General features: G+C 38.2%; 3 protein-coding genes across 6 annotated transcripts; 1 reads left to right on the top strand and 2 right to left on the bottom strand.

The window, feature by feature from the left end:
• Positions 1 to 26,131: 26,131 nt before the first annotated feature.
• Positions 26,132 to 28,864, bottom strand: LOC136229456 (protein MHF1 homolog). 3 transcript variants are annotated; one of them, XM_066018443.1, is made up of 5 exons: positions 28,646 to 28,864; positions 28,470 to 28,541; positions 27,615 to 27,695; positions 26,918 to 27,095; positions 26,132 to 26,482 (listed from the first exon to the last, which is right to left on the bottom strand). In XM_066018443.1, exons 1-4 carry the CDS (start codon positions 28,752 to 28,754, stop codon positions 26,941 to 26,943), a joined length of 417 nt encoding a protein of 138 aa, XP_065874515.1. In that variant the 5' UTR covers positions 28,755 to 28,864; the 3' UTR covers positions 26,132 to 26,482; positions 26,918 to 26,940. The 3 variants fall into 3 exon arrangements, with proteins under 3 accessions (XP_065874515.1, XP_065874439.1, XP_065874369.1); XM_066018367.1 differs by having other exon boundaries at positions 26,132 to 26,486; XM_066018297.1 differs by lacking the exon at positions 26,132 to 26,482 and having other exon boundaries at positions 26,630 to 27,095; positions 28,646 to 28,862.
• A 1,604-nt stretch (positions 28,865 to 30,468) lies between these two features.
• On the bottom strand, positions 30,469 to 32,497 carry LOC136227707 (magnesium protoporphyrin IX methyltransferase, chloroplastic). The gene is made up of 2 exons (XM_066016449.1): positions 31,836 to 32,497; positions 30,469 to 31,012 (listed from the first exon to the last, which is right to left on the bottom strand). The coding sequence occupies exons 1-2, from the start codon at positions 32,397 to 32,399 to the stop codon at positions 30,611 to 30,613; spliced, it is 966 nt and encodes a 321-aa protein (XP_065872521.1). The 5' UTR covers positions 32,400 to 32,497; the 3' UTR covers positions 30,469 to 30,610.
• A 2,357-nt stretch (positions 32,498 to 34,854) lies between these two features.
• LOC136227695 (probable alpha-mannosidase At5g13980) lies at positions 34,855 to 43,261 on the top strand. Of its 2 annotated transcripts, none has more exons than XM_066016441.1 (29): positions 34,855 to 35,539; positions 35,625 to 35,708; positions 35,814 to 35,902; positions 36,053 to 36,227; positions 36,398 to 36,517; positions 36,713 to 36,799; positions 36,892 to 36,963; positions 37,177 to 37,290; positions 37,777 to 37,877; positions 37,969 to 38,062; positions 38,137 to 38,304; positions 38,391 to 38,480; positions 38,636 to 38,701; positions 38,778 to 38,834; positions 39,073 to 39,304; positions 39,432 to 39,568; positions 39,718 to 39,783; positions 39,878 to 39,937; positions 40,012 to 40,083; positions 40,406 to 40,453; positions 40,532 to 40,651; positions 40,738 to 40,803; positions 41,138 to 41,250; positions 41,371 to 41,455; positions 41,575 to 41,685; positions 41,772 to 41,867; positions 42,359 to 42,406; positions 42,718 to 42,786; positions 42,883 to 43,261. In XM_066016441.1, the coding sequence occupies exons 1-29, from the start codon at positions 35,345 to 35,347 to the stop codon at positions 43,081 to 43,083; spliced, it is 3,036 nt and encodes a 1,011-aa protein (XP_065872513.1). In that variant the 5' UTR covers positions 34,855 to 35,344; the 3' UTR covers positions 43,084 to 43,261. The 2 variants fall into 2 exon arrangements, with proteins under 2 accessions (XP_065872513.1, XP_065872505.1); XM_066016433.1 differs by having other exon boundaries at positions 34,856 to 35,539; positions 39,429 to 39,568.
• The last annotated feature ends 28,828 nt before the right edge of the window (positions 43,262 to 72,089 follow it).

A 72,089-nucleotide genomic window follows, 5' to 3' on the forward strand; every position in this document is an offset into this window, starting at 1 on the left:
ACAATCCAAAGCTGACATAATATATATAATTGACACTTTTGAAAAGGATACCAATTTTTGGACCTTTCTTTTTTCTTTCTATATATACACATCACTATCTTAATAGCCCCTAATTCTTTTACATTTTACTACCATTTATTTTATTTTATTTTACTTTAAGCAAAATATATAAAATATTAGACCCTAAATTCTAACGTCAACAATAAACAACTAACAACAAATGATAAACAATATAAATTAAACCAAGCATTATATATTATAGGAAATATATATTTGAATCGGATAATATCTATCCTTAACTTGGTTGGACCGGATCATAGTTAGATGAAGAATTAAGATTTGCTCTAACCATAAGCTATAAATAGATAGTTAAACCACACTAATTCTAACCATAAGTTAACTCTATACTAGAGAGGTAAAAGTTACCTCATCCTCTTCTCTATATGTGACACTCTTCTCATTCTCTTTCTCTCCCTCGTGTGTATTTAAGTTTGTGGAATCATTGGTTCTTCTCTTGAACAATTTCGGTGTAAGAGTTGTGTGACCGGTAATACAAGATCACGGTTTGATGTCTTTCACTATAACAACTCAATGGTAATTTGTACTAAATAAGATAATTCAATAACCATATTTATATTCGCATTTATTTGTAAACAATTCCCTTTATTGGTATGAGAGCCACGTGTTTCGTTATTTATCGTAGTTGATCCATGATTTAGTGCAAGAATATATTTTTTGTATGCATAAAAATAATATTCATGTTAGATTCAAATTTTGTTTATGCATGAATACGTCTTTTTGGATCTATTTTGACCTTGAAAAACATGAAAAAGCGCATATGTAATCGTCGAAAAACATTGTAATTGCATGACATACACGAATCTTACATGGACCAACCGTCGTGCGTCACGTGTAACAAATTAGCGACACGTGGCACCCGTCCCTGTACCAGCGTGTGTTGTGTGGCGCTCGTGTGCAACATGTGTTGGGTGCGTATAGGGGGAAAACGATATGTTTTGGAGAATACTTAAGATAATTTCATTGTAATGAGTTTCCCGCTGATTTTCAAGATACAATTTTTTTTTAAAGATACAAATATTTCTACTTCTAAACCTAACGTAAAATACCTCATCTCTTATGTTATTGGTTATATCATGTTGTCTACTAAACATAGAGCATATACTATGAATGTTCTATTATTTCCTAACCTAAAACATATAAACAACTATTGAACATCAATGTTGTAAAAATGCTATGGAGATGAAATTAAAGCATTAGAAAATATGAAGACATGGAAGACTACAACACTCATTGCAGATGAATAACCTATTAGTTGTAGGTGGGTTTTTAGGATAAAATATAAATGTGATGGAACACGATAAAGATATAAAGCACGTTTAGAAGCTGAAAAGGTATACACATAAGGAAGAGGTTGACTATATTAATACATTCTCACTCTTGTTAAAATGACTACAATAAGATTGATACCAGATTTAGCTAGTAATCTGGGATGCGAACACAGTGATCCTGGCCTTCGGTGATGATGTCTGGTTTACCGATGGCTCGTCCCTGCGCCGGGAATGGTCCCTGCGGATACTTCGACGAGCAAGCTAATTAGTAGCTCAAGTGTGTCTATTAATCAATTGTGCAAGAGATAGAAAGAGTTACCCGCCCCGATTCCCAAGATGAGCTGTGTATTTATAGAGGGTGACTGGGCTTTGGGCCTTCCTGGGCCTTCAGGCCCTGATTCATATCCCGAATCAAGTAGTCCCCCCCCCGCCGAAGAGCTAAGCCGAGTATTTAATGCGAGAAGATACGGGGCTTCATTCATTTCTCGCCCAGATAAATGGTGGACAACTGTAAGAAGAGCTCTTCGGGAAGAAACCTTTGGGATTACTGCAAGCGTTTTTTGTTTGTAGCGCCGCATTAATTATGTTTGTAATTAAATCCCCCGCATGCGCCGTAAGAATTTATTGAAAAGATGAGCTGTGCCAGCGCCTTTTACCATGTCCAGCTATAAATATTAGAAGAGGTAAGATGAAATCTCTTTATTTCATCTTCCAAATTTTTCTGAGAAAAATTCTCTCTGCTTTTGCTTCCTATGGGTTCTTCTGCGATCGTGTCGGCCTCCCCTGATTTGCCCGTGCACTGAATATTTGGCGGCATTCGTAAATTATTGCTCTTCGGGAGATTCTTCGCGTCAGAGTTTGCCATAACACTTATCAAGGTTAGTCATATAATCTCTTATCCTTGGCTTTCCGTTTTTCCTTGTTTTATTTCGACTTTTCTGGGGAGGGGTATTATGTCAGAGGGTTCTTCACGGGGAGCCCTAAGCAGACTACCACCGGTTGCCCCTGGTGACTTCACGCTTCGAGACTCTTCGCGGACGCGAACGGTATCGCGAAAAAGGCGAGCGGAAAAGGATAGTGAAAATAGTGCAGTGACCGGTGCGACGAAGAAAAGGAAGAAATCCGTTGTTCGCCCGCCGCCTACCGTCGAGTGTCCTGCCGGAGGCGTTGCTGCCAGCATTCTAGAGGTGGTAGTTGTTGTGCCGGAGGGTCTGATTACTGCGGAGCGGCCCCTTGCCGCGATTTACGAGGAAATGCGCGAGAGGGTGTGGAATCGATCTCTTGGGACTTCTATTATCGAGGGTAAACGCTTCGAGAGAGTCGAGCGTCCTAAGAGGCCGGAATCCCTTTCGGTCAAAGATGCCTATAGTATAATCATCTCAGCAGACCTGCCAGCGATATCTGTGGTGTACCGACTCGGAGAGAGCCCTACGAATTGGTAGCGTTGGGCGAAGAAAATAGAGCCCATTCTGCGGGTGGCGCAAATGAGCTCATCGTTTACGAAGAGCAATTAGAATTGGGGATGCGGTTGCCGCTCCTGCCCTTTTTCATAGAAGTGCTGAAGGAATATGATCTGTGTACTGGGCAAATACATCCGAACGGCTGGAGAATGATGGTCGCCTTCTACTCCTTGTGTCGATCTGCCGGGTATCGAGCAATAGGTCTAGTTTTTCACGAGTTTTTTAAACCGAGCAAGGGGCAACGATCTCAACATGTCACGTTCTCATCCTAGAAGTTCAAAGTGATGGGTGGTTTGAAAGATAAGTTATCCGAATACCGTCACCGCTACTTCTTGGTTAGGAAGCTTGATGGGGACTTTCCTTTTCGGGTCGTATGGAACGATGACCCTATGGACTCTAGTCGATGGCTGAAAACCCGCCCGAAGCTTCCTTTCGAGGAGAATTTGGTGACGTATTTGAAAGGTCTTCCATCGGATAAGGATCATAAGCAGGATGTAGATGAGTTAGTTCGTCATTTTCTTGCCGCTGGTTACTAAATTTGGAATAAATGGCGGATGGCCCAACTTAGAGGGTGGTCGGCTGCGGATTTTGAGAAATGAAAAAGGGGATATAACTTCAAAGCTGGAGAATTGGCGGAATTGGAGGTGATCTCCGTGAATGTTGCCATTGTAGGTGAGGGGCTGGGATTTTATTTTGCCTTGTGAATTATGTCGCATGTAATATGTCGTTGGGTATTCGAAATGTCTTATTCTTTCCCCATTCTGTATGTGCAGGTCCAGGAGATCCCCGTGCCAGCATGGACTTTGACCCCAATGAATTCAGTGTTGGTCTGGAGACCGCTGATGAGGCGTTCGGAGGAGCTTCAGGTTCATTGGCTTTGTTTTCCTCGCTCGAGGATGTGAACCAAGTGGTACAAAGCATGAGAGGGGTTATCGATGTGCGAGAAGATGTTGACGGAGTAGTTGATGTCCCGCAAGGAAAACCCGTGGATGATCCGACTGCCATGGAGCCTGAGGGCGATGTGGGGATGATCGTCCTTGAAGAAGAAACAGGCGGTAGTCTAACTCATGGGGTGCTTGCTCGGAAGCGAAAAAGGGATACAGGGAAAGCTGTTGAAGAGTATGTAGCCGGGGAAGAGCCTGCTGGGGAAAATGCAGCTGGGGCCAGTGAGGGTACCAAGAAACCCTGCTCTGACGGCGGGACCGAGATGTCTGCTGACATGCCGGATCGAGTAGGAGATCATCCGAAAATGGTTAAGAGGATGGAAATGAAAATCTCCAAGTTCAGGGATTATGTTATGAACTTGTCAGTGCACTCGGATATGATGACTTCCGATCTAGGTCGTGCGATGGCTCGTGTTGCCAGGGTCCCCGGGGAGCATCAGCGGATGGAGGGGGCTTTAAAAATGAACCTGGGCCTGGAGACCTTATCGGCCTTTGGTGTGGTGGGTTCTCCTATTCGCACTGTTAGCCTTGTTTTTCCTTTCATGATTTTTGTCTTCTAACTTTTGTTACTTTATGCAGTCTATCCAGAATGCAACCCGGGTGTTCGACATGTGTGTTAATGACGAACAAGTTTTTCGTGATATGGAAAATGGTTTGCGGAGATCTGTCGACGAGCTCGAGGAAGCAAAGAAGAACTTGGCGGCTGCGTGGGAGCTTCTGGATCGTCGCGCGGTTGAGATTACCGTTTTGTCCGAGAAGCTAAAAGTAGAGACGGCCGGTCGAGTGGAGCTCTCTCAGAGGTTGAAACAAGGTGTCGAGGAGATTTGTGCGTACAGGGTGTTGCTCAGGATGGCAGTTGGGTGGAATTGTCGAGTAGCGGAGATTTTGAAGGAGAAAACGGGATGGGCGGCAGTGCTGGCCGAGGAGAACGACTCTCTTAGGCAACAACTGGAAGCTGCACGGAAAGAGGCTGTTGATCTTCATTCTCTCGCTGGCCAGCGCGAGGAGAAACTCATAAAGCTGGATCGCATGATGCTAATCACCGCTGCTCATTCCGCAGGTACAACGTTCCCTCGGAGGTGATTTTTGCTCCGAATGTATATGACAAAGCTGCCCAGGCGAAGGCTGTCGAATTTTGTGGTCGTTTCAAGAAGCAATAGGCAGCCTGTACTTTGTCCATTTTGTTTTCAAAGATGTAATGATGATTCATACAATCTGAATCTTTTTTGTGATATTGTATTGCTCTAATTATTGTAGTTCATTGTGATGTCTTTCATGTCTTTTCTTCGTTGCGCTATAAATAGGAGCCGGATTCTTTATTGTGGACTTGCAATTCGTCTTTCACCCTTTCCTTTCATTGTTTAGCTAATTTTCTCGGGGAAATGTCGCTTCGAGATGTCGTCGATCCAGCCCGAGTGTTGGAGGTGCAAAAGGCAATATCGACGATGCCGCATCCCTACATTTATAGTCCCCCGTCTGAGGAGAACGATCTGGAAAGGAAGGTGAGGTATTCGTCCCCTGTTTGGATGAACCGGGACTGGGCCTCCCAAAGGAGGAAAGTGGAGAGTGAGAATTTCGTTCCTTATACCGGATCCGTCACCGATTCCTGTGAGGTTGTTGTCAGCACGCTTTCTACAACAGAAAAGAAAATATAGTCTCATGAGGGCATCGGGTATCTCCACCCCGATGAAACCGTCGCTCCGGTGCTCAATCCGCATCCTTCTTGGAAAAAAGGCTTCTAGCCGATGAGATGGAAAGGGTGATAAATTTGCCTCATGAGATGGAGTACCGTCGGGTAGAACGCCATGCTTCGCCAACGCATCCATATGGACCGCCGTCCGTCGATCCCATCAAACCTCGAAGTGTGGTCTTCTTGGAGTTTGCGAGGCAGGGTAGCCTTGGTCCCGTTCCTGCTAACCCTAACCATCGGGTGACCCATGTGGGCAAAGCCTGTTTGTATCATAGGCAAAACGGCCATAATATCGATGAGTGTGTGGACTGGAGAGCGATGCATCAGGATTTGATGGATGAGGAGGCTATCCCGAACCCTGATCGTCCTCAATCTACCTGAATTTGTTAGTGTTGTTTATCCGTTTGCTGTAGCCATAGGAATGTTTGTAATGGCTCTTTGTAGTAGGAGTGACCCTGTTTGTAGTTTGATATCGCAGTTGACCTTGTAGTTTGCGAACTTATTTTAATCTATGCGTCTTTCATGTGAGATGACTTGAAATTTGTGGAGAGTCTCGAATGATAACATTTGGACGTTATACTTAGATGCTCGAGGAGTTTTATTATTTTATTTATAAATAAAATGGAGCGAAGAAAGGGGACGGAGTTCTGCGTACTCCAAATTGTTCATAATGTGGGATTGTGAGGTGACGGATTAGGCGTTTGACATGTTCGAAGAGCCTGATGTTAACATTTGAATGCTAGTTTGGCGGAGAACGCGATAGGGTTCTGTTCGCCCAAAGTCGTTAATAAAATGATAGTTAGACGATGTGGGAGGCGTTCGACATGATCGAAGAGCCTGGCGCTAGCATTTGAATGCTTAGTTGGCGGAGAACGCGATAGGGTTCTATTCGCCCAAAATTGTTAACAAAATGACATTTAGACGATGTAGGAGGCATTCGATATGATCGAAGAGCCTGGCGCTAGCATTTGAATGCTTAGTTGGAAGAGAACGCGATAGGGTTCTGTTCGCCCAAAATCGTTAACAAAATGATAGTTAGACGATGTAGGAGGCGTTCAATATGATCGAAGAGCGTGGCGCTAGCATTTGAATGCTTAGTTGGCGGAGAACGCGATAGGGTTCTGTTTGCCCAAAATGGTTAACAAAATGATAGTTAGACGATGTAGGAGGCGTTCGATATGATCGAAGAGCCTGGCGCTAGCATTTGAATGCTTAGTTGGCGGAGAACGCGATAGGGTTCTGTTCGCCCAAAATTGTTAACAAAATGATAGTTAGATGATGTAGGAGGCGTTCGATATGATCGAAGAGCATGGCGCTAGCATTTGAATGCTTAATTGGCGGAGAACGCGATAGGGTTCTGTTCGCCCAAAATCGTTAACAAAATGATAGTTAGACGATGTAACCAAAACATTATAAATCGTGATTCGTGTACAAGTTATTGATAATATTTCTTTAACGTTTGGATATTCCAGCTATTGTCGTAAACCATCCCATCTAAAGAGGTGATTTTGTAAGCTCCATTATGGAGAACAATGTCAATCTTGTACAGTCCCTCCTATGATTGGCCGAGCTTTCCTTGAGCTAAAGGGGATTGGGCAGCCGTGGCGTCCCTGAGCACGAGGTCTCCGACCTGAAAAGTGCGGGGGCGAACTCTTCTATCGTGATAGCGCGCGACGTTCTGCTTATGGGTCGTGATATGCAAAAGAGCATTAAGGCGCTCCTCCTCCAGCCGGTCGCTGGCTTCCCTGAGCTCCGCGCTGTTGTCAACTTCTTCGAAACTGATCTGTCGGGGGGAGCGAAGAATGACTTCAGATGGTGCCATTACTTCTTCCCCATAGGCGATAAAAAAGGGGGTACGTCCTGTTCCTGTATGAGGGGTGGTGCGGTATGACCATAAGATTGCCGCAATGTGATCGAGCTATGCCCTGCCTTGGTCGGATAAACGTGCTTTGATCCCTTGAAGGAGCGTTCGATTGCTTACCTCCGTGAGGCCGTTGCTCTGAGGGTGAGCTACCGATGTGTACCGTCCTTTGATACCCGAGTCTGCACAGAAATCGCGAAACTGACTGCAGTCGAACTGCTTCCCATTATCAGTGATAAAGGAGTGAGGGACCCCGAATCGGTAAATAATTGCTCGTTTGAGAAAACTGATAACATTATCAGTGGTTATCTTGGCAAGGGCCTCATCTTCAGTCCACTTGGTAAAGTGATCGACTGTCACGACCACGAAACGCTTTTGTGCTAAAGCCATTGGGAAAGGGCCTAGCAGGTCGATACCCCATACCGCGAAAGGCCATGGTGTGATGATACCTTTGAATGGAGCCGTCGGGGCATGATGGGTATTGGCGTGTAGTTGACATGCCTGACAATTGCGAACTTGACGCATTGCGTCGGAATCCATGGTCTGCCAGTAGAAACCCTAGAGCCGGGCCTTCTTTACAATTGTTCGGGCGCCCTGATGCGAGCTACATGCACCCTGGTGAATTTCCTTAAGACAGTGATCTCCCTCTTCCTCGGATACATAATGCAACCAGGGATGCGTGGCAGATTTGCGATAAAGTAAGCCATCATGTAATGCATAACGCCAAGAACGCCGGACGACGAGGGATGCTGCTGTCCGATCTGCTGGGAGTGTTCCATCCTAAAGGTATCTGATAATTGGGCTTCTCATTCCTCCTACCGCGGTGTCTGCTGAGTCGATCTGTAGTGAACTCTCAGTGCGAATAGCTGGGGCGCTTGCAATTTCGATTAAGGTGAGCGGGTCACTAGACTGTTCGCCTGTTGCAAGAGCAGCGATAGCGTCTGCTTCTTTGTTCTCTTCTCGCGGTACTAACACCAGGTCAAGGGCTACTCCTTTTGTTTTGAGATCATTGAGTAGGGATGTGGTGAGGGCTAGGTATTGGCACATTGTTGGGTCCTTTGCCTGGTAAGCGCCGCTGACATGGCTGACGACAAGCTTCGAGTTCGAGCATATTATCAGCCATCCGCTCACTATCGTTTTCGATAGCCGAAGGGCGGCGATCAAGGCCTCATATTCGGCCTGATTATTAGTGGTTGGGAAATTTAACCGGACGGCGTACCGCATGTGGAGATTGCCGGGGCCTTGAATGGCTATACCAGTGCATGCCCATCCAGGAGCGTAGGACCCGTCAATGCTCATAGTCCAGATATCGTCAGTGCGAGCGGCCGTTGTCGTAGGCTTAGTGCTAGCACAGCCGGTAAATTCGACAATAAAATCAGATAACACCTGAGCCTTGATTGTCGTGCGGGGCTCAAAACGGACGTCAAACTGGGAGAGACGAACGGACCAGTTGGTGATACGCCCGGAAACCTCCGGTCTTTGGACGAACTTTTTTAGCGGATAATTGGTCCTGACCACGATCGTGTGCGCTTGGAAATATGGTCTCAAACGTTCTGAAGCTTGGGTGCTGGCGAATAGGGCTTTTTCCACCTCGGGGTACCGGATTTCGGCTCCCTTCAGCACTCTACTCAGGAAGTAGATTGGAAAAAGCTCCGTCCCCTCCTCTTGAGTTAAAACGACCCCTACCGTTTCATCCGTGATGGTGAAATATAAGTGAATGTCCTGTTCTGGTTTCGGCACCGAGAGCAGATGGGGTGTTGCGAGAAAAGTTTTTATGGCATTGAACGCGGCCTGGCAATCTGTAGACCACCTAAAGGGGTGCTCCTTCTTGATTGCTTTATAGAAGGGGAGACATCGCTGCGCGGAGCAGGAGATGAAACGTCCCAGAGCGATGATTCTTCCACTGAGCCTTTTTACCCCTTGCAGATCGCGCGATGGTTCCATTGCTAGAATTGCTTCGATTTTTGCGGGGTTTGGTTCGATGCCCTTTTCTGATACCACGCAACCCAGAAATTTGCCACTGCGAATTCCGAAGAAACATTTTTCCGGATTCAGCTTGAGGTTATAGGCTCTGAAGATTTTAAATACTTCTACTAAATCTTGCGAATGGTCGCCCTCATTGGTGCTTAGGACCACCATGTCATCGATGTAAACCTTTACTGTCTTACCAATGAGATGGGCAAACATCCTATCTACCAAACGCTGGTACGTGGCCCCTGCATTCTTTAACCCGAAAGGCATGACATTGTAACTATATGTGCCTTCGTGCGTAATGAAAGCGGTTTTCTCAGCGTCGGCCGGGTCCAATGGGATCTGTTGGAAACCGGCGATGGCATCAGACTGAGACAAGATCTTGCGACCTGCAGTTTGATCGAGGAGTTGATCTATGTTAGGCAGCGGATAAGAATCCTTTGGGCAAGCTTTATTGACATTCGTGAAATCTACACACATGCGGTACTTTCCGCTGGCTTTCTTTACAAGTACAACGTTAGAAAGCCAGTCCGGATAGTTGACCTCGCGGATAAATTTTACAGCTAGGAGTTTGTCGATCTCTGCTTTCACTGCTGCCTGCTTGTCTTTCACATGCACTCGCATCCTTTGCTTCACTGGTTCGACAAAGGGGTCGATATTCAGCTTGTGCATTGCTTTCTCAGGCGCGACCCCCATGATGTCCCCGGTGCACCAGGCGAACACATCCGCATGCTCTGCTAGGACAGCTTTGATTTCTTCGGCCAGCGGGGAAGCGAGTTTTGTTCCCATTTTCATTATCTTGTTACCCCCGAGGATACAGTCATCGACTGGTTCAATGGGCATGGGATTGTAACCCCTCATGTCCATCAGACCGTCCTCTAGGTAGAGCGATGTTTGAGGTTGAGTCGCCTCCCATTGCAACTTTTTGGCCAGCATCCGATCTCCCTGGATGGTGATCTTTCCACGCGGAAGGGGCAAAGTCAAGAATAGTCCAGAGATATCCACCGTGGCCCTCAGGGCGACCAGAAGAGGCCTTCCGATAATAGCATTGTAAGCCAGGGGGATATCGACCACCACCCACTCTGCGGTATTCTCGATTTCCTCGCCCCCTTCGGCGAAAATAGTCGGTAGTGTAATAACTCCTTTTACTGGCACTTCAATTTCTGAGAGGCCAACCAAAGGGAAAGTCCCGGCCCGGAGGGCGGTGCGAGTATTCTTCATTGCACGGAGTGCTGCCCAGGTGAGCAAGTTCACCGAACTTCCGGTGTCTACAAGCACTCGGTGAGTTTTCAAACCTGCGATGCTAATGGTTACAACAAGGGCCTCCGAGTGGCTGGTACAAAGTGGAGGTTGCACTGTTAGCATCTGCCCGATCGCCTTTCTCTTACGGGAGCACTCGGGCGGTGCGGAAAGTGCCGGTGCTCCTTCCCTTATGACGTGTATTTCCCCATGGTACCTCGGGCTCTTTGTCTCCTCTGCTCGTCCCGCTTCCCTTTGCTTCGGGCTTTGCTCCCTTTGCCTGCTCGCCTTTGGTGGTGCTCCCTGCTCCGTAATCCGCTCGATCTCCTTTTGCAGTTGATAGCAGTTCTCCGTGGAGTGTCCAGAGGATCTGTGATACTTGCAGTATTCTTTTTCTGCCCGGGTTTTGCCCTTGTCTCCGGTCGAAACCTGCTGTGTGAATCGGTGAGGTTGATTCTGAATGGCGTAATGCACTTCCTTGCCCCGGGATCGATCTCCCCTTCGCTCCAGGTTGGCGCGCTCGGCTCGGGCCGGAAAGGGCATCGGAGCCTCCTTGCGGACTCGGGTCTCCTCACACGATTCCGAGATCGTCTTGCCTCTATCCTGCTTGTGCGTGTCACCCTTGGCCTTGTCCCTTTCTGTCTCCTCGTAGCCGGCGGGTTGGTCACAATCATCGTATCGGACAAACTTCTATGCCATGGTCATCAGCTCTTCGAAAGATCTTGACATTTTTCGGAAACACTTCTGCTTTAGAGGCTCGCAAGTGGTCCCCTTTGCTAAGGCGTCGTGGGCCACCTCCAGGTTGAGGCCTTTGACTTGCGAGGCCATGTGATGAAACCTTGATAGGAAATTACGCAGAGGCTCGGTTGTTCACTGTTTAAGCCCGTTGAGGTCCTAACTGATTTTCCTGACCTTTGCCGCTGCGGCAAAGCGGGAGAGGAAAATGTCCTTTAGGAGATCAAAAGAATCAATGGATTCCGGGGCAAGTCCCTGATACCATTCCTGCGCACTAGATGAGAGAGTGGTGGGGAAGACTTTGCACATGATGTCCTCATCCTTTGAGTATAAATTTATTGTGCTCATGAACGATGCCACGTGGTCGTTAGGATCCTCGGTCCCTGAATATTGGGTTATTCGAGGAGCTTTCCAGTCACGCGGGAACCTCTTCTCGACAATCCTTTGCACCAGTGGTGTTTTGCTGGAGGTGATGCTTCCTCCCATTACGCCCCCGAGGGCCCTTTTATCGAGAAAACGCTGAATCTTCAATTCCAACAGCTCTTCGCTATTCATGACTGTAGTCCCCTCTCGCTGCTCCTCGCCTTCTCTGGTCGCATCGGCCCCGGCTCCTCTCCCCGCGATGACCATCGCTTTTGGGGCCTGTTCTGGTAAGGCTCCCTCCTTCTGTAACTCTACCGCCTCTTTAATGTATTGCCAAATTTTGGCATTCTCCTCCTGCAGGCTTTTCTGTTGGTCTATGATCTTCATCTGAGCCGCCGTGTGTACGGCTTGGGTCGTTTGAAAACCTTGGATTGCGCTGAGGAGTTGAGTGGTGTTTAAGGTCTCCTCCTCTTCAGGGCTTACCTCCTCCATCAAAGGCCCGAGGTTTCTGGGGGAGATCGGGAGGTTTTGGATCACGCCTCCGGCGTGTGTCATGGAGCTGGTTGCTCCAGCTTCGGGTACTACAGTCGGAGCCGAGTCATTAGGAGTTTGCATCTCGTTTGAAGATCTGGAGTCACTTGTAGTCCACGTATACCGCACCAAATAATCTGGGATGCGAACATAGTGATCCTGGCCTTCGGTGATGATGTCTGGTTTACCGATGGCTCGTCCCTGCGCTAGGAATGGTCCATGCGGATACTCCGACGAGCAAGCCAATTAGTAGCTCAAGTGTGTCTATTAATCAATTGTGCAAGAGATAAAAAGAGTTACCTGCCCTGATTCCCAAGATGAGCTGTGTATTTATAGAGGTACCTGGACTTTGGGCCTTCCTGGACCTTGAGCCTTTCTGGGCCTTCAGGTCCCGATTCATATCCCGAATCAGCTAGTATTCAAAATTGGGAGTTATATAAATTGGATAAATAATGCTTTCGTCCATGTATGAAGTTTGCAAAAAGATGTTTACATGATCTTGCCACGAGATTTTAATAAGTTAACCCTACTTAGCTATGAATGTGGAGAAAATAGGATACTTTTGCTTATCCATGAAGATAATCGTGGAGAAAATAATACATTTTTGTCAAAATCTTTTTTTTTTTGTATTTATTTTATTTTGACAAAAATTACTCCATCATATTATTTTAATAGGATTTATATTTCAGAATCATTTTTTATTCCTCATTGAATAATCCAAATGATATTGATACTAATAAAAATAATAAGAATTGCGAAACAAAGGTGAAAGCATTTAACCTAGAAATTATATATATATATATATGTGAACTTTAAGAAAAACAATATAGACATTTATATTTATAAAGTTGTTATTTAGGAATATTTTTATTTTTTGAAATTATTTAATGTATTTTTTTACAAATTCATTAGTGGAAATCTGAATATGGAAATTGAACAATAAAATTTGAAGGAATAGTAATCCAGTCCAAGAATTCTGACAAAAAAGCTTGTTCGAGCTACCGTAGGAGTCACATCATTCACAGAACCACTATAAAGTTGATAGTTACATCATTAAAAGAATCACTACACTCGTCAATAGTATATTATTTTATTAGATTTTTTATATTTTAATAGCAATATTTTATCATAAAATTACCAAATATTACTTATCAATTGGTTAAAATTTAAAATCTAAGAGCATCTCCAAGAGACTCTTAGTGAACTCTCTAAAAATAATATAAATAATTGGCTCTTAGAGATTTAAGAGTGACTAAGACATATCACATCCAACAATACTCATTATATCCACTCCTTATTTATTATTTTATCATTAAAACTATTAATTATTGTTATATTTACCAATAGTAAGAGGCATGACCGACTCTAGGGGGAGGCCGCCTAGGGCCTCCGACTTACGGGACCGTTCAGAATTTTTTTTTTAAGTTGATAATTATTAAAATTGCAATGGTTAAAAATATATAGAATTGAATATGTAACAAAATGTATTGCTAGGCTGAATGGTAAAGGCATAGTGAAGCAATTTGTAAGGGTATGAGTTTAATTCCTAGAACTGTATGTTTTGGTTCTCGTTTTCCATTTTCTTTTATTCCTGATTTTCTTAGTAATAAGAAGAATATGTTTCTTATTAGTATATAAAGTTTTTTCTCTTTATTTTTCATATGTTTTGTTTTTATTATTATTATTATATAATTTTAATAATTATTTTTTTAGAATTTTAATTTTTTCCTTAAACCAAAATGACTAATATATATTGATTTACTTGTTACAATATATTTTAGGACACAATTAATTTTCACTAATTTACTCATGCTATTGAGTTAATGACATATAAGAATTAATTACATAACAACTTGTATCGATCAAATTTATTTTTTTATGGTGAGTATTTTTACAAAATTAAAATGAAAATTATAATTTAGTAGGACAACAATTTAAAGAAGGTAAGAAGGGCCGAATATTTATGGACCACCGCAAAACGTTATGGACCATTGCAAATCATTTCTTATCCTTAAAAATAATATATATTTTTTTGGGGTTTATATGGAATGAGCTCGGTATTCGAGTTTTATGACGTGATTTAATTAGAAATAATTTTCTTTTATAATATAACATATTGAGTTAGTTACATAACAACCTGTACCGGTTAATTTTTTTTATACTGAATATTTTTACAAATTCAAAATGAAAATTATAATCTAATAGGACAATAAATTATAAAAAGACTCAAATGTTTATGGACCGCCCTGAACATAGACCATGAGTGCGATCGCCTAGGACCTGAGGTAAAATGGTTTCAAATTATTTTTTAGTGTATATATAGTAATTTTTTTAAATGATCAAATAATATGATATTTTAGATCTAAAATATATCCAAATTTCTATTTTAAACTTTTAAGTACATATTTTTTTTTTTATTAAGGGCTTCTTTATCTTTTTTTTTTTTTTATCTAGGCCCATAAAAATTCAGGACTGGCTCTGCCTAGGGCCTCTAAAATACTGGAGCCGACCATGGTGAGAGGAGAGAGACTCATCAATACTAAATTATTAATAAAAAATAAAGTTAGAAGACACTAAAAGGTGGAGAGATGATAGAAATGCCCTTAGTGATTTAAGGAGTGACTAAGAGGCTGTTGGGGTTGATTTTTAACTCTTCATTTCCAAATTTTAACTTAAGAGTCAAACTAAGAGGCTTTTGGAGATTCTCTAACAGTTTCAGAAACAACTAGCAATAATGGTAAACAAGAACAATCGCAATCTAACAAGTGAACCAAATAGAATTTGACTAATATAATATATACAAATTTATACGTTAATTATATATACACTATAAAAGTGAATGCACTCAATAATACAATTCATCACTTTCATAAAAAAAAAAAAAATTCAATTAAGTCCCTCTTATCCTTCAATGTCCTTTATCTTATAGGTACTTTTTAGTCTTTTAATCACCTTATTCGATACACCCTCCAAATTTTCACTACTCACAACGAAATGACACTGTTTAAGAGGGTCATTTTCGTTCATCCACTACCCAGTTTAGGGTTGCGCTTACGCACCTTTAGTCTGGAAACCTTCATTTTCTTTGCCTTCAATTACTGCTGCAAAATATTATAACCAGTTTCTCGAGATATATTTTCTTAACAATTAAATTTATTTTGTTATTATAATTGGTAAATATATGAGAAAATATTATATATCATTATATGTTATAATATAATATATATATTATTGAAATTACACAATTTCATAATAAAATTTATTTTATCGTATGAATATTTTAATTATTTATCCCTAGTTAATTTTATAAATTAGAATTTCTACTAGAAGAGAGAAATGGAGTCTTGTTATGAGGAGGTTATGATGCGGAGCATCTTTCCTTAGGATCGAGTCCGAGCAAGGGTAGCCGGAGGAAGAACCAAGTGCGAGCAACAAGCGATTAAAGAGGCCAAAACAATACAACACATCTGCTCAGACACGCCCCGCGTGTAGATGAACACGCCCCGCGTGTTCTTGAGAGTGATCCGGAGAAAGTCCAGAAGGTCACTTACGCAGGGCGTGGATGGGGCACGCCCCGCGTGGAAGAAAACACGCCCCGCGTGAAGGAAAGTAATCCCAGAGAAGAGTTCAACAGCCAAAGTACGCCCCGCGTACTTCTGAGTACGCCCCGTGTAAAATAGCTCCTGATCCAGAGAATGGCTCATCAGCCAAAGTACGCCCCGCGTACTTTTGGTTACGCCCCGTGTACCTTTGGATACGCCCCGCGTACTTTTGGATACGCCCCACGTACTTGCACTTTTCAGGAACTTGCTCCTTACTCTAGCTTCCTGGTTATTTACACATTTGGTCCCTCAGCTCCTCTCCCTCCTTCAAATCAACCCCCTCCACTTACCTTTACCTCATTTACCCTTTATCTTTATGTTTTAATTAGCTAAGCTCTTTACCCTTTTATGTAATTTAGCATTTAGGGTTTTTGAGATGATATAAATTCATCTCTTCATCTTTGTAATGTTTTAACTTTTTATCAATCAAATTAATATCTTCTTCAAGAAGCTTTTGTTAAGGTTTTCACCTTCAACAATAGGGGATTTCATATTCCTATGGATTTAGTCCATGAATTAGGATCCACTCCTTCTAGTTTAGCTAGATAAGTTGTTAGCCTTTGTGAGTTTACGGTTTAAAACTCTCAGTGGATTCTGCGCTACATCATTTGGTATCAGAGCCGATCGTTTTCCTTGAACGGAGACTTCTTTCGACAATGATTCAACCGAGTTATTTACAAGTTTTAAAGGAACGTCTTGAAGCCGAGACAATGGAGATGAGGCTCCAATATGCTAAAATATTGAGAAAGACAAGAGAGAACTTGGAGCAAGAAGAGATGGAGAGGCTCCAAAGGGGATTGAGAAGTGGAAATTTTGAAGAAACCCATGTTGAGAAGGGTACTCCCCAAGTGTTTGATGAAATGCCCCTTAGGCCTAGGCACATATGTATGCTTAGGGACATTGAGGATATTTGTCTTGAAGAGGGGAAGGAGGAGTTTGGGCTTGTTAATCTCTTTGAGGACCATAGTGAAATTCATTTATGTGTGGAGATTGATGGCTATGGAGATGGGAGAGATGTTGGTGGTTCAACTATGTTGGGTGGTTGCATGTCTTTTGAGTCAAGCGGCTTGGCACGTGAGTTGGTCGGCTTGAACTATAGGGAGAAGTGGAAGGAAACAAAAGGTCGTGGGAAAAGACAGATCGTGGATGAAGAGGGAAATGAATTTGAGCACGATCATGGAGAAGAGGAGTTAGTAGAGGAGATTGATGAAGAGAAGAACCAATCCAAGAATGAGCTATAAAGAAATGTTGAACATGACTATTGTGAAGGCGAATTCGAGGATGAGGTTGAAGAGAGAGAGCACGCTTCCGAAGGTGAACTATGTGAAGATGGTGAACTTTGTCATAGTGCATTTGAGTTTGATTATGATGAAGGTGGTAGAGTTTACCATGAGGAGGATGAATGTCAACGGATTGAGTGGAACCAATATGGGACCGCTTATGAAGAAGATGAAGATGAGATCTACTATGATTAGAGTGGACGTCGGTGTGTTGAGTGGGATCGACACGGGACTCCTTATGAAAATAATGAATGTAGATTCTATTGTGATGATGAGTTGGAGGATGTTGACCGGTCCTATAACGAAGATATTTATGAGCATGATGGAGGTAGGGTCCATTATGGTGGTGGGTTGAGAAATGAAGAGTGGAGCCGAAATAAAGATGCTTGTGATGATGAAGAAAATCGGTTCCAAGTTGAGGATGAGTCGAGAAGTGTTGAGTGGAGCCAAGAGGAAGACACTTATGAAGTTGATGATGATGGCGATGAGCACAATGTGTATTTGGTGACTAGGGTGCCAATGCCTAGTGAGGAGGAGCCTAGCCAACGTCATCGATTATTTAGAACTCGATGCTTAGTTCGTGGGAAGAAGTGTGAGATGGTGATCGACGGAGGAAGCCAAGTGAATATCATTAGTCAGTCCGCCATGAGCAAGTTTGGGTTGGTTCCCGAGCCACATCCTAGACCTTACCGCTTTGGTTGGGTCAATGAGGTGGAGAAGCTTCAAGTTAGTCATTGGTGTAAGGTTCCTTTCATTATTGGAGCTTATGGGGATGAAGCTATGTGTGATGTTGTGGAGATGGATGCTTGTGAAGTGCTACTTGGTAGGCCATGGCAATTTGATTGTGATGCCTCACATGCGGGAAGAAGCAACACCTACACCATACGCAAAGGTGGAATCCGATATGTCCTTATACCTTTGAAAAGTTCTCCTAGTAAGAAGAGGGAGACCACTTTGGAAGAATGTCCAACTCGGGAGTTGACTGTGAATGGGTGCATTGGTGGAACGGGTGAGACATTGAGTCACATTGATTTGGGTTCCATGGGTGAGATAGCTAGCCACTCTCCTAATGATGTCAAATCCCAAGAGGGGAATGAAGTTGAGAAGGGGAGTAGCAAAGTCGGACGTGAGGAAGTTGAGCCGAAGTCCGAGGGTGACAAGCACATGTCTTCCAATGAGCCACTTAGAGGGCTTCTTAAAGGGCTTCCACCTCTGAGGAAGCTACCACAAGACATAGCATGGGATCCGGGAGATAGTGCACCTAACTCTACTTATAGTGAGTTGAGCTCAAGAGAGGAGGAGGAAGGTTACTCTATGAAGCCTATTGATAGCACCGAGATGCCTAGCACATGCCACTTGCAAGAGAGTCGAGTCACTCATTGGGTAAAATCTGAACTTGTTCTTTTGTACTTTGTTGAAATGTATGTGTTGGAAGCTTGGTTGTGTATGTTGAGGGAGAACATTTCCTATGAAGAGCCCATGGGAGGTGTGAACTTCATGTTGAGGGAGAACATTCCCTATGATGAGCCCATGAGAGATGCGCTTGTTGTGAGGAATGTGGACTCTATGTTGAGTGAGAACCTTCCCTATGCTAAGCCTATGAGGGACAAGCTTGTTGTGAGGGATGTGAGCTTTATGTTGAGGGAGGACACTTCCTATGATGGGACCATGAGGGTTGATCTTGTTATGGGCTTGGGTGATTGTTTGTTGAAGGGGAATGGCTTCCCGTGGAATCTAGAGAAGATGGAAGGATGTCAAGACTTGGTAAACTCGGGACTCATTAGTTTGTGCTTATTTGACATGGATGTGTGGGGGTATATGTGGTGCTTGTTGAGGGAGCATCAACCCTATGAGGAGTCAGTGAGAAGTAAGCTTGTGGTGAAGAGAGTGGGTTTTATGAAGTATTTGATGAATGAGAATAGCCACCCGAGAGATATTGAGAAGATTGACGGAATTCAAGGCTTGGGGAATGATAGCCAAGTCAGTGAAGTGGCAAGTCTTGAAGTTCCAAGAGTGTTAACCCAAGGCGAGGGAGAAGCTACTATATGTGTGCTTGGGTTCACTATGATGTGGGTTGACGAGTGTCGCCGGGATATTCCGTTTGATGTGGGCCATGGGCGAGGAGATAATGAGCATGATAACCGAGTTAGTGGAATGAGTGATAGCAAAGTCCGGGCATATTCAATTCAAAGTCATGTTTGGGTTGTGAAGAGTACTCAAGGGATCGCTCCAATTTGGGTTGATATATGGCGTCGGGACATGTCATGTGAGGTTGGCTATGTGCGAGTGGAGGTTGAGCCTAGCATCCGGGTTGATGGCGTGAGGTACATTGGGATCCGGGCATATTCGACTCAAGATCATGTTGGGGTTTTGAAGAATACTTGTGAGATTGATTCTAGTTGGGTTGATATGTGTCGTCGGGATATTCCATTCGAGGTAGGCCATGAGTGGAAGAAGGTTGTGTTGATTCCTCAAGTTCGTGATGGGGAGATCAAGAGGGTCTATGGGTGGTCCGTGCAACCAAATGAGGAGCGTTGGAAGATCATCCAAACAGTTATGGGGAAGTGGTTTGACAAGCTTCGCCAAGACATACCATTTGATGTTGGTAGAGCATCCGAGATTGGTGGAGATTGGGAGATGAGTGCCATGGAAGATGGATGTCGGGGTGAAGTACTCGTTGAGATATCGGGAAAGGCTCGTGAGGAGAAGGTGAGTCCGACAATATGTGGAGTGGACTCCTTGAATTCATCTCGAACAACACCTTGGTTCGATTTGAGGACTTGGGTTCATTCACAACAAACTCGTCTCTTCAATGTGTGGCAAGCAACTTGGGGTCAAGTTCTTTTTAAGAGAGAGTGAATGATGTGGAGCATCTTTCCCTAGGATCGAGTCCAAGCAAGGGTAGCCGGAGGAAGAACCAAGTGCGAGCAACAAGCGATTAACGAGGCCAAAACAATACAACACATCTGCTTAGACACGCCCCGCGTGTAGATGAACACGCCCCGCGTGTTCTTGAGAGTGATCCGGAGAAAGTCCAGAATGTCACTTACGCAGGGCGTGGATGGGGCACGCCCCGCGTGGAAGAAAACACGCCCCGCGTGAAGGAAAGTAATCCCGGAGAAGAGTTCAACAGCCAAAGTACGCCCCGCGTACTTCTGAGTACGTCCCGTGTAAAATAGCTCCTGATCCAGAGAATGGCTCATCAGCCAAAGTACGCCCCGTGTACCTTTGGATACGCCCCGTGTACTTGCACTTTTCAGGAACTTGCTCCTTACTCTAGCTTCCTGGTTATTTACACCTTTGGTCCCTCAGCTCCTCTCCCTCCTTCAAATCAACCCCCTCCACTTACCTTTACCTCATTTACCCTTTATCTTTATGTCTTAATTAGCTAAGCTCTTTACCCTTTTATGTAATTTAGCATTTAGGGTTTTTGAGATGATATAAATTCATCTCTTCATCTTTGTAATGTTTTAACTTTTTATCAATCAAATTAATATCTTCTTCAAGAAGCTTTTGTTAAGGTTTTCACCTTCAACAATGAGAGATTTCATATTCCTATGGATTTAGTCCATGAATTAGGATCCACTCCTTCTAGTTTAGCTAGATAAGTTGTTAGCCTTTGTAAGTTTACGGTTTAAAACTCTCAGTGGATTCCGCGCTACATCATGTTAAAATTGAACATTGATAATAATTTGAAGGACAAAGTTGACCTTTAACCCAATAAAATAGTAAGGAGGAAGTTAATAATACTCCCCTGCATCTGCATGAGGAGGGGGAGATGGAGGTGCTAACAAAATTCGGGTAATCGGACGGTTGCAGTGAAAGCGAAAGAAAGAGGGAAAAAGTGAAACGGTTAGGGTCACGTGGTAATGGTGGCCTGATGACCGTTTGATCTACTACTACTACTACAGGCTGTTGTATTGCATGACAATGACAGCCAAATGGGCTTTCTTTATATTTTTTATTATTTCATACTTTCAAACAAAACCCTTATTGCCACGTGTCGATATGTAGTATTGGCTATTTGCTATTCCGAGATGGGCTATCAGCCAATCACGTTTTGTTTTATCCTTCTTTTTTCCTACTCCCTTAACCCTACGAACTAGACTCTGTGATAGATTCTATTAATACCCCATAAAGTATTAAATTTAATTAATCTATTTTTTTAATTTTAATCTTAATTTTTCTGAATCTGAGAGATTGGAATAACACTAAAAGAAAGGCTCATATTCTTTCTGTTTTTTTTTTTACACATTAGTTACCATTACAAGTTACAACAAAGATGTATATATCCAATTTGATTAAAAACGTGTAATACATAGAAAATTAAAATAAAAAAATAATTATGAGTCGTTTTTTTGTATTTTTTTTTAAAAACATTTAAAATTTGATGATTCAATTGGATAAAGTTGATCCAAAATGATTAAAAATGAAGAGGAGGGTTTGGAGTAAGTAGTTATGGGGGCCTGAGTTGGTAATGGGCCATAGTTATCTGATCCGTATGAAAAAGTTGATGGCCTTGAATGCAAAAAAATGACTCAAACGCTCACAAAAGGCCACGTGATAGAAGGGGAGGGTCCCAGTTAGAGAAATATAAGAAGTAGAAGAAGAAGAAGACAAGAACTCAACTGTTGTTCTGAATTCTGATTATTATGTACGCAAATGTGAAAGGAAAGGACCTTATTATTTTAAAAAGGTAACAGAGAAAAAGTTAAAAAAGATGAAGTCATTAACACATTAAAGATTAGGATAACCCTACCACCCACTTCTTCCGCGCGCGTGTTGCTTCCACTCCTTTTTTTTATTTGCTTTATTAAATCTAATTTAATATTTACAATTGTATTTCTCTTAACTTGAGAGGATAAATAATTATCAGAGATTAATAGAAAATCTACAATGGAATTTTAACTATTGAACTTTTAGTAATTGATTTCATAACATGGTATACAATTGAATTTTAACTATTCGTTGAATTTTTAATTTAATCAGTTATATGATAATAATTTTGATTAAATTAGTCCAACTTGGTAATAGGCAGATTTTATATTGGGATTGAGAGAATTAAATGGAAAGTGGAACAGGAAAAGAGGCGCGTTTGTTTGTTTGTTTGTTCCAGCAAAGCAGAGATAAAGGGAAATGAAAAGAGAGAGTTGTTTTGTTTGTGTATTGTATCGTCCAATTCTAAATTCTGAAACTGCCAGAAGCTAACTCAGTTCAGTTCCCTTTTACTATTTTACAGTTTTTACCTTCGTATTGCTATTCCATCTTTATTTATTTTACTACCTCCAAGATTTCCCGCCTTTCTTTTTTGTCCTCGGAGTCAGTGATATTATAAGTAAATAAATATCTTGTGAAACTCCTTTGGATTAACCCACGCAACAGTAACTCCCTTGTTTCACGTTTACTTTGCCTGTGTCTCTACTCAAGGGAACTGAACTACCTCTCTCAGATAGATACTTATGCAGACCTCACCAATTAAATGGGATAAGTACCAAAATACCCAAGATTTCTGGAAATACTTATTTTAACGTTCACCTACGTACCTGTATAATTTGTTCCTAATGTTTATCAAAATAGATCAGTTAAAAAGCTTCACTAAGGGAAATTGTCACATCAGATATTAGTGACGCTAATCTTTTACATTTAGGCATCCTTTTAATTGAAACATTGAAAGTGAAAGTATATTGTTTTCTAAGTGCCTGACTAAATTAGTTCTCTCAAAAAAATCTTAATAGCATTTTGTTTTCTTATCCCAATATAAATTAAAGGCAAAACCCATTCCCGCACTCTGTCATTCTAATATTCTAATAATAAGTTTACTATATTAAGGCTAATATTTTATCTTAACATATTAAGTCCATGATTTTTTTCAGGGCTCCTTACATGAATCTCATAAATATGTAGAAAAAATACAAATATCTCAAAGTGTGATATTTATTCATTTTATGTCAAATACTTCAACTCCTACGTTCAATATGTCATGAACGACACAACCTTTGGATTTAGTTGGTTTTTGGTTTTTTTAGAACAATTGGTTTTATCTATTAATAATTTTAGATAAAAAAACATGTATATTCATATAAATAAATTCACCTATCATATTTTTCCACTTCTTTCCACTTCTTTAGTGATATGAATGGAAAATGATATAATATAATTTAAATTTAAATAATCACATTTTTTTTAATTCTGATAATTATATTAATATCCAACAGTTTTAACATTATTTAGACTTATATATGTATATATTAAGCATAATATTAATTTCGCTTTTCAAATTAAGGTTTCCAAGCTAATTAAGACTTTAAACTATTAAAATCATTAATTAGGTCCTTGGACTAAGCAAAAGTTATCAATTGAGTCCGTATTCGAACAAAAATAATTAATCGAGATCTCACCAAAATTCATTCGATTGAATAGTTTCAGACCCTTTTTCCAAACTCATTTTGAACCGACACAAATATTATTATAGTCTATATCAAATAGTCATAGTTTCCGATTTTAGGATATTATTGTGACTCAATTGGTGATTTTTATTTTGTTCAGGAATCTGATTGATGAATTTGATAGTTTAGGGTTCTAATTGATTTTGAAGTTTTAGTTTGTGGACCTAAATAATGTAAGGGTAAATGATTTATTAGTCCCTTATTTTTTTTTATCTAATACACTGTTTAGTCCATCTATTTTCAAAAACACATTATAAGGTCCCTAACTTTTACCAATATTAACCCTTTAGTCATTTTGTCTAGTTTTTTTAGACTTATAATTGTTATATTTTAGCATAAATAGATATACATAAAATAACATAGTAACATGGTCAATTTGTATTATACTGTGGTTCTCCTAAAAGTTAAGATATATTCGGCTAAAAATCTAAAAAAATAGATAAAAGGACCACAAAGTTAATATTAACAAAAAATGGAGATCTTAAAATATGTTTTTTTTAAAGTAGAAGAACTAAACAGTGTTAGATAAAAATTAGAGGATTAATAAATTATTTACCCATAATGTAATGTCTATATATTAATACACAAAACCGTTTTTTTTTCTTTTACAGGTCTATTTCTTTTGCTAATATTTTATTATTATTATTATTATTATTACTACGGCTCTAATATGTACTGTTTTTCTTTAGAAAATATCCTACATTTCATAATCTATTAGATTTAAAACCCATCTATAATTAGAAGTTCTTCAAAAAAAAAAAAAAAACCAAACCAGAAACCGACAAGATAATGGGAAAAAAAAACTGTAAAGAAAAAAATGTGTGTATAACTGCTGTATTTGACAAACTCAAAATAAATTATACAGTTTATGATAAAAATAGGTGAAAGAATTTATTTAATGATATAATTAAAAAAGAGCACATACTTAATTGTAACATTAATGTTAAACACGATGTTTGGTGTAATTTCCTCTTTTTTTTATCATGTTAACCTCTTGTAAAATTTTATTTTGAACTATTAAAATATACAATTTCAAATACAAATAAAATGAAAGGAGTAACTATGCTTTCTTGCCTAATCTAAATTATATATTTCTTATTTCTAAATTATATATTTCTTATTTCATCTTTAATCTTTCCTCCTAATCTCTGCAACAAGCAAAAAATATTAAGTTTATCGCCAGGATAGATTAATGAATAATGATTGCATCATTAACCCAAGAAAAAAGATTGACGTTAGGTAATTTAATTTCGGATTAAACCTTTATTTAGGGTAAAAAAACAGAAATTATTACATAATTGATGATAGTTAAAATTTATTTTCATCAAAGGAGCTATTTTTAAACCCTAGTTAACTATTATATTTTTTTTGAAATTTTTTAACCCATTACGGCACCTATGAGCAAGTGGACAAGAATGAATTCCTGTCCATAAATGGGGCAGTGGCTTCACGCCACTGCCCCCAACAAATATTAAAAAAAAAAACTTATTATTATATAATAAAAATAAAAATAAAATTTATAAAACAATTATAAAGAAAGACAATATTAAAAAAAATTAATTATTATTTAATAAAAGTAAAATTTATAAAACAATTCTAAAAAAATAATTTATCATTTTATAAAAATAAAAAGCATTATATCTATTTGAGTTCCTAAATTATCAAAATCATCAATTAGGTCCTTAAATTAAGCAAAATCATCAATTGAATCCTCATCCTACTCTAAAATCGGAAACTGTGACTATTTGATACAGACTGTAATAATCTCTGTGTTAGTTCAAAATTGGTTTGGAAAAATATTTAGTAAATTAATAACAGAGTAAAATATTTTAGACATTTTCAAAGAAATTATGATTAATTTATACGTAACAAGTTTAGTCTTTTGAAACTGTCTAAAATATTTTACTATATTATTAATATAATTACGAAAAAATGTATGAAACTGATTCAATTTATCGACAAATTTTGTTCAAAATTTCGGTAGCGTATTGTTAAAATTGATATTCCTTGGAAACGTTAGTGCTAAATTTATACAATTTCATACATTAGGGCTAAATCTGCACTACGCTTGAAACGTTACGATTAAATATTTAGGGTCTGTTTAGTTCAGCTGTTAGCTAATAGTTGTTGCGGTTGCTGTTTGCGGTTGCAGTAAGCTGTTAGCTGTTTGTTATTAGTTGTTTAATTACTAGTGTTTGGTAAAATTATATTGAACCGTTGTTGTTCGGATTTAAAATGCCTAAAATGTTTTACTATGTTATTAATATACTAAATGTTTTTTTAGTAATGCACTAAATATTTAACCGTAAAGTTTTAAGTGAAGTACAGATTTAACCTAACGTATGAAATTATACAAATTTAATTCTAAATTTCCAAATAAAATAAAATTTTAATTTTAATTAAATTTTTACAAAATAAAAATTCAAAATTAAATTTTAATTTTAATTAAACTTTTAAATTTTAGAATTGTTTTATAAATTTTATTTTTATTATAATAATAAGTTTTTTTTTTTAATATTTGTTGGGGCAGCGGCGTGAAGCACTGCCCATCATTAGTAAAAATAAATTTTAACTATCACCAATTATATAATAATTTTTATTTTTGGGGTAATTTTTATTTTTGGCCCCATACAGAAGTTTAATCCTTTAATTTCTTTATTTCAGTAGCATCAATTCATAATAATAATAACTCTTATCCTACCCTGGGAAGTGAGACACTGCAGCACAAGACACTCAACCAAAAAAAAAAAAAAAAAAAGCAACATAATGGGCTTAGACCTACTGGACCTAATAATAAACATCTTTACTCATTGGGCCAAAGCCACTCAACGCATCATATTCATAGGTTTATAGTTTATACCTGCAGTCTCATGGATGCAAGCTCGATGTTAAGCTAGTGTTTTAGTTTGGAGGACAGGGGACGCCAAGGTACAGGATCTACCATCAAGCGCAGAGCTAGAAGAGAGCTGCTTTAGTATCTTCTACAACTCCAATCCAAGCTGCTTTAGTGTCTATCTACGACTCCAAATGTAGTAGAATATTATTTTACATGAACAAACCAACAACAGAATAGTAGATGATAAATAAATATCCACAACATGGTCAGCAAAATATCTTGTTCACAGGCAAACTAGAACAAAAAACAATATATCTACCAATGAACTAAAATGTGAAAAAATAACATTCAAAATACTCTTAAGCTCAATACACCCAAATCTCACAAAATTCTTTTAGATATACATATATGATTGTTTCTTAGATTCGGATTACTAAACCATGCAAATTAGCATGGTATTTACAGGAAAAAGAAGAAGATACAGAATAGTTGTCAAATTAATTGATCAACAATGCTGGATGTAGGCTTTCAATAAACAAGTATAGTTGGGTAGGTTGTGAAAAATATCACATTCAACAAAAAGATCGGGAATAATATTCAAATTTCTTACAATCGGGATATAATGCAGTGGTCCTAAAGATCGGGAATTTGTGCTGCACAAGTACTAGTAGTAGCTTTTTCTTCTTTCCTCAAAACTTTCTTTCGTTTTCTCTCGGATTGGGGTTCTTTTGCTTTCAGATCATTGGAGAACGATCTCATTGAGGCAGCCAGATGCTCATTCCTATGGGCTGAAACCAATGAAAATGTGTCACTATATCGTGAATTTTTTAATGGTATGTGCTCACTAAACACAATGAGTGTCTTATGATTGTTTTAGATATAGTTAATCAAGTTATTAAGATTTATTATCAATGATGAAGCATATTCTCTGAGAGTACAGTAAAATTCCCCATCGTATCCCACCTTTCTCCAAGTTAAAGAATTGGGCATTTCTCCCATTTGTTTTTTGATAGATCCTATTTTCTGTTTTAAGTTTTAACTCATCAACTTTCACATTTAAGAGAAATCACAAAATGAAGAAAAAGATAGATTGGTTTTTGCTTGAAAGAGGAATATATATATATCAACAACTCTTTCAACTGTTTTTACCATTGTCCTAATCATAATTCCTATAAAAGAACTCAGATGACAGAACAAGAAACATCATATCCGATGGCTTAATTAATGAAAGTGAAAAAGAAAGTAAACAATCCTGAAGTCTTTGCTAGAGATCGATATATAATTAACTTCAGTTTAGAAAACTATACCAGAAAGTATGACATCTTCCATGGTCACAGTTTTGCGGCCAGCGTGCTGTGAAAACAGCTCAACGTCCTTTGCCAAATGCTCTGGTTTTCAAAAATAAGCAATCCTTAATTACCTTAATATATGCTTTGTAAAACAATGATAGTGCAGCCGGTAAATTCATACCTCAACTCACGTATACCTTCGTAATGCATAACTAAATCTAAGAATTTACGAGAAAGGACCGGGTGCCTAATGAAATAATTAGGACAAAAGTAGAGGTCACATCTATTGAGAATAAAATGAGAGAAACCCGACTAAGGTGGTTTGGCCATGCGAGACGTAGAGCGCTTGATGCGCCAGTTAGGAGAACCGAAGAGTGGCAAAGGGATGTAGTGGTGAGGGGTAGGGGAAGACCTAAGCAAACTTGGAGGAGGGTGATCGAGAGTGATATGAGTTTACTGGGAATTGAGGAAAATATGGTAGTGGATAGGACGGAGTGGAGGGAGCGAATTTGTGTCGCTGACACGACTTGATTTCACGGTTTTATATGATGGTTCATGTTAGCCGACCCCGAATCATTTTGGGACTAAGGCTTTGTTGTTGTTGTATTTATTCCTAATGTTATTAATTATCTCATTGCAAGATATATCAATTCATGCGTATATTATCTTCTTCAAATTAGAAGGAAACATTCATCAGAGTCAGAATCATATGCCACTATCGTCAAAAAGGAATTGATGAACAGGAACCTCGAAAATTACAAACAGTTCGATTCTCAATAAGAAATTATAATCCGATCCTAACTAAAAGTAACAAAAGATGGAAGCCAAATTAAGAAAAGAATAAGCAGTTTGGTTCGAGGAGTGGAGATTTACCTGCATATCTAAATGCCAAATCAGCGACGCAAGCGATTATGGGTTCGGATATGTCCATTCCATTGTTCTTAGCTGATCGGCATAAATTACTCAAAACTAGTGAAATTGAAAAGAAAAACGAAAGCCGCAGCAATGCTAAGAAAGTTTGAAGAAAATACAAATAAATTGAATTGAACCTTCAGCTTCGGCGATGGAGATGGTGGAGAGCCTGAATCGGTCACGCAGCAGCTCGCTAACTGAATCGTCCTCTTCCCTGTCGATATCGCTGACATTCCCTCCTTGCATTTTGATTTAGGGTTCTAATGTTTCATCCTCTAACAATATATATCTCAGAAGAGGAAAGTGCGCGGGAAGCGAGATAGGAATTTATACGCCCTTGGCTATATATGCTATGAAACGCAGGTATCTTGCATCGTTTCTATTGGCATTTGGAGGGGCTTTCAAAAAGTCAATTATTATTAAAGTTATTATTTATTTTTTGAGGGAAAAATTATTATTTATTAATGATAGAAATAAGTTCTTAAAAAAAATAATGATAGAAATAATGTTAGTTAGTTAAAACTTTAATTTGACTTTAACTAAAATTACTCCTATAATAATCTTATTATTATAATATGTATTACAATGACGAGCTTTGATATTTAGTTAATAATTATTTTATAATAACTCTCATTTCAATTGTAATTGAGGTGATTCAAAATGTGTGGAAAATTTGAGATTTCGTACAAAATTCAGAATGTGATCTGATCGAATTAAGAATCGAAATTGGATGCATTATACTTCAAGTCACAATCAAATTCCAACTTTTGAAATTTTTCCTAATTAGTACACGAAATGAGAAAAGTAACATTGATAAGATTTCATAATCAACTTAACTAAAATTAAATTAAATATGTATGGAATCATTATCAACCAACACTAAAATGCATCTAAAACTATCATGGAAATGATGTCATTTACTAATGCTTTTGTTCCTGATAGATTTATTAGAGGTAATATTATTATGATTGCTTTTGAAATCGACCATTATTTTAGAAACAAAAAGACAAGTTATGAACTTTCTGCTTTAGAAATTGATATGTCAAAGCCTTGAGAAATTTCTTGATTGTATTATTAATTTGGTGATGGAGTGAGTAACTTTTGTCAGTATCAAATTCAGCATTCCGAGTTCTAATTCAGTTCCTTTCATTCACAATTCATTTCCTTTCATCCATCAAGGGATTTAAGACAAAGCGACCATTTATCACCCTACCTTTTTTTTTTATCATGTGTGTTGAATGTTTGTTGGCAATTCTGAAGCATTATGAATCGACAGTCTTGATCACATGCACCTTAATAAGCATGTAGAATTTGCTCATTCACCGTTAGATCTAGGCTTATTATAATCCTAAGGTGAAGATTCAAAATATCCTGAGACTTAGATTTAATAAGCCTATATCTAACGGTGAACGAGCAAATTCACTTGCTCATTAAGGTGCATGTGAAAATTCCTGATCGGGGCTCTTTCATCGCTGTAAAATAAGTCGTCATTCTCCAGCTATTTCTTACTTGCTTTTTGCAGATAACTATTCTTTTTAAGAGCACCTAAGAGGGAATGCGAAACTATAAGAATGTGCTTCAGACTGTATGAGAAAGCATTGAGACAGCAGATTAATACAGATAAATCCACCGTTCTTTTCAGCTCAAATGTGAGAGCTGATTTTGTTGTTGGCTGGAAAAAAGCTTCGAATTCTTGACAGCAGAGAATATGAGCACCCTGTTTTGTTTGTGCTGGAACATTTGGAATTCTAGAATCAGTTTGATCTGGAACGGTAGGAGACAACAAAACTATCTAACCGCGTGGAAAGCTGCAAATGTGAATCACCCCAACAGTAAAAATGCTCAACCAGTTTCTGCAGATTCTTATAGCAACGCCCCGCCGGTTGGATACACATGAACAGCATCATAAACAGTAGCTTAGTTGGAGTTCTCCATTAATTTACTCATAATTGAATCAATGTCACATGAATACCAATAATCTCTTCTATTATACATGAAAAGTACAGGCTTATGATAATGAGAATTCAGGGCTTTACACAACTTCACAACAACAGATTGAGTGAGCAAACAAAATTGAAAGCTAGCCTCTGTATGTAAATTATTTAAGCAGGAACAGCTTCAACAAGTCTAGAGAAGTAGAATTGTGTAGTGACAAGGCCTCTTTTGTTGATCTTCCACCCAACCTTGTTCAATGCTCTTTCTACATCAGCTTCTGCGTGTAAATATGCTCTTGTTGCCTTTGAAGGACCTGGGAATAACTCTCCTATTCTCTTTAATAGATCATAGTAAAATGTCTTTGGTGCAAAACTCAATATCAGTCTCTTTTCTGCTAATGATGCAAGATGACCTATCATTCCGTCTGCTTTATTCTGCGGGTAATGTATTAGAACATCTAAGCACACCACTGTGTCGTATTTCCCGTCTAAGCTTTCTAAGTCTTTCACTTCGAATTTGGGTAGTACAGGTGATGCGTTTTCACTCATTGCTTGAAGCTCAGCTTTTGCCTGCAATCGATTTGCAGAAAAAGATATTGAGATAAACAGAATACGGAAATGAAAAAAAGAGTTCGTACTAGTGGCGGACTGGGAGTTAATGGAAAAATTTAGTAAGAAACACAGATTCTTTGGGGGATTAATAATCACAGATGGGAAAATCTGTTGCGAATTCTGTTTGATGTCAAATTTGTCACAAATTCTTAAAAAAAAAGGAATTACCGACGTGCTAAGACAGAAGTTTCTGTCGGTAAGTGTAATATTTTTCTTATTTTCCACTAGTTTGGCGGGTGGACCGTGTCTTCGTGACCCCTATAGTTCCGCCCCTCCAGTTCCTACATTTTGAACAATGAGGATTCACCGAGTGCTCGGGATGCTTTCTGGTATTGTATAAGTGTTCAATTGATATTTTTAGGATGCTTTTGAAAAGAAATGAAAAAAAAAAACCATCATTCATGGAATTGAATTTCTGACACAAAAACACCATTTACATGAACAATGCACTCGACCAGACCAGACTTATTTAAAATCGTTTATCATTTTTGTGTCAATTATATCATATATAATCACATGAAATATATAAATATATATATAACCAAATTATGATGGTATAACTCATTTTGACACCCTAACTTTTATCTAGATTTCCGGCTACTATTGGATGTTCAAGGGTCCAACCCCTTGGAACCATCACTGATTTCGAATAATCAGGAAATTCTATCAATAGAACTTTGCAGTGAAAATAGAGCAACGAAAAACCCTAACTATTGGGGATTTATGTAAACTGAAAATCATAATTTGTATTGTAGTGGTTTCAATTGAGGAGAGAACTCACTTGGCTCTGGGCCTCTGCAACCATAGCAGCCGAGATGTCGCTGGCGGAAACAATGGCGCCTTCTTTGGCCAACGGAATCGCGAGACAACCAGTCCCGCAACCGGCGTCGCAAACAGTGACGCCTTCCAACGACCTTTCCTCTTTCAACATTTTCAAAACATTCTCCACTGTCTTAGAATGGCCCAGCCTAATGTCTAGCTGCACTCTGTTAACATCATCTGTCTCTCCGTATATCTTCCTCCACCGCTTAAACCCGTTATTATTGAAGTATTCTCTCACTACCTCCTTGTCACCACCCCCAACTTCCTCGGCCTGAAGCTTCCGCCGACGCTCGGGGTCAGTGAGTGAGAGAGCGGCTGCTAAAGCTGCAACAGAGCCTCCACCGATGACGGCGAGAGTTGTGCTGTCGAGTGAAAGGTCAGCGGCGGAGGCAGTAGTAAGTGGCGGAATGGCAGCTACAGTTACGGTTCGGGTCGTTTTTGGCTTGGAAGAAAGAGGACAGAATCTCGGATTTTTGGTGCCGAAGGTAGTAGTGGGAGCGAATAAGGACGACGTATACGCCATTAGAGTACTTGTCTCACCGGCCGGCGAGGAGATTGCGGATACGTGGAGATTGAGGAGACGGTTAATTGGCAACGTTTCGATAGTTTTATCATTCTGTGGATATTGGATAAGATGAGTTATCATTCTCTGATTTCTTCGGGTCCCACTTTGAGTTTATGTGCATTTAATCAGGAAATTATACAACCTAATCACTCTGAAAACATAATTAGCAAGCATAACTACATCTTTCGTATAGTATGGGTGAAATAGTAAAGAACCGACAATCATAAACCATTTGATGTGAAATTTAGCTAGAAAATTTGAAAAAACTGTTGCAGTATAATCGATTGTGGCGCGCAGTGGTAGAAATTTTGAAAAAACTGTTACGGTATACTATAATTTTTCTGTGTGGATCATTTTGATTGATTGATAGATCGAGCTGATTTTCAAAGAGAGATGTGCTTTAGCATTAAAAGAGATCGGCGGCGGAATAGCAGCTACATTTTATGTTCTGATCGTTTTTGGTTTGGAAGAAAGCTAAGAGAATCTCCGGTTGTTAGCGTGGAACGAAGAGGGGTCGACGTCTACGCCATTAGAGTAATCCTCTCTCCTGCCAGCGAGAGGTGGTTAATTTGTAAGTTTCCATAATTTTATTCTTCTCAGCCTCTCAGGTAGGGTAGGGTTGTCAATGGGCAAGATTCTCTGTGTAAAAAAATTTCCCCACCCACCGGTGAGGCTGGGGTATTTTTCATCCCTAAAATTAGAATGGGAAGGGGATGGTCCGCAGGGATCCGATGTTATAGTAGATGTTATCGTTAGTGGATTGCTATTCACCGCTCTAAATTATTTATTTGCGCTTTTTATTTTTTAAATTCAAAAACTGAAATTCTTTCCAATTTTTTCGAAATTCAAAAACCCGAACAACATTCATGGGATTTAAACATGGTAGAGGTAAAAGACTAATGATTACTCGGATAAGTATTTTTATTTGAAAATCGAATCGAAAATACGAGTTTCGTCTCCGGATTCGGAGACAAAACTCGTTCAATATGTGCTAAACGTGTGATTCACACCACCTGGCCTAGGCAGATACGGATGAAATACCCGTTTCCTAGGCCAGGTGGTGTGAATCACTCGTTCAGGCCAATTTGAATGAATTTTTTTTAATATACTGATTGAATCCGTTAGTTTTTGGAGAAGAATTTCAATTAATGTAAATAGAAACGGTAGTTATTCGATTTCCTCGACGTTCTCGGGTTTTTCAGAAATCCAATTTTTGGCTCGGGAGAGAGAATATTAATTTTTGAATGGAAAAATGAAAAGGGTGAAAATGTACGAGAGGAAGCGGTGATAAGTAATTTGGGGTGGTGAATAGTAAAACCCTATCATTATTAGGATTTCGAAATTATTAATAAAATTATATATATATATATTTAAAATATATATTTTTTGAAGAAAATAAATATAATTATATAAAGCTAATTAAAAAAATTGTACATATGTAATGTACTTTGATTAAAATATCAAATTGTTATAGTTTTTTTATTCTTTTGATGCTTTATTTTATATAAATTTAATCTTCAATTAATATTTGGCATCACTGGGCCGGAGCAGCTCAGAGGAGAAATGGTGGGATTCACCACCGTCACCCTGCATACCTCTCATTTTTGAAAATTCTTGTAACAGAGCGGTTTACCGCTTTAACTAGTCGTCTGAACTCGCATGTTTTTCTTTCTGTTTCTTTTTAATAATATCGGGTCGCTGGGGAGCGGCGCGCGGGGGTGCCGACCTAGTTGGGATGTCCTGCCCCGTCTCTCTCGCCTCCTCATTTTTAATCAAAAAAAATCTTCAATTAATATTTAAAATACAAAATAATAAGTGTCGGGACCCCAACGATAGGGCAGGCCATTAGTCTAGGCGGGAGTGTGACCTCCTAACCGGAACCATGAGTTTAGGTGAGAGTGCGACCGACTAGAGTCCAGACACGAAAGAGGTCCAATTGACCAAAAAAATCGATACTATACATGTAGAAAATAAGAATTTTAGTAATCCAACAATATGGACGGTCCGCAGAGTCCTAGTGCATCGAAATTTTAAATATCTACAATTCATCCCTTCATATTTTATGCCAAGAGAGTATCCTTATCTCTTGGTTCACCTAGGATCCAAATGTCAGGACCGGACCGGTCTTGTCTGATGGGACGGGGATTCAGAAAGATTTTTCTGCAAATTATATACGGGGACAGAGTCGAGAATTCCCCGAAATATATCAGGATATTGGATAAGATGTGTTAACTGTTCTTGATTCTCTTTGGGTCCTACCTCCAGCTTATGACCATTTAATCAGACAATTAAACCACCTAATCATTCTGAAATATATTTGTTGAATCAGTTTTTAGGTGAAACGTTGTTCTCATATAAAGAAGGTAATGATTACATTTTAAATATAGAAATTTTGAAAAAACTGCTAAAGGATAAACCGTGTTTTCTATTGGTGGCACGCATAGAAACTAACTTTCAAAGAGAGGTTGTTACTGTTACTGAATTATGCAGCTGCAAGTAGTAGACTAGATAAGGTTTAGCAGTCAACTCATGCTTCTACTAAAGTCACCACTTGACGGCAGTAATTGGCCATACTCTGTTTTAAAAGGTTGCAGGCTGCAGCATTCAGCAGATGCATCCAAAAAAGAAACCATTTCTTAAACTTCAGTATCATTTTGAATTGAGGATTTTCTGCTTAATTTGCTCCTCTCCTTTCCTTTAGAAAGTGATGTTATCTTTCTTTATTTATTTTTTTTGTAAAATTCCTTTTATCTCAAAAATGAGGTCCAGACAAAGTAATTGCGTTATTATGGGTCTTCTTTGATATTCCTCTTTGATGCCGTGATCCAGTCTGTTGACTGTACTTTGTATTTAATTTGACTTACCAAGCTCTTTTACTCGTTTGCTCACTACCAACCATCAGAATGCTAATTCAAGCATGTTTCTTGATCGTATTATCAAGCAGTTTCTGTGTAGAATCAACCTATATTGCTTATAATACAACATCGCGAATTGTCCCTGGGAAGATCAATGTTCATTTGGTGCCTCACACTCATGATGATGTTGGATGGTTAAAGACGGTTGATCAATACTATGTTGGATCTAACAATTCCATACAGGTTTTTTTTTTCTTATTTTCTGGAATTTTGATTTCATAAGCATATATTTGTTAAGGTTCTGATTTATTTGACTAATGCTGTACAGGGAGCTTGTGTGCAAAATGTATTGGATTCCCTTGTGCCTGCATTGCTGGCTGATAGGAATCGCAAGTTTATTTATGTTGAGCAGGTTGCTTCACATTTTTATTAACCCAGTCAATTTTCCAAGAAACCATTGAAATATGAAATAAGTAGCAAATAACTGAATCCGTAAAATTTTTTTGCTTAAAAACAGGCATTTTTCCAGCGCTGGTGGAGAGAGCAGAGCACCCAAGTTCAAACCATAGTCAAGAAGCTTGTCAGCTCTGGTCAACTTGAGTTAATGTAGCAATTCCTCTGCTCTTTTTAACTCGATTAATTTGCATCATATGAATCTTAATGTACTGTTTGATGTTGGACTTGCTGCACTGCATTCTTGGAAAAATTGATGGTATTTGTCATTTAGATTTCGGATTTCCAACTTTTGGTTTGCAGAAATGGGGGCATGTGCATGCATGATGAGGCTACTGTACATTACATTGATATGATCGATCAAACAACTTTAGGGCATCGATTTATCAAAGAAGAATTCAATTTGACACCAAGAATCGGTTGGCAAATTGATCCATTTGGACACTCTGCCGTGCAGGCTTACCTGTTGGGTGCAGAGGTATGCTTTCCGTGCAAATCTTGGTGCCAAACTAATCAATAGTAAAGCAGTGAAGTGGTCATTAAAGTGGTGGATTATGATTTTAAAACATGTAATTGGATCCAATTCACTTACAGAGGCCCCCTATAAGTTTCATATATAGCACTTCATTCAATCTTTCATTGGCTCAGGTTGGATTCGACGCTCTTTTTTTCGCAAGAATAGACTATCAAGACAGGAGTAAAAGGAAAGACAAAAAGACTCTTGAGGTTGTCTGGCAGGGCTCTAAAAGTCTAGGTTCATCTTCACAGGTGATGATTTCTAAGTTTTCAGTAAACCAGTTTAGAAATATAACGCTGAAAAGAAGATTATAGTTAATTGTGGTTCTATTAGCTTCATTATATATTTTGTACAATATATAAATTATATTTTTTGAAATATCTAATTTCATCTAAGTTGAAAACCAATATAACATCATGTTCTCTCACCTTGTTATTTTCTTGTAGATATTTACAGGTGTCTTCCCCAAGAATTATGAGCCTCCCAGTGATAACTTCTACTTTGAAGTTGACTCTGAGTCACCCCTTCTCCAGGTAAATTAGTTATCTAGTATGATTGGCATTATAGCTCATGCATATTATATATGTGATTTTTAAAATTTTCTTTTTCTTCTGCTCACCTGAAGGATAACATCAATTTGTTCGACTACAATGTCCTTGATCGTGTGAATGATTTTGTGTCTGCTGCAATCTCTCAAGTAAGATAATGATGTTAATTCATTCTCTTTCTATTTATGTTCACATTATACCATCAAATGAAGTATCCTTTTTAAGAGGTTAACTTTCTTTTATTTTGATGCCATTCTATATTAGAAAGTTGGTTGTGTAAGATGGTGTTGAGGGATATGTAAAGAAAAAAGTTCAAGTCAGTGGAGGCATATTACAACAGTTCTTTACCTTCTGTTTTCCAGGCTAATATAACTCGGACAAATCATATTATGTGGACTATGGGGACAGATTTCCAGTACCAATATGCTCATACATGGTTCAAGCAGATGGACAAATTTATTCATTATGTGAATCAAGTTAGTATCTCCACAGATTACGATTATGCATTAAACTGCTCACAGCAGCTGAATGTTCGTATTTTCCATCTAATTGCAAACTAAGCATAAATTAGCCTATCCAGCTGGGTCCTGGTGGCGAACCGCATCTCTCCCTTTATGGGAGGTCAAGGGTTCAAGTCTTGTAAAGAGTAGTTACACAACCTTATAAATTAATGAGAATAATAAAAAAAGAAAAAGCATGAATGTCTTATGAATTTTTAATTGCAAATGCTTGTGAATTATGCTTGAGAAGTTTTCCAAATATAATATTTTTCATGGCTGATGAAGCCTTCTTTTACAACATCTCTTTCTTTCTATTGGATGCGCCTAAATTAATTAGTTCAAATTCTTTTTTGGCACGTTGATTTGTATGTGCTAAATATTATATGCTTTGGTTTTGAGGAATGTTTAGATCTTTCTACTTCCTGTAATTTGTGATGCTAATATTGGATTGAATGCTTGCAGGATGGGCGTGTAAATGCCTTGTATTCAACACCATCTATATATACTGATGCAAAATATGCTGCAAAAGAATCCTGGCCACTCAAGACTGATGACTATTTTCCGTAAGTGCGAATTTGGGAATTGAATTTAGTATTGTTTTGCCATTTCTCTTTTCTCTTCAAGCAGTTAAAACTTAACAGTTGAAAATGTCAGATATGCAGATGATGCAAATTCTTATTGGACTGGATACTTTACAAGTAGGCCTGCCATCAAAGGCTATGTTAGAACAATGAGTGGTTACTATTTGGTAAGAATTATATGATTAGGTTTTGACAGAAATCTGAGCAAATGATGCTTATTCTGAATTTGAACAAAAATTAGGCAGCAAGACAGTTGGAGTTTTTTAAAGGAAGGAGTAAAGCTGGACCAAATACAGATTCTCTAGCTGATGCCTTAGCAATTGCTCAACACCACGATGCAGTTACTGGCACAGAGAAACAGCATGTGGCTTATGATTATGCAAAACGCCTGTCAATAGGATATACAGAGGTTTATATTTGCTTATCTGACGTTCTCTTGGTTTCCTGTTATTATGCTTTAGCTCAATTACTTAAAATCTATTAGCGCTCTTGCAGGCTGAGAGGGTAGTTGGAGCATCATTAACCTGCATGGCAAAGTCAAAATCAAAAACTGGTTGCACAAATACAACAAACATGTTTCAACAGGCAATACTAATGCTAACTAAGCTTTCTATCTCACTTTGTGCATTATACTTTGTTCTTTGAAGTAGAAAGAATTCAAACCCATATTTTTTGCCTATCTCAGAAATGGGTATCTAACATGCAGATTTTTCTTTGTATTTTTCATTTCAACCTTTCAGTGTCCTCTGCTGAACATAACTTATTGTCCAGCATCGGAAGTTGATATTTCAAATGGAAAAAGCTTGGTAAGGAGAGCACAAATAACATTCTCGCACTTCTTTTGGTGGAACAGAGCATTTTTTGATGGATCCTTTTCCGTAGGTGGTGCTTGTTTACAATTCTCTGGGGTGGCAAAGAGAGGGTGTGATAAGAATTCCCGTGAGTTCTTTTTTTATGCTGAACTTTTATTGTCTTTATTTTACATTAAATGGAAGCCTGTAGATTCTTAAAGACTCATATCATATGTGCATGTATATGCAGGAATGTATATATTCGTCTAAATCAGGCTGCATATCCTTCTCATATGTCCTATCCAATTTTTTCTTAAAGATGACTGTCTCATTTTGCAAATTTACAATAGTTTATGTTTATCACCTGACATAATAAGTTGATGCAGGTCATTAATGAAAATGTCAATGTCAAGGATTCAAGTGGAAAAAAAATTGAATCGCAGATTTTGCCTCTTCTGGGTGCCTCTGTAAACATAAGAAATTACCATTCCATGGCATATTTGGGCAGCTCCCCAAATGTGACCCCAAAGTACTGGTTGGCATTTTCAGCATCTGTACCACCTCTTGGTTTTAGCACTTACACAATCTCCAGTGCAAAAGTAACTCCTAAAGGTGCAGGTGAGGATAGCAATCTAAACTAGAGAATTGTGAGGATCATTTTTTACTATATTGACTGTGATGTATATTGTATTCACATTTTGTTTATTTGTATGTTCATTTTCTCGGTATGTTATGACAACAGCAGCTATTTCAGAGGCACAGATAATATACAAGACAGAAATGACCCAAAATGATACAATTGCAATAGGTCCAGGGTACTTAAAGCTATTATATTCTGGAAAAGAAGGAAAGCTTACTCAATATATAAATAGCAGAAGCTCGGTATGTAACCCTTGTTTAAACTTTCACTTAAATCTAAAATAAGCTGATTGTTTCATATGATTCATGCTAAAATATAAGAAACTGTTACTTTTAATCGGTATATTTATGTGCATTTAACTTTTAAGTTCTATTCTAATATAAACATGAAGGTCAAAACATACATGGAGCAATCATATAGCTATTATGCTGGAGACGATGGGTCCAAGGATCTCCAGGTTTTATTTATTCCTTCCAATCATATACTTAAGTGTCATCGTTTTTTCACCTGAGGAAAAGCATATGAGTAGCTATTTGTTTAACTTGTTGAAGGCTTCTGGAGCTTACATCTTTCGCCCAAATGGTACATATCCCATCAACTCTAAAGGACAGGTATATATGTTCTTTTCTCGAGTTTTTCTTAATATCTAGTGTCAAACAAGCAACTAAAAGGTTGAATAATTCAGGTTGCTTTCACAGTTTTGCGAGGACCTCTATTGGATGAAATACATCAGAGGATCAATTCATGGATATATCAGGTAGCTTCTTTCATAGCATAAGATAACATTCAGTTGTAATTTCTGAAACAATATGATTCTCAGTGATTGTTATTGATGAGTAAAATGATATATATACATAACACAGTTCACGTTTCAGTGAAACTCTAATTCTGTCTAACTGTTGTGTAAATACAGTAAATTCTATAAACAGTAAATAATACTAAATATCTCTAATAATTTGTACTCTTCTTGAAACTAGTAGCCTTCAGTTCCTGCACTTTATTTCTTCAAGAAAGCAAATTTCACGACTTCACGAGGATATGTTGCTGATTCTATATATGTTTGACCCTTCTTTAAACAGATAACCAGAGTGTACAATGACAAAGAACATGCTGAAGTTGAGTTTGTTGTAAGTGGTTAAAAATTTGTTGTCATCTCACTAATTAGTGTATTTTGGAAATTTTATCAATAAAATTCTCATATTTAGATCGGGCCTATACCAATTGATGATGGAATTGGCAAAGAAGTGGTTACAAAAATCACAACAACTCTGAAAAACAACAAAACATTCTATACAGATTCGAGTGGGCGTGATTTCATAGAAAGGGTATGTTACTTCCTTGTTTTCACATATGTTTGCTTGGAAATTCTAATCAAGTGGTTTGTATGTAATGAAAAATCGTTGCTTTGCAGATTCGAGATTACAGAAAAGATTGGGACCTCCAAGTAAACCAACCTGTGGCAGGAAATTATTACCCTGTATGTTATTTCTCTGTAATTCCAAGAATTGCATGAACCGCTCCAAACTTTTCCATATGGGAAAAAGTTTCATCAAACAACCTATATTACATTGTTGATATCTAAGAAGTGAAATTATTTTATTTGCATTATTAAATTTAACTAGTATATACTGAAACATGTGATTATGATGATTGAATTTTAGAAATAGATCGGATTAGAATGTTGATCATGTCTTAACTTGTTACTCTAGCAAAGATCAAGAGAACACATACATATACTAACATATTATGTGTGCGGAGGTGATTTTTCTCAATTGGCACTAACTTGCAAGGCACTTTTCTTATTCATTCAGATTAATCTTGGAATCTACATGAAAGATGATAAGTCAGAGCTCTCCATCTTAGTAGATAGATCAGTTGGCGGATCAAGTATCATGGATGGGCAAGTGGAACTAATGCTCCACAGGTTTGTTCTTTCTTTTTCGCAGCTTGTTCCTTTTAATCAGTTTAATTTTTATTTTTTATGTTTTGTTGCTGAATATTATGCACAGTCTTGGGTTTTTTAACCTTTTATTTTTCCCAACAGGAGATTAGTTCACGATGACTCTAGAGGAGTTGGAGAAGCATTGAATGAAACAGTTTGTATTCTTGATAAATGCACAGGTTTGCAAGTAAGTACCTAAGTACATACTATCATTATATATTTTTTTAGAATTTGAGGGCATTTGATTTGAAGTCTAGCTACCTGCTTTGTGAGATTTAGCTTACTTTGTTTGCATACATCTTTCAGATTTTGGGGAAGTACTACTTACGAGTAGATCCTCTAAGTGAGGGTGCTAAGTGGCGTCGATCATATGGTCAGGAAATATATTCTCCCTTCCTCCTTGCATTTGCAGAGCAGGTGAGTGAACTATATTGAAACATTCTTGAATCTTGTTGCTTTTGTGCTTTATCAGTAACTCTTACATGCATAGTGCTCTTTGACAGGATGGAGGCAACTGGACAAACTCTCATGTAACAACCTTTTCTGCAATGGATCCCTCCTATGTTTTGCCAGATAATGTTGCAATACTAACTCTTCAGGTGCCTTTTTACGCTTGCTAGATCTTTTTACTGCCACCTGTCATTTCATTTGGTGGGTAAAGCAAGAGAAAAAGTACAGACAAATAAGCTGTTTGGTTGATGAGAGAACATGTTTGCTTTTACTCGGGAACATTAAATTTTCACTGGATGCAAAAATAATTTTGATAATAGACTGCCTCGAGTTATTTTCTTAGTATTATTTTTTCACTTAGGAACTGCTTTCTAATTACAATTTGAAGGAATAAATTACCACGAAAACAAGAAAAGTAACAAATTTGATTTCCGGAGACAAAACAATTGAGTTTTCAATATTGGAATTGCCACAATGCTTTCCTTGTGGTAGGGTACTCTTTTATGCTTTAGTTGAAACAGCTTTAAGAAAATCACTGTGGTATTTGAACATAGTATGTTTTGAAGATGAGCCTTGATAAACATACATTGACTATGTATTTTGAAGCTGAAAAGAGTATACTTTTTCTAAAACTGTGCAGGAATTAGATGATGGAAAGGTTTTGATTCGGTTGGCTCACTTATATGAGGTTTGCAGTTTCTTATCTACTCCAGAATCTTGCTCTTCTAACAGCTTTAAAATGTTTATCAAGGATTATTCTTTTTTTTTTTTTGGTCTAGATTCTAAGAATATGTCCTTTCTTTAAACTTTCTTTTATGAGCAAGGCATTTCAAAGAAGGCAAATTACTATGCAATTTAACATAACATAGATTCATTCGCCAATACGGAGATTATTGTGTTCTGATCTTGTGCTTTTCTACTTTTAGATTCTGGTTTCTTAGCAAGTCCACTTTTATCTTAAAAGTTTTCCTTGTTCTGATTTATGCTTTTAACTGCAAGACTGGAGAGGACAAGGATATGTCAGTCACGGCAAAGGTAGAACTGAAAAAGGTGTTCCCAAACAGTAAGGTATAAGAAACATGATTTGTTGATAATAGCTTGATTCGGTAGTAGCCAGTTAGACTTTCTTATGTAATTAATGCTTGAATCATCTATGACTACCAGATAATGAAAGTAACAGAGACAAGTTTATCTGCAAACCAAGAAAGGGCAGAAATGGAGAAGAAGAGGCTGGTTTGGAGAGTAGAAGGCTCTACCGAAGAAAAAGAAGAAGTGTCGGTAGTGAGGGGAGGACCTGTAGATCCAGTAGCACTAGTTGTTGAACTTGCTCCTATGGAAATCCGAACCTTCCTTGTAGAGTTTTAATAAAAAAAAGGGAAAAATACAAAAATAAACCTTGTGGTTACACCCATTTTGGAATAACATCCATGTGGTTTAAAAGTTTGCAAAGTGGTACCATGTACTTCATTCCGTTAGCAAACACATATCAAATTGACTAACGGTGTTAAAAGTCAAAGGGAAAAGAGTTAATTTGGTCTTTATACTTATTTATTTTTATAAATTAACCCCATTATTATCTAATTATCACAAACAAACCCCAAAATAAAAAATAAAAACCAATTAAACCATCTTCTCCATCTCTCAACCTATAATTTCTTATTTTTCTTGAAATTTCTCTCTGCTCTCCCTCTCCTCTATTTCTCTCACTTCTCTCTCTATTTCAGATATTCTATTTCAGATCATGATGTTTTATTTTCGTCATCTCTTATTTCCAACAAAAAGCCGAGTCAATAGTCTTGCTTATTCAATCTAGTTGCAGAAGCGAGAGAAATCCCCAATTTTCATGGCTTCCCTTCATCTCTGCTCACATCATAAAACACATCTTCCATCATTTGTTCGCAGACAGTCGAACCTATCTAACCGCAGTTTCCTTCCATTCTCACTGTCTCGCATACGAACCAGTCACTTGGTTTTGCATCTCTCTTCCACAACTCAAGACCCAGTTGTTGATTCCTCCGAGTCCCAACCTCAACTCCGAACAAATACTGAAAAGGGGAAAGAAGATGAATTTTCTCGAACGAGATTGCTTGCTCAAAATGTTCCTTGGACTTGTACCACTGAGGACATTCGTGCTTTGTTTCAGAAATTTGGGAGCGTTTTAGACGTTGAGGTTCTTTTCTCTGCAATTCAATTCACTTCATTTTTCATCTCACTTTCCACTTATGTTCTATTTTTTGTTGCGTAGCTTTCAATGCATAGCCAGACCAGAAACAGGGGTTTGGCGTTTGTGACAATGGGATCTCCTGAGGAGGCAGATAATGCTCTTATAAATCTGGAATCTTTTGTAAGTCCAATCCATTTGTGGGTTTAGGGTTTAATTACCATTTCATAAGTCCAATCCGAAAAAGAGAGAAATAGAGGAGAGGGAGAGGTGAGAGAAATTTTAAGAAAAATAAGAAATTATAGGTTGAGAGATGGAGAAGATAGTTTAACTGATTTTTATTTTTTTATTTTGGGGTTTGTTTGTGATAATTAAATAATAATGGGGTTAATTTATAAAAATAAATAAGTATAAGGACCAAATTAACTCTTTTCCCTTTGACTTTTAACACCGTTAGTCAATTTGGTATGTGTTTGCTAACGGAATGAAGTACATGGTACCACTTTGCAAACTTTTAAACCACATGAGTGTTGTTCGAAAATGGGTGTAACCACAAGGTTTATTTTTGTACTTTTCCCTAAAAAAATGGAGTAAAAATCCAAAGGCATAACAGTTAAGACCGGGATCTTGAAGCATTGATCAGTTGCTTATTCCCATACTCTAATGGAAGGTATTTTCTGTTTCTAATATGTAAGTTGTTTAGAACCAAAGATGCATTAAAAAAAGTATCAGCTGCTTGTATTATCATGTATGTACCTCTTATTTTGCAGTTATTTTCTTCCCTTTGTATGACGATTTCTAAAAACACTTTGACTTCTAAGTTCTAACAGATGTTGTAAGTAGTTAGAAGGAAGAGAATATCTGAGATTAGTAATTAATGCTATTGAGACTAATCTTGATTAAACCCATTAAATACTAATTATGGTCGTTTTGAGTGGTTACTGATGCCAGGTCGTTTATTTACTCGAACGTTTTATGATTATTAATAAAAGGTGTCAAATCTGAAAATAGAGGGGTCGCAGGATCAAAATTGATAAGTTTAAGTGTGATAGATTAATTTGTGAGGTGCCCGCTATGGTTACTTCCTTTAAAAACAAAGGAGGATTACTTTATTTCAATAACGAATAGTATTGCGACACGTGTCAAATTAAATTAAAATAAAATAAATTATATTAAAATGTGACATGTTATTACAGGTTACCACTAAATAGGGAAAATTAAAGTTACACAAGGTAGAATATAATTCTATCCACCAAACCACTTTACGGAAATTGACACTACTTTACGGAAAATCTATAAAACCTTTACAAATTTCCGTAACATTTCTATAATTTTACGTAAATTAATTATTTTGTTAAATTATTAATAAAAAAAATAATTTTAATTCTATCCACCAAACCAGTTTACGAAATTTGACACTACTTTACGAAAAATCTATAAAACCTTTATAAATTTCCATAATATTTGTACAATTTTACGTAAATTAATTATTTTTGGTAAATTATTAATAAAAAATAATTTTAATTCTATCCACCAAACCACTTTACGTAAATTGACAATACTTTACGGAAAATCTATAAAACCTTTACAAATTTTCGTAACATTTGTATAATTTTACGTAAATTAATTATTGTTTGTTAAATTATTAATAAAAAAATAATTTTAATTCTATCCACCAAACCACTTTACAAAAATTGACACTACTTTACGAAAAATCTATAAAACCTTTACAAATTTCCGTAATATTTGTACAATTTTACGTAAATTAATTATTTTTGATAAATTATTAATAAAAATAATTTTAATTCTATCCACCAAACCACTTTACGTAAATTGACAACACTTTACGGAAAATCTATAAAGCCTTTACAAATTTCCGTATCACTTATATAATTTTACGTAAATTAATTATTTTTTATTAAATTATTAATAAAAAATAATTTTAATTATATCCACCAAACCACTTTACGAAAATTGACACTACTTTACAAAAAATCTAAAAAACCCTTACAAATTTCCGTAACATTTGTACAATTTTACGTAAATTAATTATTTTTTGGTAAATAATTAATAAAAAATAATTTTAATTCTATCCACCAAACCACTTTACATAAATTGACACTACTTTACAGAAAATTTATAAAACATTTACAAATTTCCGTAACATTTGTATAATTTTACGTAAATTAATTACTTTTTTTTATTAAATTATTACAAAATAATTTTAATTCTATCCACCAAACCACTTTACGAAAATTGGCACTACTTTATGGAAAATCTAAAAAACCCTTACAAATTTCCGTAACATTTGTATAATTTTACGTAAATTAATTATTTTTTGGTAAATTATTAATAAAAAATAATTTTAATTCTATCCACCAAACCACTTTACATAAATTGACACTACTTTACAGAAAATCTATAAAACCTTTACAAATTTCCGTAACATTTGTACAATTTTACGTAAAGTAATAAATTATTTGCAAACTTAATGATTTATTTTTTGTTAAAAAGTAATTTTTTTAAATTTAAACCTTGTAAATTTCAATGGTTGTACGTAAAATTTGATTTTACGTAAAGTTATTTTTTTCTAAAAATACAACTTTACATAAATTAGTCAAAGTCTACATAAATTGTATCTAAAAATAGGAAATTTACGTAAAGTTAATGATTTTGTTTTGTAAAAATACAACTTGACGTAAATTGACTTCAGCTTGATGTAAATTATATCTAAACATAGATGATTTATGTAAACTTTAAAGGTTTTATTTTAAACTGACAGAGTCAATGTTTTTTTAATATAACTTTACGTAAATTAAGTCCAATAGTTGAGGATTTACGTAAAGTTTAAAGTTATTACGTAAAATGATGCCGCATTATTTAGTTTAGGGGTCAATTAAGATTAATTATGGGTCAAATCGAAGCGTTTATTATTGCAATAAATATCAAATCTGACTCTAACGTTTTTGAAGAAGTACAAATTTAACCATAACGTGTGAAATGGTACAAATTTAGCCATAACGTTTTCAAGCAAGATCAATTGTAGCCTTGTGTTCCTGAAAATTTGAAAAGGTTGGTTTGTCTATTATTTAATTGTCATATCAGACATTTCAAACAAGTTTGTCGATAAATTAAAGTAGTTTCGTGTACTTTTAGTTGGTTATTTGTAACTATATTATTAACACAATAAACATTTCCCATACATTGACAAAAAAAATTGTGATTAACTTGTATGTGGTGGTCTTAATTGTTAAAATTTTAACAGTTTTTTTTTGTAACTGTCTTATTAACATATTATATATCTTAGACGTAATTAATATTTGAAATATCCGAATAACAGTCAAACAAAATTTTTCAAAATTTCCACAATGTAGGGCTAAAATTGGTCATGCTAGGATTAAATCCTGATATACAGATGGATAGTGAAGACAGTAATGGAGATATTTTATCCAACAATTCCTCTTCTTCTTTATAAGTGAGATGGAGGATAATGTGTTTTGGAGTAACACTTCGGACAGTTTCTTTGAATTTCAGTTTGGTTCTGTTTTTGAGTGATTTAGAGTTTAATCTGTGCCTTTAATTTAAAAGGAGGAATTGTAAATATAATCTCACAGCAATCAAGGTTGAAATTTACCTTACCTTGAAAGCCATGCTTCTTGTAGTCTTTTTTTGGGAACTTGCAATAACTTTAACAAAGATTTGCTTTTTTTCAATTTCCATGGCTTTAAGAACAGCAAAATGCAGATTAAAACTGGTTCAAACTGCACCAGTAAAAGCTCATACCCAAAATAATCAAGAACAGAAGCAAACCAGAATATAACCTACAATTTACATCATACTCTACCACAAGATTCAGTCTAAATACTTAAAAAAACAAACGATCCAAGGTTTCTGATCTTTTTGCCATCATTCAAAAAGTACTTTTCTAAGCAGCAAATCTTTATACATACTCCTTTTTTTTCGAAATCAACTTCCTGACTAGACTATCCTAAGTTGGGATGTCAACAAACCAATCAGTTCCGCCGTCTACAGCTCTCTCAATTCCCATCATCTGCGGATTTAAGATAGAAAGTTTCGCCTCCATCACTGCCTTGTCCTCCAGAGCTGCCTCCCCGTCCATCATCAGAACCTGAGCTTCCAAGGTCTTGCTTGCTTCCACCAGCCAGTCCTCTGCCACCTATATCACGACTAAAATCAGGAAATCCTCCTAGCGAACCAACATTGAGGGGTTGCGGCAGCGATAATCGACAATGGGGAGGAGCAGGCGGTGATCGACCAACTGGTGGAGGCTAAGTCGTGGGAGCAGTCATTAACGGACATTTAGGGATTTAGAAAATCTTCTTAAACGGAGAAACAATTGGAGATCAGAGAAATAGAAATTGGAATTGGAAGTAACTGGAATTGGAGGTAGCAGGTATAAACGTGTAAAATTCTAAAAGAATGATAGTTGATGTGTTTTTATATTATTGGTTTAAAAAATAAATTCCGTTTACTTTGTTTTTAAACGAAGTGATGATAGCCGTCACCTAATTTGTGATAGATCAAAATATAATTTGAGGATGTCTATCGGTAAAAATTACAAATTTAAGACCTAATACTCTTTCAGCCCCCTTAACTTATTCAAATTGGTCATTTTACCTTTCAAACTAATCGAATGTCCTATTTACCCTTTTAACTCTATAAAAATAGTATTTCTTACCCCTTGTCCAAATCAGTTATTTTACCCATTATCAACTCATCGAATGTCCTATTTACCTAATTAACTCCATAAAAGTGGTATTTCTCACCTCTTATGATCATATTTACCCCCTTAACTCCATAAAAGTGGTATTTCTTACCCTTTTATAGTGCAAAATTAATAGGACTTATTTAAATGAGTTTGAAAATATATATATTTTTTAATTTAATTTGTTTTAATTTGATAATTATATTGATCATCCATGTGTTTATTACAATAATATTGTATTATAATAATTAGATAATCAAAATTTAACTAGCAAACAAAATTGAAAAAAGAATGAATGAATAAAAGATACAAATAACGAGAACATTAATATAAACAAGCTAAAAACATTATATGTAGGGATAAGGTACCAAAATATGTCTATGGTTTTTGGGAAAATATCAATTTAGGTTCTATGTACAAAATAACACCAATATAGGTTTAGCGTTTAAAAAATGGTATCAATTTAGGCATCGATAACGGATTGTAAGGGGTGAGAAATATCACTTTTGTGGAGTTAAGAGGGTAAATATGACATTCTATGAGTTGGAGGGTAGCCGGACAAGTTGAGGGGGTGAAAAATGCCACTTTTATGAAGTTACTGGGGGTAAATAAGACATTTGATTAGTTGGAGGGGTAAAATAACCAATTTGGATAAATTAAAGGGGTGGAAAAGCATTAGGCCCAAATTTAAATATGTAATTAAATATTAAGTTTTTTTTTTACATAAACAAATAGATAAATGACATAAAATGTGATTCTCTTCTACAAGAAATTGAAGATTTGAATAAGGAATCTTGAAACAAAAAAATAAAAAATAGAAGATTTGAAAGCCAAAAGGAAAAACAACGAAACTTGCAAATTCGATCCTTGTGTGTGGTTGAAGATGCTAATAAAAAACCGAGAAAAATGATTGAGCGTCAAAGTACTTTTATCGGTAAACTGACATCCCTCGTATTTTGTCGATTCAATTTTTGAGAAAAATGATCGAGCCTTTTCCTATATGAGAACTTCACAATATATTAAATAGTAATAGCAGAAACCTCTTCACCTAATAAAAAACATTTAAAAAAAATAAACCATAAAACCTTTAATAAAATAATCGTCATAGTCTCATTTAACCTTCTAATCTTTCAAGCAAACATCTTCCACATCTTTAACATTAACCAATATCTTCCTACCAAAATACTTCTAAATCAACAATCTTCTATGCCCCGAAAAATATTCCTTATTTTTCAAAAAACTCAATCCACTTGTAAAAGAAGCATCAATATCAAACTTTAGTTTCTCACCACTAACTTCGAGATAAAGAACGAACTATCCTATTGATAAACTTCTCTCAGAAACAAATAATGAATCAACTGATTCTGCTATGCCAAATTGTAATTATCAACACAACTTTTACTAAACAATTTAACCACTCTTTACTCGACCTTCATTTTATATATCCCAAAGCACGAATACACCATCTATTCGTACAGTGGCATCCCAATATTCTCTTGACTGAAAATACAAACCCTAGACCCGACAAAAAAAAACAAGTAAATAAAATCAATTATTAATAGTGATAACATTAGGATATAATCATAAGGACCAAAAGGGGTAATTACCTTAAGATATGCCACGTAGCAAAGGAAGCTGTCTGGCGGATCATCCTAGATCAGCTCTAAGAGATCCGTCGGCGGATCTCTTAGGCGAATCTCTCCATTTACCTAGATAACGGCTGGCCGCCGTCTCGGCCATAAATGATTATTAAATGAATCATTAAATAGTCTCAAACCGCCAAATTAAGAGTAACTTGTAACCGCCATTAAATGAGCATTAATGGAGGCTTTCTAGTACCTAGGGGTTACGAATTCCTCAACTATATATAGCCTACCTTTCCATGCTATCAAGGTACACTTACTTTTATATTCTCTAAGCTTCGTCAATATAGTTTATTCTCCCTATATTCTACTGACTTTGGCATCGGAGGGTCCCCGGCCAATCCCAACGGCGCCTCACAGGGACGTGATCCGATCAGAAGTTTCTCTTGTGTTATCAATTGGTGCGGTGATCGTGGAATCCTTGATCAAATAAAGGATTTTTTCGTTCACAGTGAAACATCATGACCGATGAAGGACCAAATCCCTCCTTTGGGATTGAATCACCGATAATTACACCATCTAGTGCTGGACGCATAAGCACAACTGCTCCTACAATAAATATTGATGGAAATATGCCCACTGCCTCTTTCATCGATATGTGTGTTCAGGATATTGAGGCACGATATGGACTTGAGATAGGGAACCACCTACGGGCATCCATGACTATCCCTCCGCGTTGGAGTACAATATCTACGGCATCTGTCTCATCCTTACCTCCTTTAAACTTTGGTCTGGGACCGGGTGCCCATGGCTCTTCATTCCTTCAAGCTCATAATATTGATTCTATAATAACCACTACGGCACCAGGTGACGGACGACAGGTTAACAGGGAGTTATTTCCTGGCGAGGGAAGTCGAAGGAATGATACGGTCCCTCCTGGCGGATCGGGGGTTCCAAGGTTTAGTCTCGATGGACCAAATGTACCCAGGCGTCCGCGGACAAATTCGTCTCTTGGCGGATTCAAGGAGCCCATGCGTAAAAAGCATAAAAAGAATAAAAATAAGCGAGCAGGATCCCCACGCCGTGGCAGATCTCCTCCATCTACTGGTCGTAGAAGAAGTAAAAGGCCAGAAATAACATCTCATATAGGTGGACCACCGCCGCATCCATCTTCGGGAACTGTTGGACACACCTCGTCAGGAGCCCAGCAAGGAGGAAATGGTCCAACTCCACCAGGCAGAGGAGGTAGTGGAGGAGATGGGGGAGGAAGGGGAGGGAACGGACGTGGTAATGCAGGAAGACATTCGCCATCAGATCCATCGTCTGAGTCAAGTTCTTCTTCTTCTTCTTCTTCTCCAAGTAGATCGCCACGAAGGGGTCGCCCCAGGGCGGATCCGAAGAATTTTGATGATAGGGTGAGGGCCCTAGTACTCCAAATGAACGAAGAAAATGCTAGGCATAATCCATTCGCCAATAGGAATTCGCCTTTTGCAGCCTGGATCGAGGCAGAGGAAACCGACAGAGCTTTCAAGATTCCCAACCTTGCGATATACACAGGCAAAGATAATCCGGAGGCTCATATTCGAAAATATCGAATCTTAGCCAGACTCAATAGAGCTACTGAACCCGTGCTTTGCAAAATGTTTGTCACCACACTAGGAGGTCCAGCTTATTTGTGGTTTCAATCTTTACCTCCAGGCTCAATAAACAACTTTGATCAATTGAGCAGGGAATTTTGTGCAAAATTTGCTGGATGCATCCCTGCAGTGGTGAAATCCGGAAAGCTTTTCGAATTAAAGCAAAAGGCGAATGAGCCCCTCCGAGATTATGTGGACACTTTCAACCAGTTGTGTATACAAATAGTTGATGTCGATATCTCCGTAGCTGTGGAATGTTTCGTGAGAAACACTACATGTAAAAGTTTACAAGAGGACCTCATCCGCAAAAAGCCTACCAGCATGGCAGAGTTGATGGAGCGTTGCAAAGACTTTATAGAGGTTGACGATATTCGCCGAGGTTCTCCATCATCACCAAAAAAAGACAAAGGCGAATCTCGTCCCCGAGATCGGGACAGAGACAAACGTCAAGATTCTTCTTCTCGGAGCAAACGAAGGGATTCTAGGAACAAATCGACGTTTGTCACTTCCTTCACACCTCTCAATGCTTCTAAGAGCGAGGTTCTTATGTGGATCGAGAATAGTCAACACAAACTGAGCATTTCATACCCCGAGCCAAAAGGAGGGGAGTACACCAATAAAGGAAAGAATCCTAAAAATTATTGCAAGTATCACAGGAAAAATGGCCATGATACAGACGCTTGCTGGGAGTTAGCTCGAGAAATTGAGCGACTCATTGAAAGAGGAAAGTTGGATCGGTTCATCCAAACAGAAGGAAAGATCCAAGGAGGACCCAAAGAAGAAAGGAAAGGGTACCATCAATGTCATAGCAGGCGGACCTGGCTATCAGCCAGCATTGAAAAAGGCGAAGACAACCACCCTTGATAGGACATCGCTAAACCGCCCCTTCTCGGATGCGGGTCCTGAGATTTTACCCCATGCGGACGCACTGGTCGTCACTATGATGGTCGAAGGTTGGGAGATGAAGAGGGTAATGATCGATACGGGAAGTTCATGTAATGTCATTACCCGAGGAGCATTCGCCAGACTCCGGATTGATCCCGTCCAGGTGGAGCCAACGGTGGTTGACATTTTGGGAGTGACAGGTCATACCATTCAGACGAAAGGCCAAGTAACTTTGGATTGTGAGCTTGCTGATAATGATCAAGTTTGGAGAGGAGATTTGGAGTTCTCGATCTTGGATGGACAATTAGCCTATAACATTATCCTTGGACGACCTTTTATCTCCGAAGTTGCAGCTCTTATCTCTATTCGCCATTTGACACTTTACATTCCCACGGTCAAGGGAGGTGTGATGGTCAAAGGTTGTCAAAAGGTAGCCCAAGAAACATATACGGCATCCTTAACGATTCGCCCTCAGTCTAAAGAAGAAGATGAGGAAGAGCGTGTCACAATGGCCCTAGGTGAAACCGAAATGTACTTTGTGGCAGAAGAGAAGCAGGTGCGAATAGCTAAGGGGCTACAGGGCAAGATCCGGGATGCGATCACCAAAGTACTTTGTGAAGCTGAAGATGTCTTTGCATGGAAGGACGAAGTTCTCCCGGGAATCAGCCCAGATGTGATCACCCACAAGCTTAACATCGATAAAGATGCAGTTCCTGTGGCTCAGAAGCGGAGAAATCATGGTCCAGAAAGGCAAAAAGCGATAGAAGAAGAAATCGCCAAGCTCCAAAAGGCGGATGCCATTGAGGAAGTACTTTACACTCAGTGGTTGGCGAACGTAGTGCTAGTCAAGAAAGCTGGCGGATCTTACCGCATGTGCATTGACTTTACGGATCTCAATAAAGCTTGCCCTAAGGATAATTATCCTTTGCCATGCATAGACATGCTTGTAGATGGAACGGCTGGTCACGCAATGTATTCATTTACTGACGTAAAGTCAAGTTATCATCAAATCCCGATGGAGCCCTCAGATAGGATCAAGACCTCGTTCGTAACTCATCAAGCGACTTATTGTTTTAAAGTCATGCCCTTCGGGCTCAAAAACGCAGGAGCTACCTATCAGAGGATGATGAACAAGATATTTGCAGACAGTAAGACTGATAATTATTCTGTCTATGTAGATGACATGATCATTAAAAGTACAACTGTGGAGAAGCATGCAGAGGATATAAGGGGGGTACTGGACGTACTTCGCCACCACAACATCAAGTTGAATCCAGAGAAATGCACTTTCGGGGCAACATATGGCAAATTTCTAGGGTTCATGATTAGCGAAAGAGGAATTAGCCCAAATCCTGACAAAGTCAAAGCAGTCCTAGAAATGCAACCTCCTAGGAATATCAGAGAAGTACAACGCCTCAATGGGCGTATCATAGCCTTGGGCAGGTTTATCTCTTGCTCAGCTCGTAGATGTCAGCCATTTTTCGAAGTTATCAAGGGACAAAAGGCGTTTGAGTGGAATGAAGATTGTCAAAATGCATTCGAAGGAATCAAGCGGTTCCTTACAGAGCCACCCATGATGAGTCGACCTTTGAAGGGGGAGGATCTATACATGTACGTGTCAGTTACGGATAAAGCCGTATGCACAGTCATGGTGCGAGAAGAAGATGGCCAACAATTCCCCATTTATTACGTGAGTAAGGTTTTGAAAGATGCTGAAACCAGATATTCAAAGTTGGACAAAATGGCATTGGCTGTCGTAACCACGACAATTCGCCTTAGGCCATACTTTCGGCGCACACCGTGATAGTTCGAACCCATATACCGATGAGAAAGGTATTACAGAAGCCGGACACTTTGGGAAGGTTGATGGAATGGGCGATTCGCCTGGGCGAATTCGATGTAAGGTATGAAAGCAGGTCATCTTTGAAAAGTCAGGTCCTGGCGGACTTCGTGAATGAATTCACTGACGAGGGGATATCTCATCCTAAGCCTCCATTAGAAGAGTGGTCGATGTATACCGATGGAGCTTCCTCTGCAGATGGAGCTGGTGTAGGAGTTGTGATCAAAGGTCCCCACTATATAAGATTGCGATACGCAGCAAAGTTAAATTTCCATGCTACTAATAACGCTGCTGAGTACGAGGCTCTAATATTGGGCTTACGCCTACTTCAAGAAATCACCCCGGAACAGATCGTGATATACAGCGATTCTAAACTAATGGTCAACCAGGTGATCAAGAATTACGAGGTGAAGGACGAGGTTCTAGCCAAGTATGTAGCAGAAGTAAAAAAGATTCTAGATAACCTTGAAGCTAAAGAAACTAAGTGGGAATTGGTTCACATACCAAGGGAATCCAATACAGAGGCTGATCAATTGGCCAAAATGGCTTCTTGTGAAGTAAACTGGGCGGATCCAGATTGTCCCTTCGAGGTAAAAATGGCTCCAGCATTCGCTACTAAAGAAGTGTCCGTACTCACAACGGTGGAAGATGATTGGAGGACAGTCATCTGCCAATATCTACTAAATGGAACATTACCTGAAGACAAGGAAGAGGCGAAGAGGATTGTCAGGAGATCAGCTTACTTCTCCTTGATCAATGATGGTCTTTACAGAAAATCCTTTAGTCATCCTTGGCTAAAATGCATTCTACCAGAAGAAGGGCAGCGGATCCTCAAGGAGCTTCATGAAGGATCTTGTGGGTCGCATGAAGCATCCGCCACGATCTTGAGGAAATCCAGGATAGCAGGTTTCTACTGGCCCACAGCTGAGTTAGATGCCCAAAGTTTGGTGGAATCTTGTCACAGTTGTCAGATTCATGCGAATGAGTCACACACTATCAAGCACATTCAGAGACCAATTATTGAAGGCCGTCCGTTCGCCCTTTGGGGAATAGACATCGTTGGCCCGTTTCCTCCAACTCGTCGGCAAAAGAGGTATGTAATAGTAGCAGTGGACCATTTCACCAAATGGGTAGAAGCCGAGGCCGTTTCCTCCATTACAACAGAACAGATAGTGGAGTTTGTCAAGGATAACATCGTAGGAAGATATGGCATTCCACATACCATCATCACTGACAACGGGACACAGTTTAACTGTGGCAAATTCAAAGCTTTTTGTGAGGGATTGGGCATCCTGACCAGATTCGCCTCCGTTTATTATCCCCAGTCCAATGGAATGACCGAAGTGACCAATCGAACGATTGTAAAAGGGATAAAAAAAGAGGTTGGGTGAACACGACAAAAAATGGGCGGACCAGCTTACAAGTGTTTTGTGGGCCTATCGCACCACCCCAAGAACTGCTACGGGAGAAACGCCATTCGCCCTTTCTCATGGAGTGGAAGCCGTAATCCCCGTTGAAATACAAGTCCCCAGTGATCGAGTGGCCTTTTACTGTGAAAAAGACAACGATAAGCGATTAAGGGAGCGTCTGGATCAGGTTGAGGATCGCAGGAATCAATCCTATGTACGCATGGCAGCATATAAACAGCGGATCGCATCCTATCATGATAAAAATTCCAAGCTTGTGGATCTAAAGATAGGAGATCTTGTGCTTCGCAAGGCTGATAAAGTCCAATCTCGAGAAGGCAAGGGCAAGTTGGGGATCAATTGGATAGGTCCATACCAGATAGTGGAGAAGGTGGGACCAGCCACATTCAAAATACAAGATACGGAGGGCAACACCTTGCCACGCACCTGGAACCTCCAAAATCTCCGCAAATACTTTGTTAGAAAATAAAGTGTGGTCTTGAGTACTCTTTTTCCTTTAACAAGCTTTTTCCCATAGGGTTTTTCTTGTTAAAGGTTTTGACGAGGCCCATCTATAAAAGACCTGTCCGCTGTAATAAGGTGTTCATCCCATTAATAAATATCATTGGTTTTATTATTCATGTTCTTTTTATAATTTACTGCTGCAATATCAATATTCCAGTCTTAAAAAGAAAGGGGAGGCACCCAACGTTCTCCACATTCGCAATATATCGCTATCTTAAAGCACATAAGAGGATCAATCTTATGGGCGGATCCCAATCTTCAATAAGAGTTAAAACGATCCTTGGACGCAAGGTCTTTACACTCTCTTATCCTTTTCAAAAAGGAATTCACAAGTCCTACGGGCGGCTCACTTCACCTCAAAGATAGGTAGCAAGTTGAACCCCTGGGCAGCTTTACTTCCTCTAAAGAAGGAATAGAACAGCTCCAAACCTTCACAAAGGTTCATATAATGAAGTATGGCTGGCCACCTACTTCAAACAAAAATCCTAAACATACTCATATTAAAAAACACTGTCCTGCGCAAGGATAGAAGTAGCATAATGTTTATACATAGCAATGTTTGGAATTATGCTTGAAAAGTTTTTACAAAAACTTGTTAACTAAATGATAATAGGGGCATCTTCTTTTGTGCTTCCTTCGCCCCCAACGCTCACTTGAGGGTCTTTCTTCTCCACAGTCAGGGATCCGCCTTCAAGAGATACTTCCTTATCCCCTTTTTGTTCGGAATCAGCTTTGGACGGCATCTCCTGGAGGTCATCCAGCGCAACTGTGGTAGAAGGTTTGACGTCCGGCAGGGTTCCCTTCATCCATTTTCGCACATAGTTGCGAAGGTACTCCTTGGCATTGGGCATCTTCTTGAACCTTGCCACATCTTCCGGTTCGGGGACAGCGAACTCAGGATCTGTGAAATCAACTTCAGGATGGGATAAAGAGAAGTACGCCATAAGCATCTCTCCATAAAAGAAGGCTTGTTCGCCTGCTGTGTATTCCACTTCCCCAAGAGCATCTTCATGGCTTTTAGCATCAGAAGCTATTTTTGCCTTCAGGTTTTGTATCTCCTCGTCTCGGAGGACTAAAGCAGCGGTAGCGGAGGTTAGGTTCGCGTTGGCAGTGGCAATAGTGGAATTGGCATTTGCTATCTCTTTCTCTAGCTTTTCAATAGTTGCCCTATTCGCCACATTCTGAAGAACTCCATTCTCCAGAGTGAGCAAACGAGCATACAGCTGAGAAAAAACAAAAGGATTTAGCCTAAGAACGAAACAAATCATCACATTCTTTTAAAAACTCACCGAAAGAAGCTCAGACTTTCCCTTATGGACGTGGATCGATTCAGGAATTTGGTCATAATCCTTTTGTACTTCTCCCACCTGTCCTAAAGCTTCATCCAGGTCATTTAAGAGAGATTCATTCTCAAAAGTTCCTTGAACCCCAAACTTGGCGGACCAATATCCGCCGATATCAGGCTTCGCCATCTGCTTAAACAGGAAAAATCATACGCCGCTTTAAAATCAGATGAGCAGGAAACAAAATCAAGAGACTAATTACCTGAGCCACTTTCTCAGTAGGTTTGGCGGATTTAATCGCGTCCGCCATTATCTTGGTACTCCCAACATTATTGGGCCGCCTCTTCTTCAGCGACGGATCGATAGCCATCTCCATAGGGCGTTTGCCCGTATCAGGTTGAGGGTTAGCCGCCTGATTTTTCTTGCGGGCTTCCTCTTCTTGAAACATCCTGCGCGTCTCTGCAAGAGCACGATTTGCCTTAGACCCACCCCTGTCAAAGAAGATATCAGAATAATTAAAGCTCCTGAATTATACAAAGTACCTTGATCAAACTGAGTAATTTTTGAATAAATGAATTGATCCTCCACTCGGTGGATCAGAGGAATGTCACTCATCATGAAGGCTAAGGCATCCGCATACGTCCATGCATCCGCCTTAATTTGCTTCATGAGATCCGCCACCTTTTCATCACTGTGTGTTAAGATTCGCATATCGCCCGCCATGTGTAGCGGACGAGAATTCCAGACAGAAGGAAAACCTAACGGGTCATCCTCCTTTATCTTCACGTAGAAAAAATTCTCGTCCCAACTATGAACGTTGGACATTTTGTTGTAAAAGGGCGAATAAACACCAAATTTAGCAAATGTAAGATAAGACTCCGACTTCCTCCTGGAGGGTTTGTGAAAAGCTCTAAAGATTCGGCCATTATACACTACACCTAAATTTGACGCAAGATAACAATCTAACGCCATGTCAAGCCAGCCGTTGGGGTGTAGCTGGCTGACGGCGATGTCAAAATACGAGAGGATATCCGCCAACATCTGAGGAAGAGGAAGGCAAAACCCTCTCTCAATATGACTACAAAATACAGTAAAGAAGCCCACCGGCGGATTGGAGGGGCGTTGATGAGAAGCTGGGAGTTGGGTTTCGTAATTTTTGATCCACGGAAAGCGATCCGATAGACTTGCCAAATCCGTGGCACTCATACGAGACGAAGTAGACTCCGCTCGAGGATTCTTTTTTCTAACAGGAACAGAAGAAGAGGCCATTAAACCCAGAAACCGGTTACGGGCACCGGCCGGGGTAAAACCGGAAAAGAAAGATGGGTTTCCGGTGGAACGAGTCTGGTAAGGGTTACGCACCGAGTTATTGAACTCAGTTGAACCAGAATTAATCTCGCCAACAGAAGATTGGGAGTTTTCCGACGAGGATGTGGTCCAACTAAAATCTAGTTCAATCTTGAGAGAAGGCGTCGAATTAAAGAGCTCGAAAGTTGACCCAGAGGATGAAGATGAACTTCTAAACATTCAGAGTAAAAGAAAAAGCACTTACATGGAAATGTAGAAGCTTGAGTAGGATCTTTGAAGTTTCTGAGGAAAAGCTTCGAAAACGGGAGGAGATGGAAAATGAGAAAGGAAGAGAAACTCCGGAAAATGAAAGATGGTTTTTGAAACGTTCCTAGGGCCGTGTGCTATTACACGTGTCGATCATCAAAGGACGTTGAACAGAGTGCACATTAAATGCGGAAGCATAAGACGGCGCGCAGAAGTCCAAAAGCCCTAAAGGACTTTAAAGGCATTTTTGGGGGGGCTTCTGATAATATTAGGATATAATCATAAGGACCAAAAGGGGTAATTACCTTAAGATATGCCACGTAGCAAAGGAAGCCGTCTGGCGGATCATCCTAGATCAGCTCTAAGAGATCCGTCGGCGGATCTCTTAGGCGAATCTCTCCATTTACCTAGATAACGGCTGGCCGCCGTCTCGGCCATAAATGATTATTAAATGAATCATTAAATAGTCTCAAACCGCCAAATTAAGAGTAACTTGTAACCACCATTAAATGAGCATTAATGGAGGCTTTCTAGTTACCTAGGGGTTACGAATTCCTCAACTATATATAGCCTACCTTTCCATGCTATCAAGGTACACTTACTTTTATATTCTCTAAGCTTCGTCAATATAGTTTATTCTCCCTATATTCTACTGACTTTGGCATCGGAGGGTCCCCGGCCGATCCCAACGGCGCCTCACAGGGACGTGATCCGATCAGAAGTTTCTCTTGTGTTATCAAATAGTGAACATCAACAAAATCACATAATTTCACAAAATTTGAAACACTTTCACTTCTCTATAAAAAAATTTATAGAAATTCGATGAAATCCATGTATAACAAAAAAGAAAATATTATCAAAAAACATTATCAAAATTAAAAAAATTGTAATAACAAAAATATTACATATAAAACAATTAAAAAATATAACTAAAAATAAAACTGCCTCTAATGAAAATGAATGGAATCCATTAAATCGCAGTTAGAACCAATTTAACATAATATCACGAAAACTTCAAACGCAATCAAATCAATTTCATCTTATATGATTCAACTTAACCACATTTCAACCAATTACATTATATTTCACACGGTTACATTCCATTTCTTCTAATTTCTGCTGGTTTAATCAAATTTCAACTCTAACAAGCATAACCAGCAACAACAAAATAAAGCAATGCATATACATAGCTTATGAAATTGACTAGAATAAAGTGAACCGAAAAAAATCTACATACCTCAAAATTTCAAACTTGCGAAATTTCATCCAAATCGGATTGACTAGAATACTCTTTCTTTGATTTTTTTGATGATTTCTTTTGTCACTTGGTCACTATCTTCTTCTGGTCATCATTCCACTACCATTACTCTCCTTGTAAGCAGACTCAACGTTCTTCTGGACAACATTCTTCATAAGAACCTTTTTATTTTCATCACCATGCAACTTCTTCCCAAAACATCTCTTCTATTTCTTCATAAAGTCATTACGGTCCACAATATTTTCCTCTTTCAATCCATATCATACATCAATTTAATTTAAGTATTCTCTTCATAATCCTCAAAATTAGAAGAAGTGGAATGTTTCTCATTGTAAGAGAGAGTGTCATTCTCACCTTTAACTAATCTAAAAATTTACAAAAAGAAAAAACAAACAACGAATACACAAAGAAACAATACAACACATGAGAAACAAAGCACCTGATACGAAAACACGGACGAAAAGAAACGCAAACCAAAGAAAATAAGAGAAAAAAAACAAGTCAACTCTGAAAATGAAACAAGTGAATATTAAAAACAAAACAAGTTCAAAAGGAAGACAACCCAAACAACATAAGATCAATAAATGGTGCGAATAAAATAAAAAAGCACAAAAAAATATTTAAAAAATAATTTTTTCAAAACAAGCATGTGCTAAAAGACAGAACAATTATGTAGCGGATTGTTACAGCCACTTATATCATTTTTCTGTAAATTTCCCTTTTAAAAACAAACATCATGATCAGTTTTAAAAAATTATTTATAATTATATTAATTAATATTTTGAATTATACTAGACTAAGTAAATCGTTATTTTAAAAATATTTTAAGGATTAGAGTTTATAAATTAGAGGTCTAGAATATACGCTTTGGGATTTAGGATTATTGAATTATGGTCTAAAATTTATAAATTAGAATATAAAAGCATATTTTATTTGTAATATATAAAAAAATAATGACATCTTGAGAATTATGTTTTGCAGTATGATTTAATTATAATTTTATAATTAATTATAAATTTTTAGATTATTTACATAAAGCTCACTAATAATATTAAATACTACATGTGACTCACAACAGAATAATAAATAATTATCAAAATAAAAAAATTAGCAAACATTTGAAAACAACAAACTTTTTTTTCAACCACCTAAAGTATGAAAATATATGAATTTCTATATGGCATGATCTCTTCCCGAACCAAACGTGAATCTTTCGATTCATTTGGCTCTCACGCTCAATTATTTCAATTACTTATGGGGAAAATCCCATATCTTTTTTTGACTGAAATGAGCCTACCCGTGTCTTGTTATTGTTGGTCTCGTGTAATGTAGTATGATTAGTTCCAAAGGGGGGGGGGGTTAGGAACTAATGTAACTTTTTCGCTTAATAATGTTGACTTAATTAATTGTTTGAAGATTTAACCCAACTTTTAGGTCAGCAAGGCTGAGTGAGATGTGAGACAGCTTTAATCAGATACTGACTAGAGCTGTTTCGATTGAGAGTTGGGAAGTAACATTTTAGGTCAGCTTCCAACTCAACACTCTGATTACTCAGTGTCGGCTTATACAAATTATTTACTGAGCAATTTAGGCAAGCAACACATACATATATATATCAAGAGAAAGGGTTAGAGATTACTCAGCAGACTTATTCTGGTTCAGCCTCACCGTCTACGTCTTGTCCCCAGAATCCCTCCGAGCTTTTTCAATCCACTAATGAGCTCTTTAAAGGTAGAGCACAAACCGTTTACAATAGCAACTGAGTATGTAAGAGTACCGTCCTCTATTCGTCTACTCAATCCTATCTACCACTGAGCGCTATAACCGAACACTCGGATTTTCTCTACCACTGAGTGCTATAACCAAGTACTCAGCTTCACTCTTCTAACCTTTTACAATTGATACAAGATTGTTCTCATAGAATGAAGAACACTTTAGATGAATACAATTCACTCTAGACTTTTACACAAAGATTGGAATTTGGTGTAAGAGCTTGTTTTTTTCTTTTTCAGACAGCTTCTATTTTGGATTTTCACTTCTGTGAAGATTTTCTTTTATGTCTATATGTTGTTGTATGTGTCGTAAATTCCAAATGATGAACTTGTCTATTTATACTGATTTCTGGAGCTTCAATGATTTGAATTCCGAAATAGGCGTTTGAGAAGAACGGTCATCTTTGTCATCACGTGGTCAGCTTCCAGAGCTGTAGGCCAAACCTGTCTTCTGATTTAGCAGGGGCCAGATTCGTCTTCTTACGCCAGGTTTGTCTCTTTGCACCAGGTTTGTCTTTTTGCCAAAAGTCAAACGGTCCATGCATCTCGAAAAGGTCTCTAGGCGGATTTCCGAGGCTTCTGAATTGTTGCAGACCTGTGTCAGACTTTGTCTTCTAGTCAACGGATCATTGGTGCTGTCCTGACAGATACTCAGCTTGACTTAATCGGTTTTGCCTTCAATCTTTTCTATTGTCGGGGCTGAGTTACATTCTACTCAGGTTCTTCGGTTGGCTTCGCCTTCAAGCGATTGTTCTGAAGAAGACATTTCTTTTGTAACGCTGAGTTGTGCTCCACTCAGCTTCAGCTGTGTAATCTACTTATGCTGACTTTGTTCTGTCTTTCTTTTATGAACTTTCAGTTCTTGTTCTCGTTAGTAAACTTACTCAACATTGAACAAACATATTAGTACAATTAAACCAAAGCACTTAAATTTAATTGTTTTAATCATGGGATTAACTTAAATAATTTTGTCAAATCAAAATCATGTGGAAAGGTGTTTCAACAAACTCCCCCATTTTGATGTTGGTAAAAGTATTCAATCAAGGAACTCAGTGTTGAGCTCCCCCATTATAGTTGACCTTTTTAATTCTTCTGAGATTACTCCCCCGTAGGGGATGCATCTATTGACTTAGTTCAACTCTAAACCTTCTAAGATCTAATTGAGTGAATCTAAGACTTAAGTCCACTGACTTAGTTCAATTCTAAACCTTCTAAGATTTAATCGAAAAGAGCCTAAGTTCAGCTTCCGAAGAAGGTCAATACTTGGAACATTTAGTCATTTCTCAGTTTTGATACATGGTCAAGTTTAGGTATCAGAGTTAAATTTAGGCATCAGTGTTGAGGTGCACTGAGTACTTTGGCATGTTTAAATTCTATGTTCATAAGTTATGAATTGTTTGTTGTTCAATGAGTAGTTACATAAGACAGATCAGCATATAAACACAGTAAATAAGCATCGCATATATAAAGATAGTTTCTAGAAATAAATGCTTATATATATAGTCAGCTTAATAAAGAGAGCATGCCAGATACAAAAATACAAGTTTCAAGCTAAGTCTAGTTTGTAGTTCTATTTCTTGATATTGGCTTGAACTTGGTTGTTTTTAGCTTTGGGCTTGGCTGTTCTCTGTTGCTGACTTTGGTTGCTTGGGACAGTAGAGGTTGAGCCAGGAGGCTTCTGCTGAGTTCCGGCAGCTGGTTGCTTATCTTTCTCCCCCATTTTGCCAGCATCACCAGTCGGAGGGGAAGGAGCAAGGAATGTCCCTTATTGAACAGCACGAGTCAGTATGGATGAATAGTGTTGCATGTGACTCGTACTCTCTCGAAGACCCTTAAAGACTTGCATGTCGTCGGCCATACTTGAAGCGGGGATCTTAATATTTGCACTGAGCATGCTGAGTAGGAACTCAAGTGATTTCCCAATCCAAGTAATAGAGTCGGTCATCCGTGCATAAGATTGATAGTACATCTTGAGCATTGCGGAATCATACGAATGACGCTGAACATTTATGTGCCGGACATGCGCAAGTGTTGATCGAGTGCAGTGCAGAATATCGTTGGTCTTTTACTTGGTCAATGTCCATTTCCTCTTTGCTCAGGTTGAGTAGGCGAATGGCTTCACCAATCTGTTCAATGGAGCATTGAGAGGTGGAGGAGATAAGTTCCCGAGCCCCGGTTAGCTTGGCGGTCAGCTGGGTTAAATGCTGATTAAGCTCAGCAGAAGTTGCGGATGATGAGTTGGCAGTAGATATGGCATTGATTTTCCCTTCAATGGAGTTCATATGATTTACCATCATCAGCTGAAGTTCGGCCAGCTTGACCATGAATTCTTGCTTGGGCTGCTGAGAGACTAGAGAAGTCGTAACACTCATCAGCTCCTTTAGATCCTTGAGTTCGGTCAAAAGTTGTGTGACGGAGGAAAATTGAGTTGGCTCAGCAGGAATGGACCCAGCAGCATCGGCTTGAGACTGATGTATCTCTTGAAGTAGAGTTTGAGCTGATTGGATGATTCGTCTTCCTGACTCAGACGCATCCAAATAAGTGTAAGCATCATCAGTATGACTCTTAAGGACCGTTTTCTGGTTAGTGGCAGCCGGTGGTGGAGTACTTTGGTACTGCCCAGAAGTAGAAGTGCCAGCTTGGTCAGCAGCTGCACTTTTATTGAGTCCAGCAGCAGGAGCTAACTGGTTTGCTAACTGTTCAATAGGAGAAGGAAGCGGTTGCTCAGCAGTAGTTTTTAGTACCTGCTCAGGGTCAGTCTGGATTTGAGGTTGAGGCAACGCAGAGCTGTCTTTAGCAGGTGGAGTTTCCTTTGCTAACTCTTTTTGTTGAGCAGCAGGAACTTCGAGCACTTGCTCAGTGGAAGGTGGAGCAGAGGTGTCGGCAGAAGTTTGACCCTTTGAGATTTTTGGGTCCGTTTGTTCCTCAGCTTGAGAAACAGAGGCTTGTTTTTCTTTGACTTGATCAGGAGAGGGCTCAGTGATGTCGGTGAAGAATTAGAACTGGAGCCCGGTTAGATCAGTGATGGGGTCCCTCAGCGGCGATTCATCCAACAGGTCTATGACGTTGGGCTTTTGAGTTTTTCTTTTAAACCGCTTTTCAGTGCTACCCTTTTGAGATTTGGTTTAAGGAGAAGGGTCAGCAGCAATAGACTCTGGGGATTCAAAAGAGGCGTCAAGTCCAAGGTCGGCATAAAGGTTCTCCATAACCTTGTCCTTTACTGGAGACTCAGCTCTCTGCTCTTCAGCTTGCTCAGCAGCAGCTGTGTTACTCGGCTCAGCAGGACCCACCTTGTCAACTTGAGCCAGTTCCTCAGTACAACCTTGGTCTTCCTCCTGATCACAAAGTGTCTTTTCCATATCAATTTCTTAACTTCGTACAAAATGTGAATCCGCTGAAATCACAAAGTCAAGTGGGTTAGCATCTATCGACGTCATCCTAAAGGTTTTCTTCCTCTTTAGGCTGGTCTGGTGTCTCCTCACTTTCATCCTCAGGGTCAGCTCTCTTCTTTTTTCCTTCAGCTGACTTAGGTTCCTCTTGAGCTGGCTCAGTAGGAGTAGCTTTCTTCTCCCTTATCACCAGCCTAATCTTTTTCACAGTTCGATTGATGTCTTTGGCTATCTGTGTAACATAGGGTAGGTCAGCTTTCCTCTTTCTTTCCTTTCTGGTTCGCACAGCAGGTGCTTCTTCAACCATCACTTTCTTTCCTTTCTTGGTTAGCTCATCATGTGCTTCTTCAACCATATTATCCCCATCGGCTGTTTCTTCAACCATATCTTCTTCAGTAGGTGTTTCTTCAACCATAGCCCCCTTTCCTTTCTTAGGTTTGATAGGTAGGCTATAAGCTAAGCCGAACAGTACTGCTGAGGTGATCTTAGTGCCCTCGATCTCAATTTCTTCTATTAAGCTGACCTGGTGATCCTAAAGTATTTTGGTGATGAGAGAACCCATCCTGAGGATCCCGGTGCTCCATTGAAAAGCCCTGATGAGAAAGACGGGCATGTTGAGAGGCTTGTAGTTCAACATGTGCCAGATGAAGCACTGCTCAAAGTTGGAAGCTGAGGAGGAGGAGTTGACCTTGGGAAACAAGAAGTTGGTCAGGATATAGTGGGCTTGTTTTTTAGGCTAACCCATACTAGTACTGGCAATTTCTCCTTTGTGGTTTTTGGGTTTACAGAACTCAACAACGTACTCAACGTGCGTGTAGTCGTTCGTGCACCTGAGTTTTGATCCTTCTTCCTTCAACTTTAACAGTTTAGCGAGATAAGAAGGAGCGATGATGATTTCCTTGTTCTTGACCTTCGTAACCATATAGTCGTCGTCATCATCGGCTACTCTTAGATTCATGTAGAATTCCCTCACTAACTGCGGATAAGTGGTTCCAGGAAGAGAAAAGAGGTCGGTCCAGCCATTCTTTGAAATCCACTCGCAAAAGGGTTTCTCGGCTTCTACGAAGCCTTTAGAGAACTAGCGGGAACGGAAAACTTTAAGATTTTTGACGTTTTTAAAAACTGGGGAGAACGTCCTTTCCTTAGGTTTTTGGGTTTTTTTCTCCTTCTTCTTCTTTGATGGAGTTGGTTGGTCAGTTTGTGGGTTTTTACCGTGGGAGCTGACCACACCCTTTGTTTGGTCATGCTGACCGTGTTCCTAAGACTCTAAGGAAGTCTCTTGATATTCCTACTCAGCAGGAGAGGAAGGATTGATGTCGGAATGGTTGTCATCGTATTCTTCGCCGGAGATATTCTGGAAATCGTTCGACATGGTGTTCTTGAGGATTTGAGAAATGCAGAAATTTTAGGAGTTTGAGAGTGAGAAATCGAGTGCGAAGATTTCAAGTGTAAAAAGAGATTAGTGGGAAATCGTCCATTATTTATAGCCGGTGTGAGTCGATCTGATAGGTCGGAATGGCGATTTGTTCTCGAGTTGATCAATCGACAGTTATCTCTGGCATTAATGACACATTCGGTGCATGGTTTTCTAATCATTACGCTTACGTCATCCTAGGTGGCTACTTAAATACGCGTGCAGGCATTAATTATACAAGTTGTTATACTCAGCATCTAAGATACTAACGTTTGAGGTTCTGAGTGTATTGTTTCGTATAGAAGGGATGTTTAACATGCATAGTAACTCAGCGTTTAGTAATCACGGAATATATATATCTGCTCAGCATATAGTGATATTATGGCATTCATGTTTGCTCAGCATATGATAGTTACTCGACATGCGATAATCATTTGGTATATTATAATCACTCAACATTCATTTAGCGTAGAGATTTATTGAAGAGAATTAGACATACCGATAGCTTCCCTTAGTATGTTAAACTGCTCACGAGCCAGTGGCTTCGTGAAGATATCGGCAAGCTGTTCATCTGTTGGAACATAGATCAGCTTGATATCACCTTTGAGTACATGATCTCTGATGAAGTGATGCCTAATGCTGACATACTTCAGCCTGCTGTGTTGGATTGGATTTTTGGACAAGTCAATGGCACTTTTGTTGTCGCATTTGACTTCGATTGTTTTCATTTGTACTCCATAATCCTCCAGGTGTTGCTTAATCCATAGGACTTTTGCCACACAACTTCCAGCAGCAATGTACTCAGCTTCAGTTGTTGACAGGGCAACTGACGACTGCTTCTTACTGAACCAAGACACTAGACAGCTTCCAAGGAAGTGACATCCTCCTGAAGTACTTTTACGCTCGAGCTTGTCTCGTCCATAGTCAGCGTCAGTGTATCCAATGAGTGTGAAATCATTTGTGTTTGGATACCATAAACCTACATTTACTGAGCTCTGCAAATATCTAAATATTCTTTTCACAGCTATATAGTAAGATTCCTTAGGGCCAGCTTGATATCTTGCACAGTAACATACTGAGTACTAAATGTCTGGCCTACTTACAGTTAAATAAAGTAGAGAGCCAATCATACCTCGATATAATTTGTTGTCTACTGACTTACCTTTCTCGTCAGCGCAAAGCACAGTGTCAGTACCCATTGGGGTAGATATCGACTTACAACCTTCCATATCGAACTTCTTTAGTATCTCATTGGCGTATTTGGTCTGGCTAATAAAAATGCCATTCTTTCCTTGCTTGATTTGGAGTCCAATGAAGAAGTTTAGTTCCCCCATCATTGACATCTCGAACTCAGTCTGCATCTGCTTACTGAATTCCTTGCACATTGATTCATTAGTAGCACCGAAAATAATGTCATCTACATATATCTGTGCCAGTAGGGTATCCTTACCATTTTTCTTAATGAATAAGGTTGTATCAGCTTTTCCTCTGACGTAGTTCCTAGTCAGCAGAAAACTGGTCAGTCTCTCATACCAAGCACGTGGTGCTTGCTTTAGACCGTACAGAGCCTTTTTAAGTTTATAAACGTGGTTTGGAAACTTAGGATCCTCAAACCCGGGAGGCTGACTAACATATACCTCTTCGTTTATGACTCCATTAAGGAAGGAACTTTTAACATCCATTTGGAATAGTTTAAAGTTCATGAAGCTAGAATATGCACATAATATTCTTATAGCCTCTAATCTAGCTACAGGGCAAAGGTCTCACCGTAGTCAATACCTTCCTGCTGACTGTAACCTTGAGCTACAAGTCTAGCTTTGTTCCGGACTACGTTCCCTAGTTCATCTAGCTTATTTCGGAATACCCACTTTGTTCCTATGGTCTTTTGATTTCTAGGTTTAGGCACTAAATCCCATACCTCATTTCTCCTGAATTGATTGTTAAGCCCAAAATATACCTAAAATATCATATATAAATACATTAAATTTACATTGAAATCGTGCTAATTATATTCGTTTAGAGTACTTTTACGTCTTTATTTACTTCTTTCATGCAAGGTACTTAATTATTTGGTCAAATCCAAATAGGAGCTAAATAGGAGCTAAAACGGAGCAAAAACGAGGGAAAAACCTAAGTTACGTGCCAAAAATACGTATCAATCAGAAGACCGACTCAAGGAGCCAAGAAGCAGCCGAAAGACGGGAGAGAACATCACTGTCGCGACTAAGATTCTCAAAATCTCAGTCGCGACATGCTAAATCTCAAACACCGAAGATCGAAGTTTTTCACCCTTCTCCGCGCCCCCTGTCGCGATTGAGATTCTCAGAATCTCATATGAGACAGCGAAGAATTCTGCACAGATTTCACATGTTTAAATCCAAAAAACGCGTCTGTTCGTTTGGATAAAAGCGACCCTTCACCAGCGGACACGACCCTTCAATTACAACCCTTCACCAACTATAAATAAGTGATCCATTTCAAGAGATCAATGTTGGTTAAGTTGGAAAATAGTTAGAGAAATTAGAGAGTTGTTATTATGTTGAAGAAACTCTGACTCAGAAATGAGTCAGATTAGTTTTCAATTCTGTAAAAGCAAACTTGTTGTACACAAGTTGTTCTTAGATTAGTTATAAACATAGCAGTGATTAGTTTAGTTTTAAAGATTGTTCAGAAGAAAGTTTTCATTCTGGTAGTGGACTGACCGGTCTCTATTCCGAAGATTCAGCGAGAAGAACTAACGGCTGAAGCGCAAAGAGGTCTGACAAACCTACGAAGTTTGAGAGAAAGATTGACAACCCGGATCTCAAAGTTTTCGTCAAAATGCTATCCATGTTTCTTCCTCTCTGTTAACTTGTGAAGATTCACAATTCACTAATAATATATTTATTTCATTCAATACATTCTTCCTGTTGTTATTTTGATATTGTTCTGACAAAATGATTTTCAAAATGATAAATTGGTGTTTTTATTAAAACGTTTTATACAATCATGTTTACAAAGAAACTTTGTTGAACACTTGAAAGAATTAGTTTTTATGGAAGATATGATCGTGACCGCGACTTATCGGATATAAAATACTAATTTGATTAAGGTAGGAATCTGCTCCGACCCAGAAAGATTTCTACGGTTCAAAGCCATTTAATTGCATGAATTCTTGTATTATTACATGTTCATAATCTTACCAAAGTTATAGTTGCTTTCTTTGCTTAATGCGAATAAGTTTTATACACTTTTTATTCTAAACACGAAAGTTTCTGTCTTGTAATCAAAATCTCAAGACAGAATTGTTCTCTAAGTTCAATATAATATTCTCATCTAATCCTAATTAATCCAAACCAATACAATCAATTAAACGATTTTCTTAAGTTAAACCTAAAGACGTGAATAAAACTGGATTAAAACAAGTTTTAGTTAAAAAGCGTTCCCTGTGGGTTCGATATCTTTTATTACTACAAGCGTATACCGTGCACTTGCGGAAATCGCTCAACAAGTTTTTGGCGCCGTTGCCGGGGAACGCCAAATTTTTAACAAAAATTTATATTTTTCGTGTTTTATTCCGAACCTTGGTTTATAATATATGTATTTATTTATTTTATAGTTTTTTTATTGAGGATGGTCACTAGGACTAAATCCTTGTTGTTATTTAACGTTTGCATTTAGATGTTTGCAGATAAAAAAATCCAAGTTTCTCAAAAGATAACCTGGAGATTTGATTATCAATAAAATTCACAGAAGGAGTCTATAGAAAAGAAATTAAGCATGCAGATACATCAGAAGGAAAAGAAAATTTTATGAAACAAGATGTCAGACGTGACAGGTGATTTTTCCAGAAAATTTACCTCTTCCCAAACACATTTACCTCTTTTCTATACACTTACCCTTCACCAAAATATCACATCTCTTTGTAAAAAATTATTCAAATCCTACATTACATCCAAATAATTTCTTCTTTTATCATATAATTTCCTTAAATACCTACATTTATCTCTCTAAAGAAATAGCCGATCAACTTTTCTCAGACGAATATATTAGAAAGTAGGAATGAGGAATATAGTCCTTGAAATTATCTTATCCACCAGGAAGGAATTGTCGATTTTTACCATAGTTTCAGTTCATGAATGTAGTTCTTGTTCATGCGCAGAACCAGAGGTTCGGGCATTTAACCGAAATCATTAGATCCTTAAATTGAGAAACGCTAAAAAAGAAAGCGCTTAAAAAAAAAAGAAAAAAAAGAGACAAAAAAAATATAATAATAATTTCAAAATGTGGGATACAGTTCTACTTTCTTTTATTCCTACTTGAAATTATTCCCAGGTAAGTTAAATGGACATGACCAATATTTAAAACCGGCTAGGTAATTGATTCTGTCCATGATTTTGATTCTCCTTGAGAATTGATAAGGATTATCACATTTTTAGGTTTTAGTATTTCATATTCTAATTTTTACATTTTATTTTAAGTTTAATTTTTATATTCATATTTAGTTTAGCAATAATGATTAGATTAGAAATAAAAAAAAATTCATTGAACGATATTGAAAAGATACTATGTATCTTAAATATTTGTACTTAATGAGGAAAGTGTCTTTAGATTTAAAGAAATCTCAATTGAATTAAAATCACACATAATTTAAGTTTCTGATTGTATAGAGATTTTTAAACAAATCTCTACAGTGATTTTTATTTGAAGTTTTATAAATTTCTGAACTTACTGAGAATTTTTAATTCTCAACTGAGATTTTAAAATTCTCTATAGAACTAGGGAGGACCAATGCAAAGCATTCCTTGCCAATGGGCAAGATGCGTCGCGATCGATATTCCAATTTCTCGACCATGACACGCATAATTTTCAATAAGATATCTTTTGTTCTATGAAAATTAATTTATTTAGTTTTCATATTTTTAATTTTTAGTTTTTCTTATATTTTGTTCATAACTT

Source organism: Euphorbia lathyris, chromosome 1 (genome assembly GCF_963576675.1).
Source record: "Euphorbia lathyris chromosome 1, ddEupLath1.1, whole genome shotgun sequence".
NCBI classification, from domain to species: Eukaryota; Viridiplantae; Streptophyta; class Magnoliopsida; order Malpighiales; family Euphorbiaceae; genus Euphorbia; species Euphorbia lathyris.

Coding starts and splice junctions, on each gene's coding strand:
- LOC136227695 (XM_066016433.1), top strand. CDS start 35,345: ATGCTAATTCAAGCATGTTTCTTGATCGTATTATCAAGCAGTTTCTGT. Junction 37,291..37,776: donor TTATTCATTATGTGAATCAA/GTTAGTATCTCC, acceptor GAATGCTTGCAG/GATGGGCGTGTAAATGCCTT. Junction 40,652..40,737: donor GGCGTGATTTCATAGAAAGG/GTATGTTACTTC, acceptor GTTGCTTTGCAG/ATTCGAGATTACAGAAAAGA.
- LOC136227707 (XM_066016449.1), bottom strand. CDS start 32,399: ATGGCGTATACGTCGTCCTTATTCGCTCCCACTACTACCTTCGGCACC. Junction 31,013..31,835: donor TTGCAGAGGCCCAGAGCCAA/GTGAGTTCTCTC, acceptor AATCGATTGCAG/GCAAAAGCTGAGCTTCAAGC.
- LOC136229456 (XM_066018443.1), bottom strand. CDS start 28,754: ATGCAAGGAGGGAATGTCAGCGATATCGACAGGGAAGAGGACGATTCA. Junction 28,542..28,645: donor CTCCATCGCCGAAGCTGAAG/GTTCAATTCAAT, acceptor TATGCCGATCAG/CTAAGAACAATGGAATGGAC. Junction 27,696..28,469: donor TTTGGCATTTAGATATGCAG/GTAAATCTCCAC, acceptor TTTGAAAACCAG/AGCATTTGGCAAAGGACGTT.